At 37.9% G+C, this 72,089-nt stretch overlaps 2 protein-coding genes and 1 pseudogene across 3 annotated transcripts in view; 1 reads left to right on the plus strand and 2 right to left on the minus strand.

Annotated features, from left to right (window-relative positions):
* Nucleotides 1-3,828: 3,828 nt before the first annotated feature.
* Nucleotides 3,829-20,744, minus strand: Znf287 (zinc finger protein 287). Its single transcript, XM_010618818.3, has 6 exons — nucleotides 20,192-20,744; nucleotides 18,543-19,020; nucleotides 17,489-17,586; nucleotides 15,102-15,228; nucleotides 14,561-14,647; nucleotides 3,829-5,826 (listed from the first exon to the last, which is right to left on the minus strand). Exons 2-6 carry the CDS (start codon nucleotides 18,943-18,945, stop codon nucleotides 4,256-4,258), a joined length of 2,286 nt encoding a protein of 761 aa, XP_010617120.1. The 5' UTR covers nucleotides 18,946-19,020; nucleotides 20,192-20,744; the 3' UTR covers nucleotides 3,829-4,255.
* A 35,337-nt stretch (nucleotides 20,745-56,081) lies between these two features.
* Nucleotides 56,082-72,089, minus strand: part of Znf624 (zinc finger protein 624) — a 22,945-nt gene continuing 6,937 nt past the window's right edge. The window contains exons 4-7 of one of the 2 annotated variants that reach the window (XM_033762773.1): nucleotides 71,641-71,706; nucleotides 66,865-66,991; nucleotides 66,039-66,134; nucleotides 56,084-58,437 (exon numbers count right to left, since the gene is read on the minus strand). In XM_033762773.1, the coding sequence (XP_033618664.1) occupies nucleotides 56,219-58,437; nucleotides 66,039-66,134; nucleotides 66,865-66,991; nucleotides 71,641-71,706 (2,508 nt within the window). In that variant the 3' untranslated portion in view covers nucleotides 56,084-56,218. Of the gene's footprint in view, nucleotides 58,438-58,548; nucleotides 58,881-66,038; nucleotides 66,135-66,864; nucleotides 66,992-71,640; nucleotides 71,707-72,089 lie in introns of those variants that run through there. The other variant, XM_033762774.1, reaches the window with a different exon arrangement.
* On the plus strand, nucleotides 67,429-68,041 carry LOC104858575 (annotated as a pseudogene).

Here is a 72,089-nt window from a genome sequence, read left to right on the forward strand (position 1 = left end):
TCCAGCCATATTTGCTCTTTTTAAAACACTTCTATGCTCTTCAATTTAGTTTGTACATTTAGGACTGAGTTATTTGCTCCCCAAAGCTTATGCAATTATCTCTCTCATTACATAATTAAGACGTTAAGTAACCGACAAACTAAACGCAGAGAATTTCATTACGGAAACCACGGTGAACATTTGGAAAGATTTGATAATGACATTCCAGTTACAATGCACGTGCACTGTGCCCAGATCATGATTTCTAAGTAGTTGCCTATTTAAAGGAGCCGTGAGTTTCTTGAGAAATGATTTATTCCATGTCTGGGGCACTGAAGTGCAGGGTGAGCTTGAGGTATCTGTGTCAGAGGCAAGTAAATGCCTACTAATTAGAAGGGGAATTTCAGAAGGACATAAGAGCTAACTAGCCAAATTTGGGACAATTTATACAACTGAAATTGATTAAAACATTGAGTCATTTGTCATCACTGCAGATGATGATACCAACAGCTTATTGGTAATTAAACCCACAAACTGGTAACTAGGGGAAAAGAATTGAGCAAAATCCATGCATTCCCAGTTAACAAGGGAATGTTCAAGATTACTACTCAAATGTGGAGTAGTGGTAAAGAATAGAAAATCACTATTTTGCTAACTTCGATGAAAAAAATCAACTAAGACAAGGATTATTGTTGGGTACTAATATAACCAGGTAAAAAGGCTGTCCATATGCTTCCTCACTGTCACTACAGATTGTTAACTGCAACAGGACCAACTACCCTAATGTTGGGAAGAACTGGTTACTACTTAAACTCAATGATCAAATATCACATCACTCAGTGAGTCATCCTGATATTGAGACAATGATGCAAATAAAATAGATGTTAAGTGGTTAGCCTGAATCTAATCAAGCATTTGATCTTAACTTTTAATTTCCAGAAACTTCAGGAAATACAAGAATATAGCACATTTACATGTCAACAGTTAAAGCCCAAATGTGAAACACTTTACAAGACAACTGACTTGCTTTCTTAAAAAGAGGAAAAACATGTGGGGACTGTCAGCCATGTCCAACCTGAGGCCCACAGGCTGCTTGCCCTCTTTTAAAGTGTTATAATCACAAATACAAAAAAGGAAGTTTTGTTACTTATACACATTAACTGTATGATACATTTTATATGCAGCCCAAGACAATTCTTGTTACCCAGTGTGGCCCAGGAAGCCAAGGTCTGACTTGCCTGGGAGATGAAACAGACAGGTGAAAACTGACTGGATCATCAGGAAAAAAATCAAATATGGACTAGGGATTTAGACAGTGTATTAGGAAAGGACTGTTCATTTTCTTTCAACTACTGTGGCTATGTAAATGACTGTCATTTTTATAAGCAGAGGTGACATGTCATATCTATAAGCTACTTTCTGATTATTTAAAAAATATGGCAAAAATGTTTTTAAATTCAGTGGTGGGTATAGTTCATTTTATTATTTTAAAACTTCTATGCATATTTGACAACTTTACTATTAAAAAGTTGTGGGAAATAAGACTATCTGCTAAAAAACTGTTGAGCTACTCATGGTTCAGACAATTCTACAAATGGGGAGAAACACACACACAAAGACCTAGTATTCTGCACTATTATTCTACTATTTTATAAGGGCATCAGTTACCTCTGTATACCAGTGGAAGACTTTATAAATGCACTATTTACATAAAACACACAAAGGCAGGAAACGGAGTAATGCAAAGAAAGATGCTACAGACTGTTACACTCCAAACATTCATTCCAAAGGAGAGAAGTACTGTGTGATGATGAAGCAAAACTAGAAAAATCATATCTTAAATACAACTGTTAGTTTTTAACATGACAACTATGGGAAGTATAATTTAAGTATTTTGCAACCTGTACTTTGTGAAGGATCATACAGTGAAATCAAGGTTAACTAATGTCAGATAAAGTGAAAGCAACACTTTCTTCAAAACACTCAACAATGTAGCTTTGAAGATGCTGGCACCTTAGCCTATCAGCACCTATTTGCAGGATGTTTATCTAAATAGTAAGGTCTAAATCAAGCAGTATGGTCAGTACATGCTCAAATAGATATTTATGCAGAATTTATCAGTCCCCCCATTTAGCTCAGGAAAATTTCCTTGTGCAAAGATGTCCCATGATTTCTGATGTCCATTTTTAAGTAGTTCCTATTACCTGGTAAATAATCAACAGTTATTGAACACTTGTTTGAAATATGCACAAAAGTTATTTTTGTTTTTACCAATTATACTCCTGCCAGTAAGTTCTACACGTTCTCAACTCTAATTTATATAACTCATTAATTCAACCAACATGTATTGATCATGTGCTACATGGAAGGAATTGGAGAAACAAATATGAGCAAAGTGGATCTCAGTCTTACATTTTGAGAGTGGAAAAGTATGGATATTAAACACAACAGTATTTTTTTAACCTATCTCTGCCAGTTTTCCATTTATATTGTTTAGGAACCACAAACTTGGTTCTTTAATGATTACTGCATCAATACCTTCTGTACAATGCTTTTTCCAATGTAAACATTTTTTCTGACACATTGAGTAACCTCTATTTTACTGCCATGTATGAAAGTTTCTAATTATTCCTTTAAAATCAATCTTTTCACTTTTTCTAATAGTCTAAATTTCATTTGTATTTCACCACTCTTATTTTCTTCAGTATACCAAGTCATTACATTTATCAGTTGTTTTATCGTTCGTTTTTCACCTTGATTTTTCCTTGATCCATTCTCTAGTAAACTCGTCTATTTTTCACTTCTTACTCTCACATTTAGATAGCTGCCTCATTGCTTCCTTGACTTGGATTATGGGGTCATTATCTTGCACCCATTTTAGCAAGTTTCTTATGCTTATTCTATAGAAAAACACTTATGATCATGTCCTTACAATCACATTACTATAAAAGTTTCTGTTGCTTAAGTTAGCTGTGATTTTCACCACTGTAACAAGCCCCAAAAGGGTTTAATCAGGAAATCTGGGATCTGAAAGCATGGTAGACACTCAAGGAACGTTTCAGTGGAATAAATGGATTTCCTACAGTAAAGAGCCACAGGGGAACTTTAAATTATGAATTTAGGAGTCGGGTGAAAAAAAGGGAAACTATATGCTTATTTTTTCTTTTAGGATGACACTGGATGTCAAAACTTAGTGAAACTAAGGCTTACCTGTTTTAAAGATTAAGCTTGAGGTGTTTAAATTTTGCCTGTTTAAGTCTGTACACATGCCTAAGGGTTATATACACTAGTTTCTCTGTCTTAACATCTTTTAATCTTCTCTTTCTTTACTATTTTAGTGTCTGAGGGAAACTATAGTTAAACTGGCCACAGAAATCTTTAAGATACTTCCAACTTTTTTTTTCCTCATACCTACTGGTTTCATATGGCAGTAATGCATAATAGGAAAGGATGAAAGGGAAACCTTTACATATTTTAAGGCTTCAAAGCTGGGATGAAACAAAGGCCTGAAAATAGATTTTTCTTTACTAATAATCCCAGGATTACTCTAGTGTGAAATCTCTACTTGATGGACACTTTCCCAAGTTTCATTCATAAGGCTTCTATACTTGAAATACCTTGAGAAGAGCTAGTTTTTTGAATAAATGGACCCTTGAGTTATGACTGACCTGACATACGAACAACTTGAGTTATAAACGGACTTTTAGTTTTAACTTACGACCAAAGTCTTATGTTATGACCCAAATGCCAGCCGTGTTTGCTTCCAGATGGTCTCAGATAGATTTAACCCTTAAAGAATTCTGGAAGAAACATTACAATATCCTTTCCTGTGTGGGGTTGAGAAACCCTGGGCCAATGTCTAAGGACACTGAGACCTGCCTGGAAGAAGGTGTGGCCTAAAATTATACAGGAGAAACACTATGAAGGCTGTATAGAGGAGCCCAAGCCTTCAATTGAGCAATATGAGTTACAATCAGCTCTCATGAACAAAGTGAGTTCATAAGTCAAGGGTCCACTGTATTTTTTCATAGGGTTTCTTTCTAGAATGAGTTAAACTGATATCAAATAAAGGTTAAGTCAATTAAGTTTCCTTTTTTACATTTCACAGTTTTCACGAGTACATCCATATTATGAATTCTGATACTTCTGCTGAGTGATAGCTAATATATATTGCACTTCTTCGGATTTCTTTTGAATAATGTTTTAACACACAGAGCACACAAAATAAAATTTAAGTGATCAAACTGAAAAACCTAAATGAAGTCTTCAATATCCACTAATTACGATGCTTGACACCTGTATGAACTCGCTGATGCTGAATAAGGTTTGTACTCTGGGTGAAGGTTTTACCACATATTCGACATGCATAGGGTTTCTCGCCTGTGTGAATTCTCTGGTGTTGAATAAGGCATGTTCTCTGGCTAAAATCTTTGTCACATTCATTACATTTATAGGGTCTCTCACCAGTATGAGTTCTCTGATGTTGATTAAGTGAAGAGGAATAAATAAAAGCTTTCCCACATTCGTTACATTTATAGGGTTTCTCTCCAGTATGGATCCTTTGATGCTGAGTAAGATTTGCACCCTGTCTATATGCTTTCCCACATATATTGCATTTAAAAGGTTTTTCGCCATTATGAATCCTCTGGTGTTGTGTCAGGTGCACACTCTGGCTGAATGCTTTCCCACATACATTGCATTTATATGGTTTCTCTCCAGTATGTGTCCTATGATGCTGAGTAAGGTTTGCACTCTGGCTGAAAGCTTTCCCACATATATTACATATATAGGATTTCTCTCCAGTGTGAGTAGTCTGATGTTGAATAAGAGTTGAGGAATGAGCAAAGGCCTTTCCACACTCATTACATTTATAACACTTCTCTCCAGAATGAATTCTCTGATGTCGAATAAGGTAAGTGCTCTGACTAAACACTTTCCAACACTCATTGCATTTATATGGTTTCTTTCCAGTATGTATTTTTTGATGCTGAAGAAGGTGTGTACTCTGACTAAAAGTTTTCCCACATTCATTGCATATATAAGGTTTTTCTCCAGTATGAACTCTCTGATGATTTATCAGTGATGAACTATGGCTGAAGGTTTTACCACATTCCAAGCATTTATATGGTTTCTCTCCAGTATGGGTCCTTTGATGTATAGTAAGATGTGCACGCTGACTAAAGTCTTTTCCACAATCATTACACTTATAGGGTTTCTCTCCAGTATGAATTCGCTGATGTATAGTAAGGTGTGCACGCTGGCTGAAGGCTTTACCACATTGGTGGCATTCATATGGTTTTTCTCCAGTATGCATTCTCTGATGTGCAATAAGGGATGAAATATGCCTAAACTCTTTCCCACATTCTTCACATTCATAAGATTTCTCTTTGGCATGGCTACTTTGGTGTTTCAGGAGGGATGGGTATTTCCTAAATTTTTTCCCACACACATTACACTTATAAGGCTTATCTCCAGGAAGTATTTTCCTATATACAGTACCGTATGTGAAATTATTGAAGACTGGCTTGTCTTCATTATACGTAAAAGTTTTATTATCTGATTGGGTATCAAACTGTCCAGTTAGGTTTAAATGCTTTTCAAAATCATTTTTATATATGTCATATTTACTAAGATATTCCTCGGTAGGATCATCTTCTTGTGAAAAGACTGACTTCAAACTGAAATCTCTTTCATTTGTGGGAATTTTCCTGAAGGTATCTGTTGCTTGCCTCTCTAATCCATCATCATAGTCATACAGTTCTTCTAACTTGATGGTTTGTGTTCCATCCTGTTTGAGTTTAGGAATATTCTCTATTGGAATACATGCTTGGGCTTCAGTTTTGCATTCTGAAATAAAGAAAGAATAAAAAAGTCTTCCTCTGAAGAAAAAGAATAAAATGGTAAATATGATGAAATGCTTAACTATAGTTCTGACAACTTCATTAATTAATGTGATCCTTGAAGCTTAGAAAAGTAGAATAAGAGGGCAGAAAAAAACAGGAGACTAGATAGTTGAAAACAGTCCGTTTTTAGCATGGGTATAGAGTAAAGAAAATAGTTGAGGTCAGGTGACAGTATTAAGAGAAATAAAAACAGCAGGTAAGACTATATTGGCAAACTCGGGATTATTTCAGAATAATTTATATACAATAGTCTCAAAGTAGAGACACTGAGTCTTACCACTCCTTCTAATCTACCCTTCACAATTCTATATAACATTCCTAAAATATTCTCATGGAAGGCTTTCTATGCTAAAGGATCTATAATAAATCTCTAACAGCCTAAAACAATGGCTCTCAAAGTACAGTTCCTGGCCAGGGATTTAGCTCAGCAGTTCAGTGGCCTGCCTTGCAAGCACAAGGACCCGAGTTCAATCCCGGGTACAAAGGACAGTTCCCAGACTAGCAGCATTAGCATCAGTATCACCTGAAAATATTTAACATTTTTGGGTCCATCTAGCCATACTGAATTAGAAATTTTGGCAGTAGGCCTGAACAGTTTATCAAGTGGCTTTGCTGGTTTTGAGACCTGGTGACTTTAAGGATAAATGTTAATGAGAGAAAAAGGGCTAGAGGTGTAGTTCAGCAGGACAACATTTGCATAGGCACTCTGGTTGATCTCTAGCACTGCAAAAATAAGAGTGAGGAAAAAATTTCAGATATCTTTACTTGGCATTAGTCTCAAAAGAATCTAGCCTTTTCTATTTAACTGTATCTTCTACATTGCATATTCAGTTGAAAGTGTGAAGTTATCCATTACTTTCACAGGGTTAATAGCTGCCATACTAAATAAACCTAGATTCTAGGCCTCCTCTTCTAATTTTTTCCACTTGTGAAAAATATATTTATAGCCTACTCGTGTTTACCTCTATAATGCTCTCTCTTAGAATCTAAAATACAGGATAGGTTGAATCATGTATGAAATTGTATTTTTTATAGGCTAAAACAGCTGAGTCTCTGTAATCAGCATGGTTCAACCTAACAAAATGTCATGCCTAGGATAGAACTTGACATTAATGATTATTTCATAATTTGATGTTTTTATATTGCAATTTAGATATAGTCTCTAGAAATAGCTTACGTTTCTCTGGTATTTCCTTCATAAAATGGCTAAAGACTGGATATGGTAGCCACTAAACTGAACTGGTAAAATAATCAACAATAACTTGTCAAAAAGTGAACTAAAATGAAATTATGCATGCACATGCATGTATCTGTGTACAAACACACACACACAAAGCCAAATACAAAAGCCAAAAAAACTCTGCTGTAAGACAGTAACCTTATGTTATGATTTCTTTTAATCAGGCGGGAAGCATGTAACTTGTAAATATTAGGAATTATATATAATGTATGCACAGTAAAAGAAACCCACAGAATGGGAAAAAAATCTTTACTAGTTACTCCTCAAAGGACTATACCTAGAATACACAGAGAACTAAAAAAAAATCAGACTCCTCAAATTCAAAGACCCAATGCAAAAATGGGCATCTGAAATGAACAGACATCTCTCAGACAAAGAGGTACAAACAGCAAACGAATATATGAAAACATGTTCAACATCATTGGTCATTCAAGAAAGGCAAATTGAAACAATGCTGAGATTCTATCTCACTCCAGAAAGAGTGGCTATCATCAAGAAATCAACCAATAATAAATGTTAGCAAGGTTGTGGGGAAAGAGAAACCCTTCACCACTTTTGCTGGGGAGTGTAAATTGGTACAATCAGTATGGAGATTCCTCAAAAAACTAAAACGAGAGGTTCCACTTGACCCAGCTATTTCTATTATCTTCCTGAGAGTTAAAAGCATATCAAAGAGATATATGCACACCCATATTTATAACAGCACAATTTGTAATAGCTAAATCTTGGAAACAACCTAGATGCTTATCAGCAGTTGAATGGATAAAGAAAATGTGGTTTTTATACACAATGGAGTACTACTCTGCCACAAAGGGGACAAACTTGACACATTTTTAGGTAACTAGATGTACCTTGAGAACATACTTTTTTTTTTGTACCAGGGACTGAACTCGGGCCTTTGCGCTTGCAAGGCAGGCAGCAGAACCACTGAGCTAAATCCCCGGCCCCCAGAGACCATATTTAAATGAAATAAATCAGAAACATATGTTTAAATATTGCATTGTTTCTCTTCTGTGAAAAACCAAAAGCATAAATAAGGACCAGAATGGATAATACATATTGGGAAGTAGGAAGAAAATGTTCAAATGGGGGAGAGAATAAGGGAGGGCAGGGGAAGGGAAAGAAGGGAAAAGGAAAAAAAAAGAACAGAAGAAAAAAATGGGAAGCAAAGTTTATAAATGAGGTGAAGTGTGGGAGAAGAGAATGGAGGAAAAAAGAGGAATCAAGAGATATTATGTTTAGCTACAAATTTCCTATGATGAACGGGATCATTATATATATCAAAAGTGTACCAATAAAATTATTTAAAAAGAATTATATAATGTAATAAAATCAAATGTAGAATTTATAATATAGCCAAAATGGTACTGGATATGTCCACTAAAGCCTGATATGTTCAGAGACAGGGCTTTTGGAAGGCTCATGGGGGCGCTGTATTCAACAGTCAATTTATCTACTGGTGAGTTCAGGGTCCTGAAGCTGCCACTGGGAGGTGGGACCTGGTTGGAAGAGGCAGGTTATTGAGGGCATGACCTGGAAGGGTATATTTCCCACCCCAGCTCCTCTCTTCTCTCACTGCTTCCTGGCCGTCAAGACAGGAGCAGCTTTCCTTTGTTCAGACCCTTCTACCATACCAGTTTTGTACTGGATGCAATCAACCAAGGACTGAAACTTCTAAAACCATGAGTTAAAAATATACTTCTCTTCCTTTATGTTGTGGGTGCCTGGTATTTTGTTCCAGCTGTGAGGAAAGTGACTAAGAAAGGGTAGTTCAGAAATTTTCTAAAATACAGCTCAAAGTATAATAACTTTATCAATATAACCATTTAATAGGATATTATATAGTCATTGAAAGTGACAGCTATATCAGGGAGAGACTGGTTAGAATAGGGGATAATGGGATATTGATAATTGGTGAAAATAGGTAGGACTAGGCAAATTGATTGGAAAAAGTGTGTAGGATATGTTATTAAGTGAAAGAAAGCAGGTATATATAACAGCAGAAAAATCTCACCTGTGCAATGGGATGCTATATGTTTGACTGACAGACAGACAGACACACACACACACACAGAGGCACAAGGGGAGAATGTCTTGGCAATAACTCAGGGGAGGGACACATATTTGTTTTCTCATACTGCTTGAATGTACAAACCACTTTTATTCAAATACAAAACTCATAGCTGACACCAGAAAATGTATAGGAATAATGTTAAATAAAAAAGCAGTATCATAACTGGCATGAAGACACATTAGATAAAATGGAAAAATAGTAAGATTGGTGCCGGGCATGGTGGCGCACTCCTATAATCCCAGCACTTGGGAGGCTGAGGCAGGAGGATCGCTGTGAGTTTGAGACCAGCCTGGGCTACACAGTGAGTTCTAGGTCAGTCTCAACTACATAGTGAGACCCTGTCTCAAATAACCAAGAAAAAAAAAAGTAAGATAATAGCTTTTCTTTTCAAATTTTCAAAAAATTATGTTTATTATCTTTTCTGTTTGTCAGAACTAAAACTGCAATTATTTTACTTTTATAGTAGAAAATTTAAAACTCACTTTCTCAAACCAGGATTTGCTACCCCAGCCCCAAAGAGCAAATGAGAACACGACTGCATTGAAAAAGCAGGTGAATATATACACAGAAAAAGGATGAGTTGTAACAGAAGGTCAGTTTAATTTCTGTGGAATCAAAATCAGTCTGTGGCACTGTATGTATACCCAACAGTTATGGGTTTTGCTTGTTTGTTTGTTTTGTTTTACAGTGCTGGGGATGAAACCCAGGGCCTTGAGCATGCTGGGAAACTATGCCATTGGGCTGGAGATTTAGCTCAGTGGCACCACAACTGCCTAGCAAGCACAAAGTCCTGAGTTTGATACCTGGTACCAAAACAAAACAACAAAAAACTGCACCAAAAACCAATCCTGTGTCTGCCTGAAAATTATGCTATCACTGAGCTTCATACCTAATTCTACAGTTATAATAAGCTTAAAGCAACAAGTCCAAAGGGTGAATATGAATAAAATGCTACTACAGCAAATACACATTTAAAAAATTAGTTTATTAGAAATTCAGAAATTGTGGTAATTAAGGAGGGCATAAATATGCGGATATTACTAACCAGAATGCTTTCCCAAAAATGTTAAGTATCAGAGGGTAAGTTGATGGTATTCTCTTGCCCAGAGGATTACACATCATGTTAGGGCAGGCTAGAAAAGCAAAATCCTCAAACCTCACCTCGATAGGGTATAAAACATAACTTGCTTTTCTGTCTTTGTGATCTACACAGAAAGCAAAATCTCTCATAATCACAAACTGGCCCTCCTTGGGGACTTACAGCCCTAACTTTTGCTCTCTGAATGGTCTAAAAAACTCATTCTGTAAAGTGAAGTTCAAGTGGTTCCAGCCTGGTTGCATCTCCCAGAAGCTATCCCAACTCAAGTCTAGGATAATTTTCATTACACTATATGTATTTCCTCAGTGTTTACAATGTGCTAAGCATAGTCTTCAAAGAAGTTAGCACGTCATAGATGTAACTGTGCCATTTTGCCAACAAAGGTCATAATAATGTAAAAGAACTAGCTCCTTAAGTAGCATGACTCTTTAAAATACCTAATGACTAAAGTAAATTTCTTTTTTTTGCCCTTAATACTGGGGATTAGACCTAGAGCTTTGCAAATGGTAGGCAACTACTCTCCCATTGATTGACAGCCACAGCCTTTATTATTGTGAGACAGGGTTGAACTGAGTTGCCCAGCCTAGCTTCAACTTGGGATCCTCCTGCCTCAGAATAGCTGAGATTACAGGTGTGTGCCACTGCACCCAGCCCCAAATTAACTTTTTAAAAAGACTGCAGCGATTTACTCGAAGGTTAACATATATATATCCTGTCATTATCATTTAATTTACTGTTATCGCTGTGTTCTAGTATCAATATTGGTAGATATGCAAGGAATCAGTGACTTAATAAAAAAGGAACAGGAAAGCAAAATGCAAGAGTATATATAGGATTCTTTTGTGTACAAAAGGAGATATAAGAATATATTAACGATTCATTCCTGCAAAGAGAAACAGAAAGGATCATGCAAAAACAAATGAATATGGTTACCATATAGAGTTGATAGGAATCAGGTAGAAGGGATGGGAATGTAAACCTTTTTACATAGTTCTGACTTCTGAATCATGTTAATATTTTAACATACTCAAAACTGTAAAATACAAAAGAATAATCCCCCCAAGAAAACACTAACCTTAGTAGTATCTAAAAACAAAAAGGAATTCAAAGAAATCTTGAAAAGTTTGAGACAGTTTGTTATTGGTAGTGGTACTGACATAATTCTGAAACTATTTCTGTAATATGATAGAGAAAATAAGTAAATATACTGATATTTACTATTGGTAGGAACTAGGTTATTCATTGTATGGAATATGGGAATATATAAAATGGAATACCCTTGTGGTTTTAAATTTAAATTACAGTTATTAGTATCAACTCATGACATTCACCTAGAATTTTTTTTTTTTTTTTTGGTACTGGGGATTGAACTCGGGTCCTTGCGCTTGCAAGGCAGGCCATTGAACCGCTGAGCTAAATCTCTGACCCTCACCTAGCATTTTTAATTTCATTTTATTATATTGGGGCAAGGATGAGGCCTTGCTATGATGCCCAGATGGCCTTGAATTTATGATTCTCCTGCCTCAGCTCCCTGACTGAGATTATAGATGTATGCCAATTCATAATTTAAAAAAATATACATGTCTTTTTAATTTTCCGGCTATGTTTGTTGAAGAGATCTGGAAGCAGTGATATTTATAGGAATGACCAGAGTCACTTGCTTAGATCTGTTTTCTAATACTCTTCATTTAAATGAACCAGGGTTCCTTGCAGAAATTGTAGGTCTGAGGTAAGCACTGGTGAGCCTAAAGAACAATTTGCTGTGCCAGAAATGAAGAAGATGCTCAAAGACAAATGGATCACGTCAAAAGGATGTTTGGCTAGGTTTGAAGGGCTCCCATCGCTCAAATTTGGAACACATGAATACTAAAAGAAAAAATGAACAGGCCTCTCAACTAGGATTTATGGACTAATAACACTCTGAAGTTTAAAATATTCCATTATCTCATAGTAGTTCACACAGATAAAAAGATAGGAAGAACAGCTATTCTTTACAGAAGCTGTTAGTCATGTGGAAGACATGACTGAATTAGAAAGTCACCATTTCCCAATCAGCAATGTACCAAGGCAAGGATCATCAATGGAGTCCAAAAATCTAAAGTAAAAAATTATTAAAGAACAGAATAGTCACATGGCCTCAAAGAATACTTAATAAAAATTAAAAATGCACATTTAAAATGTTGAAATCTTGTAGAGTCCACCTTTACAAAACTGAGCCTAACTAACAATGAGACAAAATGACATTATTTGACTACTGAGTAAATGTATGGAAAAATATCATCTTTGAAATATCCTTGGAATAATGTTTAATCTGAATCTGATCATAGGAAACAAACAGGCAAATTCAGATTGAGGGTCATTCTGAATGACAAAACCAACTAACCAAACCAACCAACCCCCCCCCCACAAAAAAAAACTGGCCTGGACACTTAAAAAAGTCAATACCATGAAAGATTTAAAAAGAAGAAAAAAGGCCAGAGGATAGTTTTACGTTATAAAGAACTAACATTAGACACATAAATGCAACATGTGGATCCTGAGATTCTGAAAAGGCCCTTGACTGAGGAGAAAAATAATTATAAAAGATAATTTTAAGATAGCTGAGGTACATGTTCAATGACACTATTGTATGAATGTTAAAATATGTAGAATAAGAATGGTGTACTTATGGAGGAGAACATTCATGTTCTTAGGAGCTATTTAGGGGTGCTATGTTATTACTAACTTTCAAATGGTTCAGAGTAAAAACAAAGTGTAGAGATAAAGCAAAATGGCTAAATGATGATAGTTAGGATTCTGGATGAAAAGTACCGCACACAGTTGAATTGTGTTCCCAACTTTTTAAAAAAATACAGTTGTTGCGGAGGAGAGAAAAAAGAAATGGGACCAATCAGAGTATCTGTCGATAAAGACAGTTTAGTAAATTCAGACACAATGAAGTATGTTGCAGATATAAAAAAAGAAATGAGCAACTTCTCTACACATTCATCTGGAACATTTTCAGGTCATATTTTCAGTAAAATAAGTAAAGCATTATGCATAGTATGCATATTTATGGTGAAAAATAGAGAAAAATTTAAGTATTTTTATGTACAAAAAACAAAAAGAACTGGGCCTGGTGGCACACACCTGTAATCCTGGCACTTGGAAAGCTGAGGCAGGAGGATCACAAGTTTGGGGATACACTTTGAGTTCATGCCCAGCCTGAACTAGATAGTGAGACAGTCTCAAAAAAACCAAAATCCAAACCAAACCAAACCAAACCAAAAAAACCCCAAAAAGAAAAACCAAATAGAACACTGAAACAATGTTTATCTCCTGGATACTACTAATTTCCTTACTGAATAGAAAGTTTTGTCTTTCATTTGTTTCTTCTTTGTAAGAATCTTTTTTGCCTATGACTTGTACTCTGAATAGCATTTTGGCCATTTTTTAAAGATCATGATACACAGTATATTAACCATTACTATTCTTTAATTATTTTGTTATCAAATTTTATTTTTTCATAGAAGAGTGTTTCTTATATTTTCTTTATTAATATCTACCTGATTAACATTGAAATAAAAAATTCAAAGATAAATATCAGAAGAAATAGGAGATTGTTAGAACTTATTTAAAAATCCAGATTTTATTCTGGAGATAAACAGTTACTCCAGGTTCATTACCTAATTTCTATTTATCCGGCAGCAGACCTCCACAGGAAAACAGTGGTTCATGGACATAATCGAATGACTGGTTGCTGCTGGAGATAAGGGAACTGGGTGACTGGTATGGAGGCAGCAGACGTTTGTGTATGTCTGGCTTTGTGTATATTAAAATCTTGAGTTCTGTCAATATATTATCTTCTGAGATAATTAAAAAATAAAAGAATGGAATGAGGAAAGTGGAGGCAGGGCTTTGTCAGTAAGCAGAAAAAAAGAAACTAAAAAAGAAGGCAGTTTGAAATAAAAGTTTTTAAGGTATATTCATGCATGCTTACACATCGAGGAAGGGAAAGTGGCACAATAAAAGTCCAGATAAGCTCTAAGGGACAGTACCTAGGCACCATGCAGAGGATGAAGTGAGGCGACACAGGGCAAAGGTAAGAAAAATGCTGTTTGGGAACTTTTTTCCTGAAGGCGGCCTCTGTAGGGAAGCAAAGGTAAACAGCTACCTCAGAAGTTACTGATGGGCTGTGAGGTTTGTGCAGACAGTGACTTGGGCCATATTTGAAAAATAAAGCAATACAATGAGGATATCACTCCTAGAGGTAAAGACTTTCTCACCTGGACTAGGGCCTTCTAAAATTTCTTTTATCACCATCCATGGTTCTTCCAATATGGGGATCACAGTTGGTCTGTACACAGTCAGTCCTGTTCAAGAGGGATATAATGCATTTTATCCTGGAGATAAAGAATCTTTATCTTTAAGCTGTGCAAGGTTTATTACTCAAATTAACTGACTTATTAGACCTTTATAGAAAAACAGTATTTTATGGACACAATCTAGTAAGAGAATTGGTTTTCAGTTCTTCAGAGCTAGGATGATAATTTCTTGCTACCAAGAAGATACAAGTCTGGAGATCCCACACAGAATTCTTCCCACACAGAAACAGAATGGGCAAGGCAAGCGACAGCAATGTAAAGCTATACATCATGATTTTCAATGATCTTTCACTTAGAACATTTTTGTGCCTGAAACAGGGGACAACACTCATCTCTACACCTTATTTTTAGGCAAACAGTTCAGAGCTTAAACCACTGTTAACAACTAGGGGTAGAAGAGATATTCTAGCAGTTTGGAAAGAGGAATATAGATGACACCTACCTAGAGAAACCATGTTCCAATAGTTTTGCAATGTCACAGTCTTGTACAGTTCCTTCTGTACAGGACGCATTAGCTCCCAGTCCTCTTGAGTAATGTCCACAGCCACATCTTTGAATGTCACTGATTCCTAAAATATCAAGTATAACCTAACTTGGTTCAAGAACTGTGGGAAGGAGGATAGTGGTAACAAGGGGCATGCATGAAGTGATGGTGGAGGTCACAGAATCTTAAACTTCAAGAATCTAGAAGTATGCATGACTCCCCAGTACCTCTCAACGGCCCTAAAGGAAAGTTCAAAAATAAAATAGAATTTGTTCTCAGTTGGTACTAGAACATATACTAATAGTTCTGTCTTAAAGAAGAAATTGGCTGGGGCTGTAGCTCAGTGGCAGAGTGCTTGCCTTGCATGTTCAAAACCCTAGGTTTGATCTCCAGCATCACAAAAAGAAAGAAGAAAGAGGAGAAAAAAGAAAGGATTTGAAAATTTAAAAGTAGACAGAGTTTTCTATGGTTTTGTCTTTCAAGATTTGCCTTAAGAATTCAATGTTTTAATTTAAAAAATTTTGCCTGCTTTATAATGAAATGCAGAATATTTCCTTCAGTCTTTCTCCAGTGCTGGAGACTGGAACCAGAACCTTATGTGCTCTACAACTGAGCTACATTCCCAGTCCTCTTTTACTCTTCTTAAAAACAACTAACACTGTTAACTGTTGCACTTTTAGATGTACTTTACAATTTGGTAAGCTTAGTGGTCCTTTGTCTTTTTTTTTTCCCATTAAGTCTATTGGTACATTTTAGGTATGTAAAACAGTTACATTCATCATCGGGATCTTGTACCTTTACATGTTGTGCCTTGGTTCTTATTTTTTCCCTATTCCCCTGATCTCCCTTCACCCCACTCCACACTTTCCTATTTACCAAGATTTTGTTTCCATGTTATTTCATTTCTCATATTTTTTCTTTGCCCTACCCCTCCCACTTTTCCTTTCTCTTTTTTGTTAAAAACGAATTATTGATCATTTTTTTTTAGAGGGGCAATACTGGGTAATGCACCCAGGGCCTTCACACTGAGATACATCCCTGGCCCTTATTTATTTGAGAAAAGTTCTAAGTTGCCCAGACTAGATTTGATCTTGTGATCCTCCTGCCTCAGCTTCCTTAGTAGCTGGGATTATAGGTACCATTGCACCCAGCTCTTGATTACTCTTAGGGGTTCATTTTTTCATATAATTTTCAATATCTTAGAAAAAATCCTTTTGGGGCTAATGTGGCTTTCTTTATAATAGCCCACCTTGCTTTCTCCAGGGTGTTCTTTTATCTTGCTTTTTCCTCTTTTACTTGGCCCATGTTTGCTTTGCAAGCCAGTTTCCCTCTCTTCACTTTTACTTTTTCTGCTTATCCCAGTTTTGTAAATGGCTTTTTTCTTGGTTTGTGTTTTGGTGTGATACTAGACTCACCTGCTCCTTATATCTGGGCTAATTAGCCTGAGGTTTGGGATCCCAGCACTACTTCTCAGGACCCGTATGTAGAAGTTCTTGTGGGTTTCCTTGAGATTTGGAAAGTATAAAAGAACACAGGCCCCATGAAGAGCTTGCTACCATGGCTTTCCTCAACACAGCTTGCCCTGCTTTCTCCCAGGTATTCTTTTATTTTGTGTCTTTCTCCTGTACTTGGCCCAAGCTTGTTCTGCAGAGCCAATTTTTCTCTTATTCTTCACCTTTACTTTTTCCCCTGCTTTTTGAAAAAAAAAAAAAAAATCTTTTCCAGTATTGAAATCACAATTTAAAATTTAGACAGAAGCAGCTGGGCATGGTGGTGCATGCCAGAGCAACTCAGTGAGACTCTCAAAATAAAATAATAAAAGGGTAAGGATATAGCTCAGTAGTAGAGAACTTCTCTAGCATGAGTTGGGCCTGGGGTCCTTAGTGAAAACAAAAACAAAAATAAGACTCATGATCAAATGGTGTTCATAAGGAAAAATAATATTAGTAACTATTACTTACTGCTCACATACAGTAATTTAAGTTAATGACAACTCTTGTAATATTTAATCCTAACAATCTAAGAGGTAAATTCTACCTACTGAGTTGAATAACTCAGGTTAAGAGTAGTTAAGTGTCTTGTCCCAAGATAGATTCAGTGATGAGTCAGGAACCAAAACCATCTGGCAATGAAGGTAAATATCTTACCTCTCTTGCTAATGAAAGGGACATCAAAAGAAGACAATGGAAGCACATTTCCTTATAGGCCACGGTAACTAAGGAGGGAAATTGAGGCTTAGGTCCTAGACAGAACTTTTGAAAGCATAGTAGTTACAGGAGCAAGACAGAAAATATTCTTATACACTCAAAAAGCACTTTAAAATCAAAAAAGAAACTCAAACTCACTTCAGTCACCAAGTCATTGAGCCACCCTGCCTGGAAAATATGTTTTCCTCTGGTGTCTTCCTCTGGAGTTTCTTGGGAAAGGGCAGAGTTCTGAGAAGCTAGGGAAAAGAAAAAGACTGTGATGATTCCTATTTACATAGCTTAGGAAACCCTTCACCAAATACATTCCCAGACTGTTTAATATATTCCTAAAATGAAAATTCCAAAGAAAACCAGGACTGAGACTTCAAAGAGTCAGAGGGAAAGGCCAATGACTTGTCTGAAGATATTAATGCAGACTGCAAAAATAAATGTACTCTGGGACTTATGTACAAAACTTGCAATTTTCTACTAAATCCTTAGTTGAGATCAGTTTTGTTAGTTAACTCTTTTGTTAATAAGGGAATATTCTTTGGAGACTATTTTTTGGAAGTATGTTATTTGAATTGGTCAATTTCCATTGTTGGGACCAAAACACCTGATACCTGTAACTTGGAAAAGAGGCTTAAACTGGCAAGGATTCAGTCTATGGTTGGTTGGTTCCAAAGTATCAACATGATAGAAGGGCATGGTGGACCAAAGCCACTAACCTCACAATGACCAAGAAGCAAAGAAGGGGAAGAGTGCCAGAGCGGAAGGGGCCAGGGACCAGATATAGTACCCAAGGTATATAACCCACCCAGACACCCAGAAGTGTAATTCCCCCTTGGGTAGCTAAGAAATGAAGTTGACAATCTAGCTTACCAGTTGTATTATTATAAAACCCAATTTCCAAAGTAGATGGTTTATTAGTAGAATGGTGCAAACCTCTGCAAGTAAATTTCCTGAGGGTCCATATAAGTTAATTTGGTCATGTCTAACCATTACTTCAAAACATTTTTCCTCTGGATTTGTGTTTGGTCCCAAGCAATATGGAAGGGGGGGCACTGTGAAGGATAAAGCTTACATTAAGACCTTGTTCTCACTCACTCATCGACCTTTGTTCTAATTTCCATGAAGGGGTTGCTCTCAGAAGTGCTAGCTGTCTCTTCTAACCACCCAGAGATTTGTGCCCTCTCTGGTTTACAATTCTTACCTTCCTCTTGTAGAATCTGAGTCAAATCTTCCACCAAAGTCACCACTTCCTCTGTGCTCTCTGGATACTGGGACTTTACCCATGTTCTAACCTCCCCTGGAAGGATGGTTAGGAATTGCTCTAGCACCAGCAGCTCCAGGATTTGTTCCTTTGAGTGAATCTCAGGTCTCAGCCACTTAAGGCAGAGCTCTCGGAGTTTACTCAATGCCTTTCGAGGACCAGCCATGTCTGGGTATGGAAAATTCCTAAAATTCTGTCGACAGGTCTCAGTATCACGCAAGAGTTTTGAAGTAAGAGTCTGCTTTTCAAAATTGTGAGGTCCACTTTGGGCCTTGTCTGGTTTCCACATTAGAAGGATTTGGGAGCGTGAAGAACTGTTCATCCTCTTTCTTGAGGCTAACATTGTTACAGACAGGATATTCAATCTGGCAATATCCTTTATTTCTCCAGTAATGAGCCAACTGCTTGAAGTGTCATTCTACAGCCACAAAAACATTATATCAAGAGCTGCTGCCACTGGAGGCAGAACAGAATCAAGGTAAAGTTAGCAGCCTTAGTTACAAATTCTGAGCCCAAAACTTGCAGGGTTAAGAGACCCTGAAACATAAGAATGGACCACAAGGCCAAAAAACCTTGATGTACTCTGCTGTACATATATGCACACAGAAACAGACTCCCCAGTGTGCACAAACACATGTAGGTCTTAACTTGGCCTCCCACCCCTTTATCCTTGGACTTGTCAGAGAACTGCAGTCTTTCAGGGGGTAGTGTGCATGCATGTGCACACACATGCATGCGCGCGCGCACATGTGTGTGTGTGTGTGAAGGTGGAGCTACCATTAAAAGACGGTAGAATAAAGAACTATCAGCAAACCAATTAACTTGTAACGTGATGAAACAAAAATTAAACATTTTTACAGCAGAAAAATGTTTCAGTACCCTTAGTCACTGATGTCTCAGAAGCTGTAATGACTGAACTGGTACTCAGCAAGAGTAAACTCACTGTTAGTGGGAACAAATTGGGAGGAGAATTTCTTCTTAATAAAGTGTTCAAGGTTCACAACATAACTGTGAGGGGGGAAAAAGGCGAGTCATTCACCAGCTTTGTATGCTACTGCGGGCCTATTCTAGTTTTTCACTATCATCAGGCTAGGAAGACAAGCCGGTTGGACTGGAAAGTAGTCGAAGAGGTGTGCCTGGAATCTATTTCATTGCTTCTACACAAGACAGTTCCTTTATAGATATATCTGAAACCAGGATTCCGGAAGTAAACCTCAGAAGTAGCCGGACCTGGAGGTGCACGACCCACACCCACCTGTCCCCAGAGGCAGCTCTCAGCCCCGCTCAACCAAAAGTCGTGCCAACAGAGACAAGCGTTTACAAGGCCCTGAGAGGCGCCGGCCCGGCCCGGCCTCGCCTGCCCTTCTCGGTTGTTCACTCTTTCTTCTCTTTAGCTGGAGGGGCCGGGGGTAGAGGGGTAGTCGGGGCACCCCGCAACCGGTAATGCGCAATGTTGGGTCTGGGTCCCCCACAACCGCCTGCACCTCGTCTTTGCACCCCCTGCAGAAAGCAAGTGCTGGCCCCGTCTTGTGCAATGGCTTGGGCTCCGGGCCTGACCGCGCGGACACTCGCGCCAGGGACGTCATTACCTGTCGCTGGGACCCGGTCGCCGCGCAGTCTGAACGGCCCAAGAGGCCACGGGCAACAATGGCGGCGGCGTCACTGGCGCCTGCGTGGCGGACTCAGTACTGCGCTGTAGAGGGGCCTCTGGCGCCACCACTTCCCTTCTCCTGGAAGCACAACGCGACTCGGACAGGAGCCGCAAGTCCCAGTACTGTCCTGAGAAGCCCAGCTCGGAACCAAGCACCCCGGCTTCGCTGCGACCTCGCCTCGCCCCCACTGCGCATGTGCGCTAGGAGAACGCTGCGTGCTTGTGGAGCCAATCAGAACCGGAGCTCGGGTCTACCCCCTCCACAGACCCTGGCCTTGGACCCGTCTCCATGGCAACCGCCTCCACCCATCACTGTGCCTTGCTTGGTAACCTGAAGGCTTTGAAAGGAAATTTAAAGTTTCCTAGGGCAAAGACAAGTCTGATAGACGATTTGGAGGCCAGAAGGAACCATGGTAGAGGAGCGCTTTGAGGCTGAGGGGCCGTGTCAGTTACCCAGAGAAAACCACTCCAGGGTTTCTAGGGAAGGATGAGCAGGGAAGATGTGGTTTTAAAGGGAGAAAAACCTAAAGTGCTATTTTGGGATTTACTGTGCATAAACACTTAAACGTTCTGAATTCGTCCTCGAGAATTTGATTCTGAGACACTCAGATTGGGAACACACACACACACACACTCACACACACCTCAGCAACACGTTATTTATGAATTACAAAACAACAAACGAGGACTGGGGATTTAGCTGGGCTGGTTCTGCTGCCTGCCTCGAAAGCACAAGGTTCGGAGTTCAACCCCCAGTACCAAACAAACAAAACAACAAAACAAAAACAACAACAGAAACCAAATGAATATAAAAATAAAGGGACAGGGAAACACATTCCAAGTATTCCTGTTACCTACTGGTTTGTTAAAAAAGCAAAAACAAAATATTCCAACCTGGCCTGGTGGTGCAACTATGTCATCCCAGGAGAATCGCTGTGAGTTCCAGGCCAGCCTGGGCTACACAGTGAGTTCGAGGTCAGCCTGGACTTCTTAGTAAGACCTTGTCTCAGCAAAACAACAACAACAACAACAACAACAACAACAACAACAACAATAACAAACCTGCTCCAAAACGTCATTATAAAGCCATCAGGAATCAATCTTGGGTTCCTCTTATTAACTAATCTAATCACATTTCAAGGTTCCCTTCTTGAAACACCTGTCTTGGTTACTTTTCTCACTGCTGAAACAAAATACCTGACACCCAAGTTAAACAAGGAAATCCTTATTTCAGTTCACAGTTTGTAGAGGTTTCAGATCATAGTTGGCTGGCTCCAAGGCAGGGCGGCATGGCAGAGGGGCATGGTAAAGTAGAAACAGTCCATGTGTGGCAAGCAGAAGGCAGTAAGCAGCAGCAGCAGTTTGCCTTCCCTTTTTCCATTTATAGTCTATCCAGACTGTGTGCCTATTGATAGGTGCCATTCACACCCAGGGTGGAGCTTCCATTATCCACACCCTCAACCCTCGCATCACACCCTTAATCCCAGTATCACAATTTTAATCAATATCCATACACTAACTTTAGCTAAGATTGAATTCTCAATTTTAGCATCTTATACTGACCTCAGCAGCTTGTTTGGAAGGGAGTAGAACAGATTTTAAATGGGGGCATTGTGATTTATGTACACATCTTGAAACATCCTCTTTTCCTCATTTTCTGGGCATACAAAAAGGAAGGGATTAAAAGGTTCAGCATATTGGGCATACTGAAAAGGTAGCATGTGAAAGGCTGAAAAACTTACCAGCTGACTGTTTCATTGGACTGTCTAGAAGATCATTTGTTGAGATAAAGAATGTGCTGGTGAGGGCTGGGAATTTAGCTTTAGTGGCACTGTGTGTGCCTCACAAGCACAAGGTCCTGAGTTCAATGCCGGCACACACACACACACACACACACACACACACACACACACAGTGCTAGCAAGAGGGCCAGGAGCATCATGGAGAAACTCAGTGGGAGTTGTTCTCTTAGGCCAAGGCTTGTAGTAGGGAATTTGTGACAGAACTGGGCTTCCTGAGGATGGTATTTAAACTTCAGGAATGGCTGGGGATTTAGCTCAGTGGTTCCGGCGCCTGCCTTGCAAGCACAAGGGCCAGAGTTTGATCTCCGGTACCAAAAAAGAAAATACACTAAACTTCAGAAGCAAGACAAACTCAATTAACATAATGAGCAATAAGATCCAAGTGGAAGGCAAGGAGAGTGGAAAGAGATATTCAGAGAGCTGTGGAGAAAACTAGTAGAATGTGGCATCTCTACAGGCAAAATACATGGGCAGAAACATGGTTAATATTCAATTCATTCAATCAAATAAAAGATGGATGATCAAGAGCCTAATAAAATTTAACAGTCTGTCATCTGATTTCTAGACCCTGTTCAATTTTCAGACCTGAAACCCTTTGACTGAAAACTCTACCACATTAAATGTCATGTGGTAATGATTTCTCCATTCTTCAGCCACAAAAAAATTTATGCCCATTTACTCAAGTACCCTGGGAAAAGGGGAGTACCTAGAAGTTTCAAAGCTGTTAAGTACATGGTCTGAGTTGATCTTGATACTTAGGTTTTTTTTTTTTTTTTTTTTGTGCCAGAGATTGAACTCAGGACTTTGGGTTTGCAAGGCAGGCAGCAGCACCACTGAGTTAAGTCCCTGCCCCCACTTTAAAAAAACTTTAACATTTTTTCATTTATTTTTTTGATATTGATATTTAGAAACCCAAAGTGACCCAGAGACCTCTATGTTAGAATGAAGGAACACAGAAGCCAGGTGATAAATACAAGCCTGTCTCATGGCAAGTCCACTGGATGTATCATTCCACCAATTTGTAATTTTCTAACAGCTTGAATGTGTAATTGGAATGGATGTTCTTTTGTCCTCTTTTTCTTCCTTCTCTTCCTCTTTCTCTTCTTTCTTTCTTTTTCTGGTGGTACTGGGATTAATTAAACCGGGTCCTTACACAAAATAGGTAGGTGCTCTACCACTAAGCCAAATCCCCAACCCTAAAATTTAATTCTTTATTTTAAGCTGGAATATCAGTGCCTGCCTGTAGTTCCAACATTTAGGGAAGTTCAGGCAGAAAGATTGCAAATTCCAATCTCACCTGAACTTTCTGTAACCTGTCTCAAAGTAAAAATTATTTAAAAAAAGAGTTGTGATGTAGTTCAGTGGTAGAGTGCCCTTGGGTTTTATTCCTAGTAGCACAGAAATCTATTTCTAGTTGACAAATAATAATTGTACATATTTATGCAGTATTATGTGATGTTTGATACATTGTAAAAAGATCCAATCAAGGTAATTAACATATCAGTCACCTTTTATACTTTTTTGTAGTGAGAACATTTAAAATCCATTCCTTAAGCAATTTTGAAATATACAATACTGTATTATTGACTATTGTCATCATGTTGTGCAACAGATATCAAAAAGTTATTCCTTCTTTCTAACTGAAACTTTGAACCCTTTGACCAGTATCTCTTCATCCCTTCCAAAATCTTTTGCTTCTAGTAATCACCATTCTACTCTATTTCTTGTAAGTCTGACTTTTTTAGATTCCAAACATAAGTGAGACCATATAGTGTTTGTCTTTCAGGGCCTGGCTTATTTCTTTTAGCATAACATTCTCCAAGTTCATCCATGTTGTTACAGATGACAGGATTTCTGATTTTTAAAATAGCTGAACAGTATTTCATTGTGCACATGTATTGCATTTTCTTTATCCACCCACTAACATATCCCTAGGATTCCATATATCTTGGCTACTGTGAATGCTGAAATAAACATGTGAGTCTCTGTGAAATACTGATTTTAATTGTTTTTAGATAGATACCCAGATGTGGGATTGCTGGGTCATTTGAATACAGCACATGAATTGCTAGGCCATTCTCCATGATTGTTATATTAATTTACGTTCCCATCAGCAATGTACAAAGGTTTCCTTTATTCCACATACTCATCAACATGTTATCATTTGACTTTTTGAGAATACCCACCCATTCTTGCAGATGTGAGAAAATATTTCTTTATAATTTAAAATTGTATTTCCCTGATTAATGGTGTTGAATATTTTTATAAATCTGTTGACAATTTGTATGTCTTCTTTTGAGAAATGTCTATTTAAATCTTTTCCCCATTTTAAAATTGGATTATTTTCTTGTTCTTGAGTTTTTTTAAAGTATATTTTGGATATCAACCCTTTATGAGGTGTATGAGTGGCAAATGTTTTCTCCTGTTCTGTGATTGATCTCTTCATTCTTTTGTTTCTTTTGCTATGCAGAAGTTTTCAGTTTGATGCAATTCTGTTTGTCTTTTTTTGCCTGTGCTATAGGGGTCATATTCAGAGAAACCATTGTCCAGACCAATGTCATTGGCTTTTCCTCTATGTTTTGCTCTAGCAGTTTTACAATTTTAGACCTTACATTTAAGTTTTTAATTCATTTTGGATTATTTTTTGTATATGGGATCAGATAGACTGTTGTTATTTGAATTGTAAAATGGAGAGAAATATTGTTACTCCTGCTGAACCTCATAGGTCTTTTAGGGAGATCAAATGGGATTCTGGAATCAGGCATTTATGTCACAGAGATTGCTGAAATTGGAAAGTAACCATTTGCCAATGTCATTGTAAAGATAGATCAAACAATCATCATTCATGTACGTGAAACATAGATGAGTTAGGAGGAAATTTTGAGAGGCAGACTGTTTCTTGGTAGTGAATATTTATCTATAGGCAGTTTATTGGTTTATATATTCTGAAATAATCTAATCTAGAAATTATATAAAACTTTGGTCAATCAAAATTGGTGCTATAGAATAGACATCCTGTATTTCCTCCTGTGGAATCCTGAAAAGGATACAGGTCTCTAGACTTTCAACTGAGAGAGAATAACCTGAATCTAATCTTGAGAAAATATTATATAAATGTGGAACATTCCTTTAAAATATGGAGAGTATGATGAATTGATACTTGCAAAATGCCAATATTATGACTTACATAGAAAGCCATGAAAACATTATAGGTTAAAGAGAGACAAAGATACTGTGTAATTAAATGGCATAACTGACTATAGTTGTGATAAGGATAAAAAGGACACTTTAAGTCATTTAAAAATCACAGAAGAGGCATTAGAATAGATGAAAACATTATACTGAGCTTGAAGTTATAGATGTTGATAACAATACTGTGGTATGTAAGAAAATATCTTAAATCTGAGAAAAACATTCAGAAGCATTTGATGGTAAATGGCCATAGCATGTGTAACCTAACTTCAAATATTTCAGGGAAAAATTATGTTTCTATACATGTGTGTTTGTGTGTACATGCATATATGCTCTGAAAAAATATATATAGAGGGAGCACTGTTAAGTGGAAAAATAATGAAAAAGAAGAAAAATAAATATGTGAACCAGGGAAAGATTATATTAGTATTCTGTCTTCTGTTCTGATTTTTACAAACCTTACACTTGGTAATTCTTAAATGCCTCATTTTTTCATTTAGCTTTTTCTGTAAAATTAGTTTTAATTTTGTATCCAAAAATTAAAGAATAAAAATAGGTATCTAGGAATACATTAAGAAGATTCTGTGTGTACAACTACTTTATGGAAATGATTAAGTAATTCTGGAAAACATAAAGATTACTCAGCTTCTTCTCAAAGTCTCATTTTTTCTATCTTTCCTGTATAATAAGTTAATTTGCCTTGTGCTGTTGTGGCTCACAGGAGACTAAAACTTACCGCAGTTCTAGTAACATCACCTTTCCCTGTTCCCCACAATATTAGTTATTTTTACATTATCTAGAAGCTATTGAACTGGGGTCCCTTGCTATTTTTAAAAGGTCTTTCATTTGATGATTGCCAACCACAACCCAGTGTTCTAGAGCTGATATTCTGCCTTCACATTGTTTAATTCTGTGGCATATACTTTCAGTAGAATTTTTAATCCTGGATTTTCATTTGAGTCTGTTTTATGTAATCCAGTTCTTTTTTATGTTGGGGATTTGTAGTTTTTATGTCTTTCCTAAGATCCTCTATTTTTAAAAATCTACATCTACTCTAGATTCACTAATCATTTCCTTCCTTATGCTCATCATCTCTGATTATCTTTGTTTTGTTTTTGTCAAGTGACTTATTGGTCTGTTTTGTTATCTCCATTGGTACCATTTCATAAAATTCAGCTGGGAGCTTTTAAATTCTTCCATCTCAGTTCCTCCTTGATTTACCTTGGGTGAGTTGGGGATTAAGGGCTGCATTTTGTTTGTGCATTTTCTCATATTCTATTTTTTTATTTGTTTTCTTTGTTGAGGTTTGTAAATTGCTTTAATAATAGCTTTAATACATAGCTTTATTACTAGTATAAAGACCTCTTCAGGAAGTGACTGCTTTTCAGAGATGTCCACTAGGTATAGCTGGCTTTTGGCTTTTCAGCCAGCCCCAGGATCCTGCCTCTTCAATTTACTAGGGATGAAAGCTTGCTGCCTGTTTGGCCTAGCACCCAGTTCTTTGATACTGGACCACAGTATGGTTTATAACTCTCAGACAATGTAGATATTGGTGTACACAGAAGTTCAATTGATCACAACAACTATGTCACCATGACTAAAGTAGTATAATCAGTGATAATAATAGCATCAAGCACAGACTAGAAAATGACAAATTTGGTAACTATTAATTTGTTGCCTTTAACCATAGGTTCAAGATTTATAGTAATTTAACAAAATCTAAGACAAATCAGAAAATTATATACAGTTAATATCCACTTAATAAATTGATTTTATTCTAAGGTAAGAAAAAATTTAAAAGATAAGAAGAAAGAAATAGAGAAATAATAAAAGAGAAAGAGATTAGTAGCTAAGGCTGAAGCACAAAGGAAGATTATCCAAGCTTCGGAAAACTGGTGAAGACAGGAGGGAAAGAAAGAAGGAAGAAACAAGAACAAAACCAAACAACTAGAAACAATGTTCACACTCATGAAAAAAACAAAAGCAAACAATTAAAAACAAAAAGACAACCCCCCCAAAGAAGGAAAAAGAACCACACAAGTGATGAAAAAAATTTCTCTGTGATTTCAAGCCTGTGGTTATCTTGTGGGGTCTACACTTTTGTGGTAGTAGCCAATTCAGGATGTGACTCTGCTCTTGCTGGTAGACTCAAGAGGCAGTCAGAGCCCAGATCCATGCTGGATAATCCCAGAAAACTTGCAGTAGGATTAAAGCTGGACGCCAGTTCTGGTACTTTGAAATCCATAGAAGTTCAGGTTGATCCTGGCCTCTGGTGAGGTTGAGACCTGAGTTATTTAGCTTATAACCCTTTGGATGTCTCTTGCCAGCCTGATTGCAGCTCCTGTGGTTGCCCCTTACTCAGTGAGTTGTGGAGTTTTAACACTGGAAGCCCTGAGATGAAGCCAATTTACAGTTGCTCTGAGTCCTCAGTTCAGTTGGCCCTTTGCTAAAAAAGTGCCTGATCAAGCACTGTCTCCAGGGGACACCAGTCACTTGGGCTGGAGTCACTCACCAGCTGTTGTAGTACACAGCATCCACTGCTCCATTCTACTAGTGCATTTCTCCACTGAGGCCTCTGGAGGCACCCACTTTCACTGTGTCTCTATAGATTTGATCTTCCTTTCTCATGCCACAAATAAGGAACCAGGGAAACAGTGCAGATTACCCTTTCTTTTTTCAGGGTTGAGGTCTGTCTCATCACTTTCTCTGTGGGCTCCAATTTTCCCTTCAGATCCTTCCTAGATCCTGGGGATTCATCTCCTTTATTCTTTTCTTCCCCAAGTTATTATTTTCCAATGTCTGGATTCCAAATCTTGGAGAATTTGCTTTAATTGTTGCTTACCACTCTGCCATTGTTATGGCTTATGTCTAGAAGTCCCTCAAAAGTCATAGGTCAGGAACCGGGAGTGGTGACACATGCCTGTAATTCCAGTATTCAGAAGGCTGAGGCAGGAGGATCGCTGTGAGTTCAAGGCCAGCCTGGGCTACATAGTGAGTTCCAGGTTGGTCTCAACTACATAGTGTGACCCTGTCTCAAAAAAATGAAAAAAAAAAGTAATAGGTGAGGCTTTTTCAGAGGTGATTCCAGTGGTCTCAACTACATAGTGTGACCCTGTCTCAAAAAAATGAAAAAAAAAAGTAATAGGTGAGGCTTTTTCAGAGGTGGTTGGATCTAGACTGTATGACACTGGGATTGATTCATGGTGCAATACATCAAGAACATTAGGATTAACGGTGTGAATGCTACCTGCCCTAAGCAGTTTGAATAAGATATAAGGGATAGAAAGAGCTGAAGTTTCACCTTCTTGCTTTGCTACCTTCTGCCTGCCATGAACTGTTTCTCCTCTGCAATGCCACTGTGCCTTGGAGCCAGCCGATTATGGACTGAAACCTCTACAAACTGTGAGCTAAGTATATATTTCCTCCTTTAACTTTGGGTATCAGGTATTTTATCTCAGCAACAAGAAAAGTGACTAAAACAGCCATCTTCCCAGAAGTTCCCCTCTTATCTGCATTTGAAAAGAGAAAAATATGTAGTGAATTTCCTTCTCAAACACATCCTGTATTATCTCTAGACTTTGAAACTATTTTTTTTCTTTCAGTGTTTTTCTATCATGAGTGAAGTGTAGTTTCAGTTGGTAACACACAGGGATACTCTATTTTATAGTAGTTTAAACATAAATATGGTAAAAAGTCAAACTCTAGACCAAAGGTCAGGTGCCAGCAAAATATAATCGATGGAATTTAACATCATCAGGACAAAATATACCCCCCAAATTCTGGAGGTGTCCAAATTCTGTGGGCTTTGCTGCACCCGTACACCTGCAGAAACTTGAGAGAGCCTTTGTGCTTCACCAGAACTGTTGATTCTGGATGGTCTCTGCATGTCACTATTCTCTGTCAGTTCCAAGGATGGGATTAATGAATATAAAGACCTTAATGTCACCACAAGAAGGAAGGACTGTCAAAATATTAGAATGTATAGAACTAAAGGTTAACAATAGGATTTAACTTATTGGGCCATAATTACCTGGGCACATGAAATATGACATGGCTGTATCTTTGCAGTGTTGTTTTCATTGAATAATTTATTAGAGTAAAAAGTATTCAAATATGCTTTTCTGAGAAATATACATGCTTGGTGGATTTTACCTTTTTTCTTTTCTTATAATACACCAAAAAACCTGATTTACTAGAAGATGAAGAGGAATAAATAATATATATTAAATAGCAGAAATGAGCATAGATTGCTTAATTCTGAAAACTGCCCTTTTCTTACTTTTCTATCTTAAAAAATCAGCTTCTAACATTAGCCCTTTGCCATTCTAATATTTTTTGATGAATGAAAATTGTGTTATTTTTAATAAAAAATTGAAACAGTTGTCTCATTCTAGTAACAAAGATGAACTAATTCATATTTGTTGAAGATTCATATGTGTTCCTTGGAAAAATGTAATTTCAAAAATTGTTTTCTCAATTTTTAAAATTGTAACTTGTTTTTTTGTTTTTGAGTTGTATGAATTCATTGTATATTTTGAGGCAGGCAGTGGAACCACTTAGCTAAATCCCTGGGTCATTACATATTTTGGTATTAGTGCCCCGACAGATGTATTTTCTGAAAATACTTTTTCATTGTTTATGTTGCATTTTCATTTTGTTGCTTGTTATCATTGCTTTGCAGAGGCTCTTCGCTTGGTTATTTTGCTTTTACTCTATTGTTTTTTAGAGTCATATTCAATGTTGAAGAGTTTTCATCCTTACCTCAACCCCCTCTCCCTTCTATTTTTTTCTTTTAGAATGTTTCCAGTTTTAGGTCTTACATTTAAGTCTTTTGTTGAACTTTTGGGTGTGATATAAGATAAAGGTCCAATTTCCTTCTTTGCATATAGATATCTGGTTTGACAGCATGCACGGAAGAGTGGGTCCCTTTCTTAGTGTATATTTTTGGTGTCACTGTCAAAAACTCATGAAATTCATATACACGTTTCTATTTTGGCTCCTTGTTCTGATCATCCTCACACGATATTCTCTAATCGGTTCTCAGTGTCTTTTTTATTGTAGTGCAATATTATTTTGATTGTTTTTGTCTTGTGCTTTAAAATTCTCTAGCTTTGACTGTCTTATGAAGAAGGGAAAACCTTTAGAGTTACATTTGAATTTGAGGGTAGTTATTTTTCTATTTGGGGGAAAATTTTATTAATATTTTTGCATTGATTCTGTTGGTTGCTTTGGGCAGAGTGGACATTTTAACAATATTAATTTTCAAATCCATAATTATTATATATATTCTATTTGTGTTTTCATTTACTTCATCAATGTTCCATAGTTTTCAGTATACAAATAAATTAGATTTTTATAAATATGGTATTTTATTATTTTTGATGGTATTATCAATTGAATAATATTATTCACATTTTGTATAGGTTAAGTATAAAGAAATGCAATTTATTTTATTTATTTATTTTTTTCATTGAGTTTATTGGTACTTTTTGGGTAGACAGTACAGTTACATTCATTATTGGTATCTTGTACCTTTACATGACAGATCTTGGTTCTCATTTTTCCCCTTACCCCTGCCCTTCCTTCACCCCCTCTACTATCCCTTATTTACAAAGACGTTAGAAATGAAATTTACATTTACATGTGGATTTTGTAAAAGTGCACAGAATTTAATAGATGTAACAGATTTTTAGTGGAGTCTTTAATGCTTTTTATACCCCCAAATACATGCCATTTTGAAACAGAGGAGCTGTGGAGGCTGAGTAGTGCACATGGATGGAATATATTCAGAGTCATGGTGGACTCTGCAACAGGCTGTCTTTCTGGAAGAGAGGTTTCCTGAATGAGACGGGGGCCTCAGGCTTTGAGGGAGAGCATGGAGGAGGGGGTGCCAGACCTGCTCCCTCTTCTGATCAGTGTGCAGGGTGGGTTGCTTTGCTGAGAAGCTGAGTTATGCATTAGGAGGGCTGGGCCGGGTCTTCCTTATCCCATGGCTCCCTCCCCAGGACCACTGTCACCTCCACTGTGGCTGGTTCACCTTCAATCCTCAGGTCTCTGTACAGGGTCCTTGTGAACCTTGACTTTCCTTGAAAGCTGCAGCTAGATGTAGAGGCCTCAGATGTGAATTCTGTGGGCAACAACTTCAGAACCAGCATACAGTTGATCTGCAAATTCTACTTCTAGGGAATGAATCCCTAGATTTATAGATACACATGTGCCTTTTAGCTCCGTTGTGGGTGTGAAAAGTTGGAAATGATGAAATTTTCTAAAACAGAGAAGAATATTTATAAATTATAGTCACTCAGAAGGATTACTACAAACTTGAGGCCAGCTTGGGCTACATAGTGAGTTCAAAGGCAAGTATGAACTACATAGGAAGACCCTGTCTCAAAAAAAAAAAAAATCAACCACTGAAAATGCTCAAGAGATCTGGCCATGTCCCCAGTCATTGATAACACAATAGGAGAACTTATGGCCTGAAACACTCCTCACTTAGCAACAAAGAGACACAGGCCTACACACAAAGGGGAGGATACGAAAGAGCAGAATCTCAGGGTGTTTCTGGATGAGACGAATGTATTTTCTTCCAATCTTCATTCATACTGTACTCTTTATTTTATCCTAGTAAATATTTTTTCTCTTACATTCATTATGCTCAAGAATAGAAAGTGACTAATTTATGGAGTAGGTGCATGAAAAGGGATAAGTTTTAATATGGGTCTTTATATAATTAAAATATTCACATTATAAAAATCTTCAAATTTCACCTTAAGGACATATAAAAGAGTTTTCCATGTCTGGCCCACTACATCTCCACTTTGCTAATGATTGTCCATGTCACTCGGGTTTGCTTCATTCATTCTGTTCACCACTCTCAGCACAGATTGCTGTGCATCTTGTGTGTTTGCAGGCTGACATCATAGATATTTCTTTTTAAAAACTGAGATCGTCCATACAGACATCCTCCATATCCATGTATTTTTTTCACCTTCAGAGTTTACTTGGCCTCTATCCTGTGTGCCCAACACACCCACCTTAGCAGCCACACAGCATTCCCTGGTTTATGTGGCCTTCACATATCAACCATACCCTGTAGGTGGAATGTAGATAAGGTCTCAGTTCCGTTCTATGTCAACCAGTGCTGCAAAGAACAGCTTTCAAAAAGAAATCTTCAGACATTGTCCAGCAGCTCTCTATGCGGGATAAATCTCTAGGCTTCGCCCTGCAAGGTACAGGGACACACGTGTAGACCTCTGATGGGAGCTGCTGCTCTGACTCTCAAATTCAGCACCAGCCTTAAAATGGGTTAGTCTGCTGGAGACACAGGACATTTCAGTGCTGTGTATCTGTGTGTATCAGCATTGGGATATTGAACATTTCATATATTTGTTGGCTGTATGTGGTCATTCCCTTTTGAGTCAGCCTTTTATTTTCCCCTTTGCTTATGACACTGGAGTCATGGAGAAGCAGTTCCAACTCCAAGGGATGAATAAGTCCTATATGGAGCTTTAACTTTTACCTATAAACTTTGTTCTATTTGGGGTTGTCCTTGCTATGAAAGAGAACTATCAGTTGTCTCTTCCAGCAATGTTTGACCAAACAAAATTCTGATGCACTGACGTGAAAAAGCAGGAATAGTAAATCACAGAGACAGAAAGATCAAAGGTGGCTGGGCCTAGTAGGAGAGAGTGTGTGTGGGGTGTACAGATGTGTACAAAATTGTGGGAAATGGTTTGGAATTGGGCAGAAGAGAATGTGATTAATGCTACTTAATTGAGCATATTAAAACAAATGAAATCTTACTTTTTCTTTAAAATTAAATTTTGCTACAATATCTGAAAGGATTATGGAGGTAATGGAAGCAATCAAAAATGGAAAGAAATACAAAGGGAGGGGGCGGGAAGGTCAGGTTTTCTGCAGGACCTGGCCCCAGGTGGAGCCTCTGGTAGCACAGCTCTGGAGCTGATGAAGATGGGCTTCCCGGTGCTTGCTCTTCCTGTGGTGCCAGAGCTGGTGATGGCAGTGGGGGTGGATCTGGCATTAACTCTGCAGGTGGCACTTGAGCTTGGTCTCTAGCCAGCCTTATAGCAGCAGGAGGAGAAAAGATCACCAGTTGTCCACGTTCCCTGCAGGGCCAACAAACTTCCCAGTGCCTGTCAGAGACATCTCTGTGCACAAACCCACCCCAGGAAGTCTTCCCACACTGCATCTACCCACTGACTGCTGCGTGTCTCGGGGCTCTGAAGCGGTCCCAGCACCTGGTATCTGTGTCTGCTTAGCTGCATCCTTCCCAATATGTCCACAGGCCAGTACTGAGTCCTCCCCACCCTTGTTCTCTGCCTCACTGGGCTCATAGTGTTCCAGCTCAGCCGGGGGAAATTGCATTGGAGGGTCCACCTTCATTTGGAGCTCCTTCTGGGAGCAAAGTAAAGGAGGTGATGGGCCTGTGGAAGACAGGTGTGGGCAGCTGAGTGAGAGGTTTGATCTTCCATCCCAAACTGCCTGTTCAGGGCACCCTGTAGAGCTGGACACTGGCTCCTGGCCCAGCTCATGCAGAAACCAGCCCCACCCTCTCTCCACAAGTCAGTGCATCATCGTGGGTCCAGACAGCTCTGAGGGACTGACAAAAGGCTCCATGAAAGAGAGTCCTTGGACAGTGGTGTGACCTCCTCGCTCTTCCTCAGGGAAGCTACACACATGTCTCTATAGTGCTCCCCAATGGCACGTTGCCTCTATGAGGAAATGGAAAGTTGTCTGCTGTTGGTATTTCACTCATGTGAACAGGGTTGGTGCACCATTAATATCTGAGAAGTGAGGGGACAGAGGACTGTGTCCTGTCCCATCTTTCTTCAGTCTTTAGCTCATGTAGTAACACACTGTCTACTACTCTGTGCCTCCTCAGGGCTTCTCTTCCACTGTAGTGCTTCCATATCTAGGGTGGCCAGGAAGGGGTCATATCTGCCATAATGTGAGCCCTACCTGTTCTGCTGTCCAGGGTAACTGTGTGGCCCCATTAGCATAGAAACTCAAGAGAGCAGTGGATGCATTTTCTCTCATCATTAGAATGTGGTCAGTGACTAGAAAAGTGCCTGCAATAGAGTAGCTTTATGTATATTCATAGCGCACACTTGCTCTTGCCATGATGTCTGAATGGGCCTGGTGTCTCTGCCTGCCCCGGGAGTATCCTGCTCTGGATGCACTCCAAAGCCATAGAGTGACTCCAATCTCCTTTACAATGAAGAGAAAAGCTTCACCCAATGTAGGAATCAGTGAGGGGAGGCAAAGCTTCCCCATGGGGAAGGAAGCTCATCATGGAGAATAAGCACAGCTGCTCCAGCAGGTCTTCCACAGAGCTATGGACAGGGTCAGAAATTGCCCAGAGACCCCATTGTGTCCCATAGTGACCCTGTGAGATTAGCCCAATGAGCACTCCACTGTTCTGAGGTGTGAAGTGATGATGAGAGGTGCAGTGATATTTCCAAGGCTCAGAGCTTTAGGCGGCCAAGTTGCACTGTCCTCTTGACAGCAGAACTGACCTTTCCTCCATCAGGCCATATTGGGTGGAAATGTAGGCCTCTGAGGGGTCTGTGAAGGAAAAGCACTATTGGGACAGCTATCCAAGAAGGCTGGATCCAGGGACTCTGTCCAGATGTGTAGCACATCTGTCTGCTCTGTCCTCTGTGCAGACCTCTGCCAGACTCTCGGCTGACTGATTTCCAATCTGTGATGAGATAGTGGGAAGACATGGAGTCAGTGGCCCAACCGGGACCCACCATGAGTGTTGGAGGCTGCAACATAGACTAAACTAAAATCCTCAGTGCCTCATGCCAGAGAGGGCACAGTAGGGCTGCAGCGTAAAAGTGATACTCAGAATGAAAAGTTAAATTTCAGAAGGAACACTTGGAAATACAAACACTTTCAGGCCAATCTGATAGCAGAGGAAAAGTCTTTAACTCCTTGCTTGGAGAGCATTAACCAATGTGTCCTGTGACATCTATCCACTGTAGAGAGGAAAAATCAGAGATTTATCTTTTCAGGGAAGTGTGATGACTTGTGTTTAGAACTTCCCCACCTTTTTCAGAGGTGGCTGAATCTAGAGTGTGTGATTGACTACTAGTTGGGCTAGGCCTGAGGGCAATAGGATTAAGGGTGTGAATGCTACCCACTCTAAGTAGTCTGAATAAGATAAAAAGAGTAGTGGCAATAGTTTTTCTCTAAATGTCTTGTAGAATTCAGCAGTGAAGCCATTAGGACTAGGGCTTTCTTTGTTGGTAAATTTTTAGTTATCTTTTCAATTTCTTTGATTGTAACTGGCATGTTCAGAATTTCCTTCTTTTTCTTTTTTTCTTTTTGGTGCTGGTGATAGAACTTGGGACTGTGTGCTTTTGAGGCAGGTGGTGGAATCACTGAGCTAAATCTCCAGTCCTTAGAATTTTTATATTCTTCTTTGTTCAAGTTTGGTAACTCATATTTATCTAGAAATCTGTCAATTTCTTCTGTGTTTTCCACTTTGTTAGAGTACAGTTTCTTGAAGTAGATATTGATGATCCTCTGAATTTCTGCTGGATTGGTTGTGACCTCACCTTTTTCATTCCTCATTGCATGGATATGAGCCTTTTCTTTCCTTTTTTTGATAAGGTTGGCTAAGGGTTTATTGATTTTATTTATTCTTGCAAAAAACCCAACTCTTTGATTTGTTGAGGTTTTATATTGTTCTTGCATTGGCTGGCCTCTTCTCTGATCTTTATAATTTCCTCCCTTGTATGAGCTTTGGGTTTTTCTTGCTCTTCTTTTTCTAAGAGCTTAAGATTCATCATTAGGTTGTTTATTTGAGCCTACTCTGTTTTCCTAGTGTGAGAATTCACTGCTATAAATTTCCCTCATAGAACTGCTTTCACTGTGTCTCATAGATTTTTGTACGTTGTATTGGCATTGTCATTTATTTGTAAACACGTCTAATTTCTTCTTTAATTTGCTCTGTGACCCATTGGTTTTTCAGGAGAGTGTTATTCAATTTTCATGTGTTTGTGAGGTTCTTGTGATTTCTTATGCTACTGATCTCCTATCAATTGCACTACGGTCTGATAACATACATGGGATAACTTCAATTCCTTTGCAATTGCTTAAACATCTGCGCAGCTGAAAAGAATGTATATTCTGATGTTGTGGGGTGGAACACTCTGTAGACATCAATTAAATTCATTTATTCAAAAGCTTGGTTCAGTTCTAGTATTTTGTTGTTGATTTTTGGCTAGATGATCTATTTGTGACAACGGGGTATTGAGATCCCCACTGCAATTGTACAATTGTTCAATTTGGTTTTTCATGTCCCTTAATATTTGTTTTGTATAGTTGGGGACATTAGTATTTTGTGCATATATATTTATGCTTGTCATTCTCTTCCTCTTGGATTGTTCCCTTTCCAAAGATGTAGTGACCTTCTTTGTCTCTCTTATTTAGTTTTGGTTTGAAATCTGCTTTGTCTGAAAATAAGATAGCTACCCGTGTTTTTTTCTGGGCTCCTGTCACATGGAGAACTGTTTTCCATCCTTTTACTTTCAGTCTATGAATTTTTTTTGAATTAGGTGTGTTTTTTGTAGACAGCATATTGTTGGATTTTGCTTCTTAATTCATTCTGCCAATCTATTTCTTTTGATTGGTGAATTGAGGCCATTAACATTGATGATTATAACTCATATGTATTGACTTATCCTTGTCATATTATTTTCCTGTTGTCAGCTCTTTTATTTTTTATTTTCCCCCCTCTCCCTTTAATTTCTTGCCTTGCCTGTTGGATTTGCTCTGTTGGGCTTCATGGAGTTGTGACCTTCACTGCCTTTTGCTAGGATATTGTTTAGAATTGTTTGGAGTGCTGGTTTGGTATTCATGAAGTTTCTCAGGTGTTCTTTGTCATGGAAGTATCTTATTTCCTCATCAAATTGAAAGATAGTTTTGGAGAATACATCAGACTAGGTTGGAGGTTATTTTCTTTTATGGCTTGAAATATCTCACTCCTGGCTCTCCTTGACTTGAAGGTTTGTGTTGATAACTCTATTGTGATTCTGTTGGGCTTTCCTTTGTTTCTTTTCTTTAACTGCTTATAGTATTTTGTTCTTCTGTCAGGTTTCTGGGATCTTGATTATTATATGTCGAGGTGTAGATTTTTTTGATCGTGACTAGTTGGAGTCATATATGCCTCATATTTCTATGTCAAATTCTTTTGCTCTATTTGGGAAATTTTCTGTCATTAATTCTGTGAACAGTTTTTTTTAATGTCCTTTGTACTTTCTCCTGCTTTTTGATGGATTCCTATCAGTCTTATTCTTCTTTGTATCATGTAGGAGCTACTGGATCAATTTTTCATGGTTCTTTACCAGTTTTAAGTGATTTCTGTTTTCATGGTCACTGACTGCAATCCTGTCTTCTATATCTGATATTCTGTCTTCACATTGACTTATTCTGCCACAAATATTTTCAATAGAGCTTTTAATATCCTGGATATCTGTTTGAATTTGTTTCATGGTTTCCATTTCTTTCTTATGTTGGACATTCATGGCTGAGCTCATCTATTTTTTTAATCTGTTTCTGTTCTAGAGTCTGTAATTATATCTTTCACTCTGCTCACCATCTCTGTAGTTATCTGGGAAATTATTTCTCTTTTGAATTTTTCTAGAGCCTCATTCATCTGTTTTGTTACTTCCTGTGCTATCAGTTCAGGGTGTTCAGATGTCTGATTATCAAAATTTCCACCTCATTTCCCCCAAAATTTGTCTTTGGTGAGCTGGAAGTCTGGGTTTGCAACTTGCTTAGGTGTCTTCTCATTTCTATTTTTGTTGTTGGTACTGTTTTTTGTTTAATTCCTGGGTTGATGCTTCAGTATTGCTTATAGTAAGTATCTTTGTGGCTTGCATTTAGAATCCTTATAGAATGATTGCTTCTCAGATGTGTCTTCCAGATATAGCTGATCTTTAGGTTTTGAGTCTCTAATGACTCTTAGGCAATCTCACTTTCAGTATACAAGGAAGGACAACTGATTAGATCAATCACAACACCTCAGCCCAAATGATAGAATCAACAAAAACAACAGCACCAGGAATGATTTAGCAGATGACAATTTGTGGTAGTTATTAATCTATCACTTTTAACTGTGTGAATTAAATAAAAATCAAGGATGAGCCCAACATATGTTTATGATGCATAAACTCTTCAATATAGCAACTTTACCTTTCAGGATGGGGACTCAGAAGGAATTGGGTAGGGAGGGATAGACAAGTAGAAGGGTAGGGGAAAGGCATACCAAGAGGAATTAAATCACTGGGCCATAATTACTTAAGCATATGAAGTTGTTGTGGCTATATCAATGAAATGACTTTGTTTCACTGAACAATTTATTGTGAATTAAGGGAATGCTTGGTGGATTTTACCTATTTTTTTTCCTTCAAATTCACTAAAAAGCCTGATCTACTAACAGAAGGATAGGAATAAATAATGTAATTATACATTAAGTAGCAGAAATGAGCACAGGTTGATAATTATGAAAAGTATTTTGTCTTACTTTGTCACCCTAAAGAAAATTGTACAATAACGCTGGCATTTCACAATTTTCATTTTACTTTTGGGAGTGAAAACTGTATATATTTCAAGTGTACAACTTGATGTTTTGACATACATTTTGAATTATTATGATCATCAATATATTTAATATACCCATCACCTCTGAAATCTATTTTCCCCCTTTGGTGTGTAGCTAGAAAATTTCATGTCTATTTTACTAGCAAATTTAAATTGTATAAAGAATTACTATTACCGTGCTTTACATTTGTTCTCCATACTCATTTATCTCCTATAATACTCTCAATATCATCCCCATCCCCTGGAACCCTCCTTTCTCCTCTATGTTTCTATGAATTTGGCTGTAGTTTCCACATATAAGCAAGAATGTACAGTATTTGTCTTTCAGTGTCTGTCTTATATCACTTAACATGGTATCTTTTAGTCTTGCTGTTACAACTTGATGGATTCCATCTTTGTTGATTGTAAATAATATTCTGAATATTCCTCACCTTTTCTTCATTCATCTATCGAGTGACACTTAAGTTGTTTCCACCTTGGCTATTTTTATGAATAATGCTGCAATATACACAGGAGCCTATCCTCAGGATTCGGATTTTCATTTCTTTGACTATATAGAGAGTAGTGTCATAGAATTACAAAGTGCTTCTGGTTGTTGCTTTTGTTTTAGCTTATTTCGAAATCTTCACACTTGTTTCTCTTATGGTTGACCAAATTTTTATACCCACTAACAGGGTATAAATGTTCTTTTGTCAAGAGCCAGGCGTGGTGGCACATGTTTATAATCCAAGCACTCCAGAGGTTGAGGCACAAGTATCACTGGAGTTCAAGGCCAGTCTAGTTTACATAATAAGTTCAAAGCCAGCCTGAATTACATGGTAAGTCTGTCTCAAAAGAGAATAAAAGAAAGAAGGAAAAAATTTTCTTTCCTCCACTGTTTGCCAACACTTGTTATCATTTTATTTTTTAAGAATTACTATCCTAAAAGGCATGGGGTGCTATCTAATTGTAATTTGACTTAAATTTCCCCCACTATACTGCTGTTAAGAACCTTTTCACATGACAAAACTATAAGACCCAATGGAAAATTATAAGGTGGACATGAGGTGGAGCAAAACCATGACCAACCAATAAGATTACAAGTACAGTCACCCAGGCAATATTGATTAAGTGATCAACTGGAGCACCCTTGCCTGAGAGCCAAATGGGGGAGCAAATCACATAACAAGCATGCAAGGATTTTCAGTAAGGGTGGGGGTCAGGGATATTTCCTGGAAAGGCTGGGCTAAGACCTTGATCCCCCACCCAGGTGATTGACACCTATTTAGAATATTGATCACTGCTATTTATCCCAGGGGAAGCACAAGGGTGTAGTAGTTTCTCTCCTTTTACAACTCTGGCCACAGTGCATGTATCTTTATTTTCCTCCATGTTGGCTCCATGCTGTGTTGGCTTCTTGAGGGCTGGCTCCTTAAGGGTGGCCCTGTCTAACTACCTATAAGATAGCTAATTAACTTACCTATCTGCAATATTCCCCCCTCTGAAGAAGTACCCCTAACTGCTGTGAGGGGGAAAAAGGGCATAGACAGCTCTGGCGACTTCCTGCTAAAGAGGGTCATAGTTGTGATCAGCAGTTACTCTACCAAACTAAGGAGCTTCTGCACAGCAATGGAGATAATCAACAAGAGGAAAAGGCATCACATATACTGGGAACAAATATTTCCAGAGCTATGCTATATGTGATGGGGTACTAATACCAAAAGTGTAAGGAACTCATACAACTCAAATACAAACAAAAATGCATCCCAATTGTCTTAGTTACTTTTCTTATCACTGACACAGAACACCCAACATCCAAAGTTAAATCAGGAAAGGTTTAGCTTACAGCTTGTAGAAGTTTCAGTCCATAATCAGTTGGCACCAAGGCAGGGAAGATGGCAATCATGTATCACAGAGGTGGAATGACATGGCACACATAAAGTAGCAATACCAACAAGAGAATCTTAACAATGCCTTTCTGTCCCTTTTATGTTATCCAGATTACTGGGATTAGTGCAGTGCCAACCCAATCAGTGTACTGGTTTAGTAATCACACACCCTAATCTCAACATCACACACTCTAGATTCTGCCAATTCTGAAAAAGCAACCTTTGACCACATGAGGTTTTAGGGGGACATCTAGACACAAACCATAGCAACAATTTAAAAAATTGACAGAGGAACTAAAGTGACATTTTCTCTAAGGAAGACATGAAAATTTCCAACAAGTAGGTTTTGGTACACTTGTTACTAAAATGAAATGGCTGAGATAGGAGACATTACAAAAAGGTTAACTGAGCTCAATTTTCCACAGTTTTCTTGTCATGGTGCCAGGACTGGCTCATCTCTGGTTAGGACCTCAAGCAAGATGACAGATGGCCTCAGAAAGGCAGGAGTGTGTGGGAAGGAGAGGTCAAATCACAAGGTGGGAAGCCGGAGAGCAAGGGCCAAGCCTTTATCACATGAACCCTTGCAGCGTCCTCTCAAGCCATGTCAAACCACACCAATGTATATGAAAAGGTTCTTAACAGCAGTATAGTGGGGGAAATTTAAGTCAAATTATAATTAGATAGCACCCCATACTGCTTAGGAGAGGAGTTCTCTTTTTTGTTTTTGTATAGGGATCAAACTGAAGACCTTGCTCTTGTGAGGCGGATAGAAATTCTTAAAAAGTCAAATAATAACAAGTGCTATTGGGTGGAGGAAGGAAATTATTTTCTTTCTTTCTTTCATTTCTTTCTTCTTTTTGAGGCAGGGACTTGCTATGTTATTCAGGTTGGCCTTGAACTCATTATGAGACTAGACTGACCTTGAATTCCAGTGATTCTTATGCCTCAATTAGTGGAGTGCTGGACTTACAGGTATGTGCCAGTATGCCTGGCCTTGTTTATTTATACTCTGTTAGTGAGTATGAAAATTGATTTAGCCAAAAAGGAAATCCTTGTGAAGATTTCTAAATATCCTAAAAAAAAAAAAAAGCCACAACAAAATAGAAGTATTCTATGGTCCAAATGCACTACTCTATATATAGTAAAAGGAATTAATTTTTAAAGCAGCCAGAGAAAAATAAAAAAATCACATATGAAAATAAATCAGAGCCAGGCATGATGGCACACACCTGTATTCCCAGCACTTGTGAGGCTGAGGCAGGAGGATCACTGTGAGCTTGAGACCAGCCTGGGCTACAGAGCAAGTTCCAGGTCAGTCTCAGCTACATAGTGAGATCCTGTCTCAAAAAACCAAAAAAAAAAAAAAAAAAAAAAAAAAAAAAAAAAAAAAAAAAAAAAAAAAAAAAAAAAAAAAAAAAAAGTAAATCAGTTAGATTCACAGAAGACCTCTCAACACAAACCCTAAAAAGTCAGAAGAATTTGGAGCGAAGTATTTCAAGCCCTAAGATCAAATAACTTCCATTCCAGATTAACTTACCCAGCAAAGCTATCCTTCAAAATAGATGGAGAAATAAGGTATTTCCATGAGAAAGACTAGCTCAGAAGATATATGCATGCTATACTAGGTGTAGAGAAAATACTTAAGAATATTCTCAACAGAAACAACAAATTAGACACAGCTAAAACCACAGAGAAAACTAGTGAGGTCGATGGAGAAACAGCAGCAGCAGCAACAACAACAACAAAAATCAGGAAAAGAAAAACAAATGATACACCAACAGATAAAGAAAACAACGACAGTGAACCAACACATCTCCATAATATCTGTCAATGTTAACAGCCTCAATTCTCCAATTGAGAGACACAGACTTACACAATGGATCAAAAAAAGGAATCCACGGGACAGGGATTTAGTTCAGTAGTGGTGTTGCCTTCCTCGCAAGTGCAAGATCCCAAGTTTGATCCCCAGTACCAAACAAAACAAACAAACAAACAAAAAACACCCCCCCCACACACAAAAAACCAGAATCCAAAAATCTGTTGCATTCAAGAAACTCATCTAATCCAGAAAGACACTCATAGACTAAAAATAAAGGATGGAAAATAGGATTTCAGGGACCAGGACCTCACAAAACAATCAGGGGTAGCAATTCTGATATCAGAAATAATAAAACTCAAAGTAAAACTAAATAGAATAGAAGTGATAAAGTAACACATACATATTAAGGGCACAGTACAACAAGAAGATATAATGTTTTTGTTTTTGTTTTTTTTTTTTTTGGTACTGGGTATCGAACTAGGGTCCTTGTACTTGCAAGGCAGGCAGTGGAACCACTGAGCTAAATCCCCAGCCTCAAGAAGATATAATATGGATAATCATATATGCACCGAATACTGGAGCACCTATCTTTATAATACAAAAACTGCAGAAATGAAAAGATCAAGTAAACACTAAGACAATCAGAGCAGGGGATGTTTAACACCTTCCTTTCACAAAGAGATAGATCAACTAAACAGATAACCAATAAAGAATTTTCAGAGCTGAACAAAACTCTTAAAGATGAACTTAATGGATACATACAGAGTATTCCATCCCTCTACAACAGAATGTTCATTCTTTTGAGCAGCACGTGGTACTTTTTCTGAAATAGATCACATATTAGTCCACAAGCCTGCTTAAGTAAATAAAACAATAGAAGTTATACCATGCACACCATCAGACCACTGTGTAATGAAAATAGAAATCAACTACGGAGGAAATTTTGGAGAAGGCAAAAGCTCCTGGAAAATTAACAATATACTGCCAAAACAACCAATGGAGCACAGAAGAAAGCAAAGAAGAAACTAAAGAATATCTGAAAATTAATGACTGATGGTACAACTTGTTGAAATCTCTGGGACACTATGAAAGCAACTGTAAAAGGAAAATTCATTGCAACCAATTAGGAAAACAACAAGCTCAAATAGAATACCTTATAAGAAATGTTAAGATGCCTGAGATACAGCAACAAACCAGCCTCAAATCAAAATTAAAGAAGGAAATTATTAAGAGCAGAAATCAATGAAATTGAGACAAAAAAGTAAAAAAAAAATCAATGAATTGAACAGTCAATTTTTTGAAAGAATAAATAAAATATATACGTCCTCACAGATTTACCAAGAGAAATAGGGAAAAGACTCACATCAATGCCATTAGAAATGAAAAAGTTGAAATTGCAACAGGCACTGTGGAAATCCAGAAGATAGTACCTACTTCAACAAATTATATTCCAGCAAGTTAGCAAATCTTGAAGAAATGGACAGATTCCTAGACACATACAAACTATAAATACTAACCCAAGAAGATATAAATATACTTAACAACCCAACAACAAATAACGAAATTGGCAATAGTAATAAAGAATCTACCAACTAATAAAACCTTAAGACCTAATGGATTTGCTGCTCAATTCTAGAAAACCTTTAAGCATGTTATATTACCAATACTCCTCAAGCTCTTCAAAGAAATTGAAAGGGATGGAGTGGTTCCAAACTCATTTATAGCCAGGGATTTAGCTCAGTGGCTCGGTGGCCTGCCTTGCAAGCACAAGGACCCGAGTTCAATCCCCGGTACCAAAAAAAAAAAAAAAAAAAAAAAACCAACCCAAAACCCAAAAACCAAAAAACAAACAAACTCATTTATGAAGCCAGTATTACCCTGATCCCCAAATCAGATAAAGATCCAACTAAAAGAGAAAGCTATAGGCATATAGCTTGATGAGCATAGATGCAAAAATCCTCAACAAAATATTAGGAAATCAAATGCAGCACATTATCAAAAGGATCACACATCATGATCAAGCAGATTTTACCTCACAGATAAAAAAGTAAGCTACAGTATGTACAGGTAACCACTTCCCAAGATGATTGTAAATCATGAACTGCAAACAGGTCTAAAGGGGAGGAGGAAGTGGGAAGAGTAGGGGAAAGGAAAGAAGGGAAAGGAAAAAAATACAAGGAAAGAAAAAAATGGAAACAAAGTCTTTGAAAATAGGGAGGGGTGGAAAGGTTGAAAGGAGGGCAGGGGATTGGGCAAAAATAAGAATCAAGATATAGCATGTAAAAGTACATATTCCCAATGATGAATGTCATCATATTGTATACCTAAAATGTACCAATAAACTAATAACCCCCCAATACCAAACCAAAATTGTGAAAGGCCACCTGATTTTCTTCAGGGTAGCAAAGTAAGATAAGAACAATTTCTAGAATTATATAAGCCCGTGCTTATTCCTGCTACCTAATGTATAACTATGTTATTTACTCCTATTCTGTTGGTAGATCAGGCTTTTTAGTGAATTATCATTAAAAAAATGGCTAAAATCCACCAAGCATTCTCTTTATTCACAATAAATTGTTCAATGAAACAAAACCATTAAGGAAAGAATTGATCCTGGAAGAGATCATGGACTCTGCTTTTTTTCTCTCTTGCTCCTTGGTTCATGATGTGAGTTTGTTCCACCATGGACTCCCATCATGATGTGTGCCTTGCTGTGCACCCAAAGCAACAAGACCAATTGATCACTGACTGAAACCTCTAATCTTTGAGCCAAAATCAATCTTTTCTTTATGTTAGTTCATTATTTCAGGTATTTTCTCACAGCTATAGGAAACTGACTAGCAAATTGACCTTATCACCTTAACAACTCTATTAAAACTTCTCAAATCAAGGTGGTCTGTGTAATTCCCGTTCCTAACCCAATGAATTCTTTGTTACTATTATGTCACTTGAACCTGCTGACTTTATTCTTCCCCTTGAAATGCCTTTTGTCTCTAAAGCAGAGTTGGGAGGCAAGGGTACTATTTCAGGGTCTGACACTTAAACTTTTCAGTTGAAAAGTGCCGTATTAACTATATTCAAAGAAGGCAAGTCTCACTATAAATTCAACCTGAAATGGTCACTGTTAACCACTATTATTCATTTATAATGGGAAATAGTTCATATCACTCATTTAATAACCCCTTCCTAGTATTAAATACATACCTCTGGCACTGTTGAAGTGAGTATTTGGTATTTTTCTTTATCCTCCAATGAAGGATACTCATTATGTCTTGATCTGTCTCACAGGATTATGGTCTGTGAGAGCCTTGAGACAACAGTGTCCAGTTTCTCACTCCAGACCCCTACAGGCACTCCCATAATTTCCAAGCCTTGTGGACTTGGGAGTTCTTGTCTATTTCCTCTCTCTCTGCTCCATCATGCAAAGTTCTGAGGCTGTACACAGGCCCATCTGACAGCATGACTCCTGCCATTCTATCCTCTCCTTTAGTGCCACATTGAAGGTGGAACTACTTTTGAGATTAGTAGTCTTATACTGCAATAAGAACACACACACACACACACACACACACACACTAAATCAGAGAGCCAGATATAAACCAAAGCATACAGTCATTAAGGTTTTTATTTCTTCTCTTCTCCTCCTCCTCCTTTCTCTTCCTCTTCTTTTTTAAAGACAGGGTCTTTCTGTATAGTTTTAAGTGGACTTGAACTCAGTATATATTCTAGGCTGGTCTGGAACTCCCAGTGAACCTGCTGCCTTAACTTCCTCAGTGCAGGATTACAGGGATTTCTTCACCATTTCTTGCTCAATCAGTTTTTAAAAAGCTATGAATAAATCAGGAGGGATGGTATTGCCTATAATCTCAGCATTCTGCGAGGGTGAGGAAGGAGGACCACAGGTTCAAGGACAGCCTGAGCAACACAGCCACTTACCAAGAACCCGTCTTACTGAAATTTAAAACTTCAGATGGAGGGGGTGAAAGGAGGGCAGGGACATGGGGAAAAATGAGAACCAAGATCTGTCATGTAAAGGTACAAGATCCCAATGATGAATGTAACTGTACTATATACCTAAAAATACCAATAAACTCAATGAAAAGTAATTTAAAAATTCACCAAAGTCACAGACAAATTTTCTAGTTTTTTCACTTGCTATTACTAAGGAGCACAAAAATCTGTTTTACAATGAAGAGAAAGCAGGGCACAGAGTCTTCTTATCAGAGAGGGAGGCTCAACTACGGTTCCTAAGACATGGCTTCACTTCCTTGGCAACAAGTTCAAAACAAAACTTGGAACCCTGTAGTCACCAAGGCACCATAGTCTAGGAACAGCTGCCTCCCCAGTCACTTGGCTGGAGATGGTGAACATGCTCTGCTGCTTTCCCAGGTCTAAAGGCTGCAACCCCAGGACCTTGAGAAGAGAAACTACTTTGGAACCAGTGAGAAGATGCTTCAGGCCCAGATGCTTTAGGCTACTCACCAGGAACTGGTCAACCATCGTGGACAGCTCAGGTCAGGTCTCACCAGACCCAGCCAACAAGGGTCAAGATATGAGAGGGCCCAAAAGAGGTGTCCCTAAGCCTGGCCACCAGCTACACTGATTCACTGAGTCCAGGACAGTTCCATTTAGCCTGGCCACCACTTTGAGTCCCCCTGCACAACTCCTACCTTTTGTCTTCAGTATGTGTGAGTGGGGTGGACAAGATCATGAGCAAAGTCTCCCTAGGGCAGGAGCAGGTGCTGGGATGCTGGGAGCCTGGGGTCCTGCCGCAGTTCCACCCAGGGCAGGGCTGGCAGGAGAGAAGTCCAGTGCTCAGTGTTTATCCACAGCCTCTAGAATCATTACCTCTCCACCTTGGGTAGAATAAACCTGTGACTGGACTGTGATTTGGGGAGCACAAGGTGATTTGAGGGAAAAATAGCACAAATTGTGTCAGGCAGAGCCTCATGCTTCTTGCTGGCTGCTAGGCACTGTGCCTATAGAGCTGCACATAGGACATCGACATGGAGCAGTTCGCTGTGGGCCTGTATGCCATGTGCCTGCGCCAGATACTGGGTGCCACAATAACAACAGGTTCCAGTTTGGGCACAGTGTGTGTGTGTGAGCAGAAGGAACACTGTACTCAGGCACACAGGAGGATAGAGAGGACCCTTGGGGCCACATAACACCTTTATCACCTCCCTCCGAGGCTTGGTAAACAGTGACCCACAATCCTGTTTCCACAGGAGCCCCAGGTCCTCACCCACCACGTCCTCTCTGCTATCTTGGCCAGGTGCAAGGTCACTGTCCACATGACAGTGAGATCATCTGAAAAGGGATATGGACACCGTCACTTCACATTTTGACATGAGTTAATTCTGCCAGTTTAGTTCATTATAACTCTTGGGCCCAAGTGTTCATGTGGCACTGTCCCAGTGGTTCTTCCACCCTGGATTTGGCTCTTACACATCATCCCATCAGCAGAGGTGAGTTTACCCAAAACATCAGGGCTTCTTGCTACTCTGTCCATTTCTCTGGCCTTTGCTGACTCGGGCAACACATCCAGGCCAACTCCTGTAGGTGAGGAGTTGGGTTCCCATGTAGTAAATGACATCGTATAGCAAGCACTAGATGACTGCCAGCCCCACTCTCCAGGCTCCCAAGGGCCAGGGAAGGAGGTGCAGGGCAAAAAGCTTCCAGCCAACCCACAAGGCTGCTGTCCTCCACCCAGAGCTACTATTTAGTGGCTGGGAAAGAAAAAAGCATGCATACAGGCAGTGCTGCCACTACTGCTGCCATTAGAGTGTTTATGATGGAATGGAGGTGATATGCCCTGGTGTGGTTCCTTAGGAACATGTGGGCACCCAACAGAGAAGCTTGCAGCCCCAAGAGGAGAGCAAGACCTCCTAGGAGAAAATGGAGGACTTGACAGCAAAAACAGAGGTGGTGGCAGATGGCACTGTCCCTCAATCTGCCCCTTCTTTTCCCTCACTGGCTGTAGGTGATGCCGATGCACTGCCCTAGCCCAGTGACACTTGGCCAGTCCCAGACATTCCTAGCACATCTGACTGCACACACAAGGCTGCTGGGCCCCCACACCCAACAGATATGCTGTATTAGCATTCACAGCCCCCAATCCTTCCTCTTTGGTTCTTCCTGCTGACCTTCTTCCTACCTTTGGGTCCAGTCTTAATTTGGGAAGTGTCAGCTGCTGACAATGAACACCATACTCACATAGTTAGAGCTGTAACTCCTCACCTTCCCAAACCTTCTCTACCCAAACTTTTCCCTCCAAACCTCCCTCCTAGAGAATCCCCAACACCCCTGTCTGCAGTCTCCCCTCCTCCTTGCCCACCCTTCCTCTAGTTCCTTCAACCAGCAGTCCTGTTAACATCAGTACACACTCAACTTCCATACCAGTCTTTTCCACCATCATGGCCAATGTATCAGCAACCCTGGCCCTGGCAGCCAAACTTAGGCCCTGAGGACAATAACATGAACTCGACTCCTTCTTCCACACCTGTATTTCTAGATAATCCCTAGGCTGCTGCATGAAGTCTTGCCCCTATCACCTGGAAGGGCAGAGGGACCAGTCTCCACCAGCCCTGTATACTCAGCGTTTCCTGCCCTACTCCAATTTTTAAATATCCCTTTGACCCAAAGAGAACATGTGGGTCATGACTCGGCCCACAGTAGGGCCTGTGATGGATAGCAACAGCCAGTCTGTGCCCCCAAGCCCAACTTGTTCTAGTTCTTCTCGTCATAGACCCTACACTTGCATCAACCCTAACAGGCAGAGTATCTGCCTCCCTCCACACCTCCCTCTGACATGGAACACACAGATACCACTGCTCTTTCCAAAACCATCATCTTCCAGTCTCCTCCATCTCCAAGGTCAACTACAGTCCAATTGACCATGCAATTCCTGGACCTGAGAACCTAACACCCTGTGGCAGCACTACCTTGGACCAAGCCTATGCCACTTCCCAAGAACCACAGGGAACTTTACACCATCCATCAAACCCAGGAGCCACAAGTCAGACCACGTGGTCCTCAAGTGGGCAGCAAAATGCCACCTCCTCCTCTATAGAAAACCCAGTAGCCACAGCACCAGTGATCAATCTATTTTCTGCTGCAGCCCAACCACCCTGCCATCCAGTGGCAGCACAGTGCAGTCAGGACTTGGGGAATAATTCGACCCCAATCCACATATGGCATGGTAGCAACCAATTAACTAACCTCTGCCAAGGTTACAGGTAGTTTGCACTGCGGCAAGCCAGTACTTATAGTGTTAGTGTGGAACCAGGATAAGTAGCTGTGGAGACAGTACTTTGATCTTTGTCTATAGCACACCTGGCCCAGTAGTATCATGGGACCTGCCGCTTCCATGAGTGGATGGAAATTTGGATTCTGCAGGCTCACTCCAGGTCCAAGTTCCAGGTCTAGAGCCCAGTGAAAATATCTCTGGATTGAAGACCTTCCCTGGGGGGTGTAGAAGAGAGCAGTTCAATCACCACCACCTTCCGTGGCCTGGGCATGAACCTGGAGGATCTGAGATCTGGGCTGATTTTCTCTACCTTGGACCTAGCCTAATAATGCCAACCACTCCTTCCCAGTGTTCACTTTCCCCTACCTGTTTGTCGCAATGGTTGTTGTATTTCTCCTATTGTATATATAAAAGTTAGTTTTTCTTAATCTGCCTGTGTCTTCCTGTTCATGTGTCTTCTTTGCCGTTTGGCTCAACTACTGGAGAAGAATTAACATTTATGGGTGGTGAGGTGCTGAGCCAGATTTTATGAAAATTTACCACTCATTTCTCAGGTATTTTTTGAGCATGTGCCCTGTGACCATGGAGAGAATGCCATAGCACATATCCCTTTCTGCATGGAGGTAGCCTTTCAGTGAGCAAAGCAGAGATGTGGGCCAGACTTCACTGAAGCAGGCAGGGGTGGTGACACCATTCAAGTTCTCCTCCCAAGGAGCCTTTTGTCATTCCCTTAGGGTTTTGTGGACAGAATCATCACATTAGGGGTAAGCAGTGGGGGACAAGACTGGGCTTCAAACTCTATTACCCATTTTTCTCCCCCCAGGGTTGTCTCTTGCACCCTTTGCTACTGGCTGGATATGCACACCCAGGTGGACCTCCCAGCGAATTGTCCTCTGATCCCACAATAGCATTGAGAACCAGCACTAAGAACTACAAGCCCAGACCTGGGGCTCCTGGTCACTCCACAACAGGTGTCACCTCCTGTCTTCTACCTGTGGCCAGTTCCCACCCCCACACAGTTTTTCCTCCCTTCTTGTTGCACTGTTGGTTGTATTTATTAATAACCGTATGTGCCAGCTTTATGTAAATATATTAATTTAAAATGTAATTCCATTTAGTTTTTTGTAACAATAAGGTCAGTGGCATTCCAAATGCTGTATGAGTTATACAACTGTCCAGTACCAGAACATTTTCCTCAGTTCTGTACCTATAAGCAGCTCTTCCTCTGAGGATAGTTGCTGGCCTTCACTCATATTTCTATCCCTGTGATTTACCTATTCTGGATGTTTTCACTTCAGTGCAATCGAATTTCTTGTTAGTAACCCAATATTGGAGGGGAATGGTTCATCTTAGTTTTGGTTAGAAGGAGAAAGACCACAGTTTATAAGTAAAAACATACACCCTGTTTTGTTTCATGTTTTCATCCTGTTGGTGTTGGGAACTGCTATTCCATAACTCCTATGACCAAAGTTACAAGGAATTAGCAGAACCTTCCTGCAAGCAAAAGAAAACAAGTAAAAGTTACACAAACAACCAGAAAAGTGTTCCTTAGAACCTATACTACTTTGGAGTGTCCATATGCCAGGGGTACAACGAACATGCAGAAATCCATGTGTTTAGTAGGATAAGACATACTTCTGTAATGCAAAAGGGAATCCCATCTATGGCCAACAAAGGCCCAAGATGATCAATCTGCAGTGACACACAAAGGCACACATTACTGTAATGCCATCTGTCCTTTTAAGATTAGTTTAAGTCTGAGGCCAATCAGAACTGGTGAGAACATGAAAGGTGGAAGCCCCAGCAGGCCCTCCGGAAGACATGGCCATGGATACTCTTCTCTCAGAGACCTCTGGGATGGGCTGATCTGACTTCTAAACGTGTGCCCCTTTACCTTGCAGAGTTAAGGTTAGGCATTCATCTCATGGACATTAATTCATGTAATTGAAGCACATTAAAAGAAAATCATGATCATCATAGTTACAAAAATGTATCTAATGAAATTCAACACCTGCCCATAACAAAGCTCAGAACACTAGGATCTGAGAGAACTTCTGTAACATGACTGACATTATCTAAAACTTGTCTGACATCACACCTATGTTAAAATGTTTAGTTTTCCTTTATATTCTGAGAAAAAGACAAAGATACCTATTTCTGTTTCTGGAAGTCCTAGCCAGTGCAAGGAAGAAAAGACACTATAAAGATGAAAAAGGACAAAGTAAAGTGGATTTTACTTTATCAGAGACAACATACTGTTTATATAGGAATAATGAATAAACAAATATAATTAAATGAATTTACCATGATCATCATATATATCAGCTTTAAAAAATCTACTATATGTGTACACATATAAACATAAATACAAAAACGTGAGATGTATTTATATTGTGGCAACAATGTGAAAATGAAATCATAAAAAAATATAAAAAGTATCAAATACAAAGGTTAACACATTTCTACAAATGAAGAATAGCAACACTGAAAAAAACCAAATGAAAGACTCATTGCACAAATACAAATACTACTGAAATTTAAAATCTATACAAGTAGCATGCTCATGGGTTGGGTGTTTCAATGTTGTTAAGATGATCATTCTTTCAAGTTTAATGTATGTACCTGATGTAATACTAATTAAAATCATTTTTTTGGAAGTGGGATACTTGAAAAAAATCATTAAAAAAATGAATACATAAATGTCAGCAACCTAGAAGGGCAGTGACAATTTTGAACAAGGAAAAAACTAGAAAGCGTATACTACCAGTTTTTATAAAGGACATTTGGTATTGCTTCAATAATAAACAGAATGGAAGACATTACTTCAGAAAACCTTCCATATGTATAATGCTTTATTATAAATGTTTCATTATATATTATATAGGACTGGGGATTTAGCTCAGTGGTGCTGTGCCTGCAAGATCATGAGTCCGATCATCCATACCAAAATCAATAAATAAATAAATAAATTTCACTATAACTTAAGGGTAAGAGAAGGCAATATTGTCAATGAAAGATGTTCAATGAACTATATATTTATATGAAAAATACTAATTTTGATCTCTATCCAAAACAACATATAAAAATTATTTCCAGAGATTACAGAACATAAAAGTAAAAACAGTAGATATGTACATGGAAGAAAACACAGGAAAATATCTTTATGACCTTGAGTCAGGAATAGATTTCTTAAACTGGAGTACTAATGAGTTTTAGAAAAGAAAAATTATTCAAAATTGAGAACTTCTGTGGAAAGGGCATCATTTAGAGAGTGAAAAAGCAATCTGCAGCTGAGGAAATGCTATGATTTGTATACAAGCATCTAAAGATACTCTGAGTCTAGAATGAGGTATCCAACAAACAGAAAGCCAGAGCTCCCAATAAAAAACTTGGCCCAAACTCTTGGACAGGTATTTCTCAAGAGGATATTTAAAAAGCCCATAAGTACCGCAAAGAGGGCTGAACATCATTAGTTACTTAAGAAATGCAAATCAGACCCATTTTGAGACACCAAGATACACCAAGATAGAAGTAGGCTGTTGTATCACCTAAGTGCCCCTTTGTTAAAGGCTTGGTCCCCAAGATGGTGCTACTGGCAAGTGGTGGAACCTTTGGGAGGACCTTAAGTCACTAGAAGCACGTCCTTCTTTTTCTCTTCTTCCCTGCTTCATGAGGTTAAGTTTGTTCCATCATGGACTCCCACCATGATGTGTGCCTTTCCATGTGCCCAAAGTAACAAGGCCACTTGCTCACTGACTGGAACCTCCAATCTTTGAGCCAAAATCAATCTTTTCTCTATGTAAGTTTGTTATTTCTGGTACGTTAAAAAAAAAACAAACAAACAAAAAACCTTGGGCTGGGGATTTAGCTCAGTGGTTCCAGCACTTGCCTTGCAAGCACAAGGACCTGAGTTCGATCCCTGGTACCAAAAAAACCCCCAAAAACAAACAAAAAAAACAACCAGCAACAGGAATTGACTAGCACACTGACTGTCACCTTAACAACTCCACTAAAACTGGTGAAGGCAAGGTGGCCTATGTCAACCCTATCCTTAACCCGATGAATACTTTGTTGTTACATTATTTGAACCTACCAACTATGCTCCTCCCCCTGAAATGCTTTGCTGCTAAGGCAGGGTTGGGAGGCAAGGGTAGTGCTTCAGGGTCTGACAACTTTTCATTTGAAAAGTGGTATAGTAACTATATCCAAAGAAGATAATTTTCACTATAATTTCAACCAGAAATGGTCACTTTTAGCCAAAGTGAAATTATTCTTTCATAATGGGGAACAGTTTATATCATCCATCCAATATCCCATCATACTGTCAGAGGTATTTGGTCTTTTTTCTTTACCATTCAATGAAGGGTAGCCATCATGTCTTGATCTACTTGGTTTTCAGGTTTAATTTGTGACAGCCTTCCAACAGCAGGGCCACAGCCCCTGGGTTCTCATTTTGACTCCATTCCTCTCCAAGCACTCCCACAGCTTCTGGACATTATGGACTTGGGGGTTCTTATCATTTCTTCTTCATATCTATATACTTCATCATACAATATTCTGAGGCTGTACCCAGACACATCTGACTGACAGCATGCCTCCTTTTGTCATTTTGACCTTTCCTTTCACGCCACGTTGAAAGTGACAAATACATTTCACACTTGTGGTTTTCTGGTCAAAAAACTTAGACATAAATTCCAGAGATAAGAGACACATATTTCACCTGGAACTTTCATCTCCACCTCCAGATGAAACACAGGATGGGAGGAATGAGGTGCTGAGTAATTACTATGGAATCTTTGCAATATCAAAACTGATTCTCTTGCTCTGAGATCCATGCACACCTTTCTGGATCAATGTATACCCAGTATCTAAAGTCAGTCCTGAAAAATAGTAGTTGTTCAATAAATTAGCTTCACAAGGAAAAGATTTTTCTTTTTTATGTAAATATGACATACACATTGCAAAGCAAAGCACAGAAAAGCCCAACAGTATTTGATCATCTAACAACTCTGAAATAACTAACTTTTTAGAGATCATTTTTTCATCCATCTCTCTCAAATAGTCACATAAATACCTAATATTATTTTATACCATACATGCTACATTTACATTTTTCTATTTTAAAAATCTCTTTCATCTAACCTTATGTTTTTTTTTTTGTGCTCCTCTCATGGTAACCAATATTGACAGCCTGGTGTACATTCTTTCATATCTGTCTTCATGCACATCTAATCACGCAAACACACATATACATAATACACATAACACTTCAACAAAAATAAAATCTTGTATATATACATGTTATAAAGCAATAATTTATCAAAATACTTTAACAAACCTTTAAGTCAATTAGTATAACTTGTTTTTAAAATTCTCAGGCTGTTCTAAAATACTGTTATAACATTTAATCATTTCCCTATTATTTGACACTAACTTTGTTTGTATTTGGGAATTCTTTTCCCACATATAAAAACAATAATTCAAGAAAAATGTTTATTTGCATTCTTTTGCATTGATAATATTTTTATGATATTTTTATTTTATGAAAATGCTGTCAAACAATATCTAAAATAGTATATATTGCTGGGTTGCTGGTGGAAAAATGAGTTACATAATCTTTAAGTTTAGAGTACATGGTTTAATTTTTTTCAACCCACATGAAAGTCTGATCTCATTAGTGTTCTAAATTTGCATCTCCCTGAGTAATATTTAGGTATAAAATTTTTGATAGGTTAACGGCCATTTAGAGTAGCTCTTTTGTGAAGTCAGTCAGCTCAGATGGATTAAAGAATGAAAAATAAAAAATAATCAAAACAATAGTAATCCTAGAGATTAAGGATCTCTCTCTCTCTCTTTTGTTTTGTACCGGGGATTGAATTTAAGACCTTGTGCTTGTGAGGCAAGTGCGGTGCCACTGAGCTAAATCCCTGACCCAAGGATATATCTTTTAATTTAAAAAGTAAATCAAGAACCTAAAAAGATATATATTTTAGTGTAAAAATTTGAATGTTGTGACATAAAAAAACATAGACAAAGTAGAGTAAGGAAAAAATTTGTTACATATATGATAAAGGCTTGATATTAAAAAAAACCATAAAGCACCTCTAGATTTACAAGAAATTGTAGGAAAAAATGCCAAATATATGCTTAGGCAATTAATTTTAGATAATGGTGAGTGAGCAAAGCATGAAATACAGATGAAACTTTTCATTTGTACATATTTCTCTAGTGTGAACTATTCTGTAATTTCTAAAAATAGCTAAATGCTTTTTCACATTATATTTATAGTCTTTTAAATGTATTTTTTTAGTAAATTTCTACTGAAGTTTTTCCTATATTCATAAAACTTAGTTTCTAGTAGTCTTCTTACGAATTGACACATGGACTAATGACTTATTGTTCTCTATACTAACTGAGCATCTCTCTGATGTATTCTTTGATGTACAGTAAGACTTGAGCTACTCCTGAAAGCTTTCCCACATTCATTACATTTATAGGGTTTTTCTCCAGTATGCATTCTCAGATGTACAGTGAAGTCTGAGTTAGTTCTGAAGGCTTTTCCACATTCTTCACATTTATATGGCCTCTCCCCAGTATGGATTCTCTGATGTAGAGTTAGCTGTGATAGAGTAATACAACCTTTTCCACATTCCTTACAGGTATAGGGCTTTTCTCCAGTATGTGTTCTCCAATGCACCGTGAGGTATGAACCCCTCCTGAAGGCTTTTCCACAGACATCACACTTATAGGGCTTTTCTCCACTATGGATTTTCTGATGTTCTGTGACATGCACCATCTGGCTAAATGCTTTCCCACAGTCGTTACATTTGAATGGTTTCTCTCCAGTATGTGTTCGCTGATGGGTATTGAAACCTGAGTTACTTGTAAAAACCTTCCCACACTCATTACACTTGTAGGGTTTCTCTCCTGTGTGCCTTCTTTGATGCACAGTGAGCTGTGATGTATTAGTGAAAGCTTTATCACATTCATTACATTTATATGGTTTTTCTCCAGTATGGGTCCGCTGATGAACAATAAGGTATGACTTAGTTCTGAAGGACTTCCCACAATCGTAACATGTATAGGGCTTCACTCCAGTATGAATTTTCTGATGCTCCTTGAGATTTACCATTTTAGTGAATGCTCTCTCACAATCAGCACACTTATATGGTTTCTCCCCAGTATGGATCCTCTGATGTACAGTTAAGTGAGACTTTATTCTGAAGGATTCCCCACATTCGCTACATAGATAAGGTTTCTCTTCAGTATGAATACGATGATGTATGATTAAAGATGAAGAACGCATAAAGGCCTTTCCGCATTCGTTACATTTGTAGGGTTTCTCTCCTGTATGCATTCTGTGGTGTACAGTAAGGCATGAATAATTAATAAATGCTTTTCCACATTCATTACATTTATAAGGTTTCTCTCCTGTATGAATTCTTTGATGTTCTGTGAAATTTGCTATGCGGTTGAAGGCTTTTCCACATTCATTACACTCATAGGGTTTTTCTCCTGTATGAGTTCTGATATGTACAATAAGGCTTGAATTACTTCTATAGGCTTTCCCACATTCATTACATCTAAAGGGTTTCTCTCCAGTATGAATTCTCTGATGGACATTAAAAATTGTGGTATTCTTGAAAGATTTCCCACACTCATTGCATTTGTATGGTTTCTCTTCAGTATGGGTCTTCTGATGTACACTAAGATATGACTTATTCCTAAAGGCTTTCCCACAATCATTACATTTGTAAGGTTTCTCACCATTATGAGTTTCCTGGTGTCTTGAAAGTTTTGATTTATCACTAAAAGCTTTCCCACATTTACTACATTTATAAGGTTTCTCTCCAGTTTGAATTCGTTGGTGTTGATTAAGACGGGCACACTGACTAAAAGATTTTCCACAGACATTGCATTGATAAGGTTTTTCCTTAGTATGAATTCTCTGATGTACCATAAGTGATGAAGAAGCAATGAAGGCTTTTCCACATTCGTTACATTTATAGGGTTTTTCTCCTGTGTGAATTTTTTTATGTTGACTAAGATATGAAGGTTGGCTGAATGTTTTCCCACATTCATTACATTCATATGGTTTTTCTTTAGTGTGAGTTCTCTGGTGTTGAATGAATAATGACCTATAACGAAAGGCCTTTTCACATGTACTACATTTATATGGTTTTTCTTTATTATTAGATTTTTTTTTCAATGTAAGTTCTGAGATCTGTCTTAGGGCTTTGTTACCTTCTGTATTCTTATAAATTATTTTCCCCAAATGGTCATCTGCAATCAAATTTAAATTCTCTGTGAAACTTTCCTTATATATTTGGCATTTTCCATGGGACTCTTCTGTAATAATTCCTGGTTCTGGAAGAGGAGATCCAAATCTGATGCCTCTTTGATGAATGGGAGTTTTCCAGTATGTTACTATTCTTTGATTTAAATGACTCTCTTGACTATTTTGCCATCTAAAAATTCTGTCACTCCACTTCCATAATCCTCCCATTGTGGAGTCCCATAGATCATTCTCTCTGAGTTTCTCTAGTATAATCTCCTGTGATAAACCTTCAAAAATACCCTCTGTCAGCATAGCATTCTTGGTTTCAGGTTTGGTCTCCAAGTCTACAAGGAAAAAAGAGAAAAATCAAGTAACTCCTAAACTGGAGAAAGCTCAGTAAACATGATAATAAAAATGAAACATGATTATTTAGTTTTAACTGCTTGCCAACTGACCTTGTTTTCGAGGTAGGATTAAGGGACAGCGGTTGTGCATAGAACAAAAGAGGCAAATTTAATGAGATTTTTCTCTGTTACAAAAAGCAATGAAAACATACTTAGCATCCTAAGCCTCTCTAGTATTTCTCCCTTCTCCTTTGCTTTAGCACCAACCTCTACAGAATGCATTCTTTATAAGCTGACACTAGTCCTTTCTTCTCATTTATCTGCTTTTGGTGTAAAGGCTTTCTTAAAATTCCCTGGTATAGTAGTTTCCTGGCAAAGTACTTTATTCAGGTCTGTTTACATATTCTTTGTTTTTTTGGTGGTACTGGGGATTAAACCCAGGATTTTTTGGTATCAGGGATCGAACTCAGGTCCTTGCGCTTGCAAGGCAGGCCCCCGAACCACTGAGCTAAATCCCCGGCCCAAACCCAGAACTTTTGGACTGAGCTATATCCCTAGCACTTTATTCTTTTATTTTGAGACAATGTCTCACTAAATGGATCAGATTGGGCTGGAACTTGCAATTTGTCTGCCTCAGCCTCTTAAGAGTGCTGTGACTATAGCTATGTACCACCACTCCCAGCTTTTACATACCTTTTAAAAAAATTTTCTGGAGAAAGATAACGAATTTCAAAAAGTAAATTGAACAAATTTGTCAAAAACTTATTATCGGCAGTTATTGACTTTTCAAATAGTGGTAATTTTCCTTAGGTATGGACATGTTTTTATAGATTCTAAGAACATTTTTGAAGATTTGTCAATAATTCATTAAAAAATTCTAGTGTAAGGTATGGTCTTATCATTTATTTGTACAGGCAATTTAATATTTTTTAAAGATATATGACTTTTGAAACTTAATTAATTTTCAGGCAATTATGCCTGAATATTTAAAAACAAGTTGGATCAAAACCTTCTTTAGTAGAATGATTTTTATTACTTTATAATCTGCATTTAATAGCCAGGCATGGTGGTACACACCTGTAATACCAGCATGCAGGAGGCTGAGGCAGGAGGATCATCAAGAGTTTGAGGCCAGCCTGGGCTACATACAGAAAACCAGTCTCAACAAATCTATATCTATATCTATATCTATATCTATAGATATACATACATGGAAAGCAGATACATTTGGTTTAAAATGCTATAAAATTCTAAAAGCTTAGCATGCAGAAACATCACTATTATGTTAATTAGCAATTATAAATTTTCTTTAATATATGTATTTGCAGAGACTTCATTATATATATAGGCTAATTTCTCATCTTCCTTGAAAGTAAAATATTACTTCCAAAGAAAAAGAACAAAAAACAGGAAAATAATCTTTCATATGTGAGAGAATTACACTTTTGTGATATTAGACTAAGTAACTAACATTATTATTGAGAACAATTAGAGAAGGGTCAGACAAAATATAGAAACAAAGTCCATTTGAAAGCATCTGAAAGCCACGAAGGCTTAAAAAGTTACAAGAAGGAAAACCCAAAAAGAGATCCTGATATTTGATGTTCTTTCCCCCACGGATATATTTTAATTGTCTAAAAAGTGGCTGATAGACTAAATAGGTAAGCCAAACTTTCAATGGACCCAAGGGCAAGACAGACAGTGAATTTCTGGCCACCAAAGTAGAAAACAATGGAACCTCTAGCGTTTGGCTGGAACCTCACGATTATATATCCTAAGTATAGAATGATTAAGAAACACACCAACTTCCTTAAGTAATAAGACCTTGCACATTTAAATTTCCAATTTAATTAAGATGACTGAGGAATATTAGAGCCCCTAGTCTAGCAGCCCATCAAAAGCAAACATTAATCCTCTACAGAAAACATAATCCAAAACCGCAAATTATTGCAATAGGTTTAATAGTCAATAGCTGACAATAAAAAATAACAGACATACATGAAGAGAAAAATGAGAAAAGAAAAAAATCAGGAGAATAAAACAAAAAAGATCTAAAATGAATTCAGATAACTGATATCTTAGACTTAACTTTAAAATAACCATGATAAGTATATTTAAGAAAATAAGACAAGAATTAACAATTTCATCAAAGAATTATTAGTACAAAATAAGAACCAAATGGAAACCATAGAAATGAAAACTAAATTAAGAATACAAATATGAGTGGGCTAGGGATTTAGCTCAGTGGTTCCAGTGCCTGCTCCACAAGCACAAGGACCAGAGTTTGATCCCCGGTACTGAAAAAAATAAATAAATAAATAAATAATTCAAATATGGGCTAAGAGCATAGCAGATAATAGCATGAGAATTAACAGAAGGCAGGAGAGTGGGAAATATTCATATCAAAGCATAGAATGTTGAAAACACATTTAAAAAGTATAATAGGCACACAAGATAGAATGAAAATGTGTACAACAGATGTAATCAGAGTTCTGGGAAGCTAGCAAGAGAAATGAAAATGACAATTTAAAGAAATAATCCCTGAAAATTTTCCAAAATGGATTAAAAAAATCAAGTTTTAGAAGCTAATGAACTTCAAGCATGAGAAATAAAAACAACACAGTAAAGCACACAATAAAACTGCAAAAAAACCAAATTAAAAGTAGTCACAGGGGAAAAAAAAAAAGATTTTCTTGAAGGAGTAACAATTAGATTAGAGGTTGTGAACTACAGCCAAATCCAGTCTGCCATCTATTTTTGAAAAGCCAGCAAGGTAAGAATAGTTTTTTACATTTTTAAGTGATTGAAGTATATAAAAATATATATTGCTACCCATCAAAATTATATAAAGTTCAATTTAATTTTCCACAGATAAAATTTTAGTGGTGTACAACCACATTCAGTGGTTAATGTAGTATCCATGGATGCTTGTGTGCTACAATAGCAGAGCAGAATAGTTGCAACAAAGACTTTACAACTCCATTCTATAATTTGGAAGCTTACAAAAAATAACCTTCAAAAATGAAAGTTAAAGGAATTTGTAGGCAGAAAAAAAGGGGGTGCATAGCAGAATATGACATCAATATGTCTGAATAAAAGTAAATACTGAAGGGTGTCTTTAGGCAAAGAAAAGTAATCCCAAATACAAGCTCAAAAAATGAACAACAACAAAATTAACAAATAAAAATGTGAGCAAATTTAAATGAATATTAACTCTATAGAACAATAATAATGTCATAAAATTTGGCATATAAAGTATTAAATTAGTACACAAATTTCAAAAATATATTGACATTAAGTGGGCTAATCTGTTCTATATTCCCTATATATTTTGAGAAGATGGAAAAGCCTATACTAGACTGATAAATAAAGGAAGCACGCTTTAGTTTTGGGGTTAATCACTACACAAAAATTAAAAATTATATAGTTAAAACTGAATAGAAGGGGTAAAAAGAATAAAATATGAAAGCCAGTAGTTTAGCTCAGTGGTACCGCACCTACTGTCAAGTGTAAGGTCCTGAGTTTGGTTGCTGGTACAAAAAAAAAAAAAAAAAAAAAGCCAAGATAAATCTAAAAGAAGGCATAAATAGGAAGAAAACACAGAACAAACAAAAACATTTTCACAGTTGGATGGCAGAGTTAAATATTATGAAAAATATTATGTACAAATGCACAAAATACTCCAAAAGACATGAATTGGCAGGCCGGTTAAAAACAATGAACCATATGCCTCTTATAAAAGATACATAAATCATAATGATATATAAAAAGTAAAAATGAGCAGATTAAAGATATACCTTAACAACAATAATCAGAAGAATGATGTTTAAGTGATATTAATATCAGGCATAAAAGACCTAAAGGCAAAAATAACACTTCATAATGACAAAAGGTCCAATTACCAAAAAGATATATAGTAATAACTTTGTATTTACCTAATTATACAAATTCAAAATATACAAAGCAATAATCAGATGAATTAAAAAATTTTAAATCTCCACAGTTGATAGAATAAGCTGTAAGTACAAAATTTTTAGTAACATGCTTAACAAAGGATTTCTTGAAATATCTAGACCCCTGTATCCAAGACCTACAGATGTTTTTTCTAAGTGCACAGAATGTTTATTAAAATGGACTATGTGGCAAATAAATCGTTTAAGAAATTTACAGACTAAAATTATATATAGCATATCCTCTGACCATATAAGAACTAAAGATAAGATACTAGAAAATTGCCACAAAACACAAAATTAAAAAAATAACTTCAAAATAACCAAAGACATCAAATTGTCAAAGACCTCACAATACTCTGAACTCAGAAATTATGAAGATGCTGTGTAAAATTGTGAGAGACTGCTTGGGCCTGCATAAGATGGCTGCCCTCAACCTTAGCCTTTGCCTCGGTGGAAAAATCCCACTAGACTACATACGTGACTTTTGGCAGGTCTAGCCCCTGGGCAAACAGGGAATCTTACAGAAAAAATAGCCCTTTGTGCTAACCACAGGGTCACGGGATCTGGAGCAGGAGGCCGGTGGTATTTCCTTGTCCTGCTTGCCCCTAGAGATTGTTAAGTTAAAGATTGCATAGGGTTAACTGTTGATGTATGCCTTCCCACTTACCCCTCCCCACATTTGGTAAAATACTGATTGCTGTATGGTTAAATGCTTGAGTGACTCATGTGATTGGTAGAGGATTTGTTTGAACTGTCCAGTAAGCTTGCTGAACCTTCCCCCTGGGATAACAGTATATAATCGTTTTGCTGAGCCAATAAAGAGCCTTTGATCAGAAACCAGACTTGGGCCGTGTGCTCTAACTTCTTAAAGATTTCCTTCACAGACATTCAAGATCGGATCGGCCTCTGATGACCCACGAATAAGAGGCGGCTCTCACCTCCTATTCCCCGCTGGACGGGGTCCCCCCAGAGAGCCGCATAAAATAAGTTTCATATAGTCCTAATAGCCCTAAATACATTATTAGAAAAAGGACTGAAAAATCAATATATTATTATGCAACCAAATCATTTAGTGAGAATCTTCAAATTAAATCTTAAGAATGCAAAAATAATGAAATAAATTGAAAGTAGTGAAACAAACTGAAGGCACAAGAATCATGGACAGAATGGTGCTTTAAATGCCAAATGAGACTGATAAACCCTAGAAAGACTAATTAAGATTAAAGAAAGAAGTTCACTATTGAGAATGCAAAGATAGATGTCACTTTAGATCTATATAGTTTTTTTGTTATTTTTGAGACAGGGTCTTGCTATTCTATATAGATATTTAAAAGATAAACAAAGGATAGTATACTAATAAACATAAATTTTAGGTTCACTGGACTAATTCCTAGAAAAACACAATTTGATAAGCAAAATAAAAATAAGTAATACAAATAGTTGTACAAGTACTATGAACCATAATTAAATACTTTCTACAATAAAAACTTCAGGCCAAGATAACTTCAATGTACCTAGTGAATCCTATATGCCATAAAACAGAAACTCCCTTTCACAACTCTTCTCTCACTGTCACTTCATAATAACCTCCTCTCACATTTTAAAGAAATGGAAGTTACCATGACAGAATGCTGCCCTACATCTGTACCAGCTTTCTCCATCTCGGCTAGTGTTAGAACACAGGAGCTGCCCTCTCTGTTTATCAGGGGTAAATGCCTTCTTCTTGTCACCTTAAACATTCTCAAACACCTTAGTCCTTCTGTGGCATCATATTTGTCTTGCCACAGTAACTTCTCCCTCTCCACTGAGGTGTGCCTTTTAGCACTGAAACATGCCTTAGAAACTTGTCTCAAAAACAAGAGTGCTTTTCTTTACTCCCTATTTTCCAGCAGTCACTACCCCATTTTTCCCTATCTCCTTAAAAGAGAGGAAAAAAATCTCTACAAGATTCATCTAAAATTATCTCCATGTTTCCCTTTACTTATTCAATTTTTTGTTTCTTTTTGGTACTGGGGGTTGAGTCCTGGGCCTCATGTATGCTAGATAAACACTCTACTCCTGAGCTATACCCTCAGCTCTTTTCAAAATTTTTTATTTTGAGACAATGTCTTACTAAGTTGTCCAGCTTGGTCTCAAACTTGTGATCTTCTGGCTTCAGCTTTCTGAGAAGCTGGAATTGTACATGGAGGCATCAGAAATGGCAACTGCTTTAAGTATAAATAACATTTCATATTTGGATATTTGGATATTTCATATCCAATATATGATGATATATGGATGGTACTATAATAAAACAAACTCTCAAATGAACTAAGATCCATTTATTTCTTCCCATCTCCACCACAATCATCCCTAATCAAAGTTACTATCATTTCCTGCCTATGCTGTTGTAATCACCTCTTAACTTACTGTCTGCTTTAAGCTCTTAAATTCCATCTTCATAAACAGGGTTACTTTCTAAAAATTCTTAACTAAAACCATTCCATGCTTTTGTACTCAGCTCACTTGGACTCCTAATTCCTTACCATCATCTACTAAACCCTGCATGTTCCTGTCCACCCCTCTAATCTCATTCAATATAGGTCTCTCTCCACTTATGCCTCAGTCTCACAGGCTTTTTTTTTTTTCTGGCACCGGGTATCTGAACTCAGGACCTTGCACTTACGAGGCAGGAGGGTTGCCACTGAGCTAAATCCCTGGCCTTCACAGGCTTCTTTTTGATTTCTAGACCATATTATGAGCTTTGCCATATCAGGTCCTTGTGGCTTTGCTGTTCCTTTTTCCTGGAATTCTTCTCTTCTCTTCCCCTGGTTGGCTTCTTCTGACAGCTCAGGTCAACTTTAACGTCATCTTCTCGAAGGGCTCCACCAACTACCCCATATGGAGAAGGTATTTCATGGGCTTCCCCATTATTTTTTATATCTTCCCATTTATCTCATAGCTAAAAGGCATTACAGCCATCATTTAGTTTTTATTTACTTATTAATGATCTACTTGTTGAAACTAAACCTTCATGAGTACAGGGAGTTGTTATATCGTACTCACTGCTGTTGCCCTAGTACCAACCTAGTTCACAGAATATAAATATATAATAAATACTGATTAAGTAAATGAACATTGCATTTTGATTTTCAACTGATTTCTTCTCTGTATCCTCAATTAGTTAAGTACCAGAAGGATAGGGCGAGAGTCCCCCATAGTGCCGCAGCAGCCTTGTAGGTGAAGAACAAACATCAAATCACAAGTAAACAGATTTCACTCAAAATTGACAGTGGTGAAGTTTAGGAAATTATTTTCAGAGAAATAAATGGTGAAACAAATGAGAAGAACATAAAGTTAAATGGAAAGGATAGAACTAAAAGGGTATGTTATGAATGCTTAAATAAAGAAATGAAGAAATTTTGTGAAAATTATATTCCCAAGAAAGTCAAATCAGATAGGACACAGTGCCAAAAGTGGAAGAAAAAGACTGGGGAAAGGAGACACAGCAACAGGGACGGGCAGAGAGAGACAGAAATGGGGAGGGAGTGTTCTCTTTGGGCAGCTTTGGACAAATACTACCAAAAATGTTTCCTATATTCTGTTGAGTATCTCCCCACGACCTATTATTTGAAAGAAACACTATTTTTATGGTTTTGTTTAACTTACCTGGGTAGGGGGTTCTGGAAATTTCTCTCACCAATGTCCATGGTCCTTTTCCGTTCTCCAAATGAGATATCATATCTGGTTTGGAAACTGCAAGCCCTGTTCAGAGAAAAAGAAATAGGACTTAGTTGAAGCTACAAGCAAAACCTATTACCAAATACAGTTCCAACTCTTACTCTGTATAGGGTAGTCATTACAGGAAGTTTTAGAGCTACACTGTCCAATGTGATTGCCAACAGTTACATGTGACTATTCAAACCTGAAGTGAAGGTATTTAAAATTAAGTAAAATTGAAAATTCACTTCTTCAGATGGAGTAGTCAAATTTTTAGTGCTCCAAGCCACAGGTGGCTAGCACTTGCCATACTGGAAAACACAGATATACAGTGGACATCCCTATTGTAAGAGAATGTGCTGTTATATAGTAAGGTCCTAGAGAATTATATAGCATCTCAAGGGAGCTCAGCAGTATGATCCTGTGTGGTGGGATCATGAAAATAATCTGAATTCAGAAAAAAATGAACACATTTCTTTCTTTCTTTCTAGAAGCAATGATAATTCCCATTTTATGGAAGGGATCAGAAAAAACTTTGGTCCTAAGTCTGTGGCACTTTCAGCAATCTGATTCCAAAGAAACATATTTCCTACTACATAATGAGCACAGGATTTAGTTAAGAAGAAGAGTATAACTTCCAACAGTGTGCTGAGAAACTGTGAATGCCTCCATTTTAAACTCAATTCAGTGAAGTACTTTTGAAGCTCTAGTCTATATTCTTTGCAAATGTAGTTAAATGGGCAAATCCATCAATACAAAAATAAGTTATCCTTACCCAGGGAGACCAGATTCCTGTAATTCTCCAGCATCACATCCTTGTGCAGTTTCCTCTGTGTGGTGTCCATCAACTTCCATTCTTCCAGTGTGAAGTCTATGGCCACATCCTTAAATGTCACTGATTCCTAAAATAAATATAGAGCAATAACCGAGACTATGTACAATTAGACTTGTTAGGTAGAGGGAAATATAAAACTAGAGAAGAACTGCAAAAAACAGGATCACTAAATGATTTTAAAGGTCAACCTGGCTGGGCGTTGTGGTGCACATCTGTTATCCCAGCACCAGCGCTTGGGAGGCTGAGGCAGGATGATCACTGCAAGTTTGAATCTAGTGAGTTCAAGGCCAGCCTAGAATACACAGTGAGATCCTGTTTCAAAAAATAAAAAAGGTACCACCAATGTGGCCCCACAGAATGCTGGGCCCCTCTGCAGCCATGACCCTTGGGCTCTGTACCAACTGCCTTCCCACCCCCAGGACACGGGATGCCCAGGCTGCTGTGAGGGGCGAGGAAAAGTCAGGGTTGAATCCCTGCTGCACCAGGGCTGTGGTCCTTGAAGAAATGAGTGGTGGCTTGGCTCCAATAAGAGCACAGTGTATGTGTCCAACTTGCCCTTCTCCCTGACAAACGACTTATACGGGATATTTTCCAAGTATAGCATAGTTGTAAAGAATTCTATAATGAAAGACAAAGATATGAGGAAGAGTAAAGTGGTTGTATTTATATTATTTTTGGATAAAGACTGCACAAAACTGTACCAGAGCCACAAACATCAAACAATTGTTTGGTAGAGTGATAAAGGCAAGCATTGTTACTAACAATGGGAGAGCTGCTGAATTCATCCAAAGGCGAAACTACTGAAAGCAGACACTTAAGTTATACCTGTCCAAAAAATATGCTTGGAGAATGTGAGCCTCCAAAGAAGAAGGAAAAGAAGACCAAAAAGAAAATTGCCAAATCAGAAGAAATTGAGGACATAGCAGAAAGTGAATATGAAGGGGAAGACCCCACTCTCGACAGTGTCAGCCAAGCCATCGTGTCCCAGGAAGCCAAGACTGAAGAACAGAACAAAAGGAAACCCAGAGAAGGGGGCCCCTCAACGTCAGGGGATTCACAGCGTCAGAGGATGAAGAGCAGCACACCCTTCAGTGATGAGGAAGGATTTAGTGATTAGAGTTGTATAACGTGGATGTCAGGAAAATAAAAACTGTCTGCACTACAAATTATTTGCTTATAGGAACATTTAATATCAAATAGTTTTACCACAAAATAGTGTGGAGAAAATAAAAAATAATTTTTAAAAGCATCATGTTTTACAGGTGGCACAGACTCTGACATAAGTAATAGTGTATAAATCCCAAAACAATACAAAGTCTTCAGTCAAGTCACACTTCTTGCTCCTTCTGAGCTCTCGTCCCATACCATTTCATATGGGGGTGAGTCATCACCTATAACTATTGAGCATCAAAATATGACTAATCTAAAAAAAGAATCATGTTTTTAGCTCGGTGTGGTGACACGACACACTTTTATAATCCCAGTGTCCTGGGAGGTTGAGGCACAAGGGCTACAAGTTGAAGTCCAGCCTGGGGAATTTAGCTATTTAACCAGACCCTGTCTCAAAATAAAAATTAAAAAGTTACACCAATGATCTAGCTCATAGTGAAGCCCTGGGTTCAACTCCCAGTACCCCGCCCCCCAATCATATTTCTACCTTGCCGTGGCATAGTACAGACTTAATATCTCTAATTCTTTTTTTTTTAAGACAGGGTCTCGCTTTGTAGGCTGGCCTTGAATTCACTATGTAGCTCAGGTTGACCTAACACTTGCAAAGGTCCTTATAAGGTCCTTATAGCATATATGACAGGAACTTAAAACCACAAGTAGAAGCCTATTCCATCATCCGAGTTTCACTTGATAGGCCTTTTTTTTCAGACCTTTGAATCTTCTTTACTATAAATTCTAAGTATTGGTCCTACTATATTACTTGGAGTCAAACAGGATGGTTTTCTCTCTCCCTAAGAGTCTTTAAAATATTTTATAACTGTCAGTAGTTTCCATCTAAATCATCTTTTCTCCCTTAAAAGCTGGTTTATCTGTTAACAATCTTCCCTCAGTTCCAGTCAATACAGTATAGCTTAATAAATGATACATTTTACCATTTAGACATTATAACCCCTCTCAGAGAAAGAAAAGAAAGCACAGGACTTTGGGGAGGTTCTTTAGTCAGTTTATCCTACTCGGGATAGGAAGAAACAAGAAATTGAAGTAGAAGGTAGATGTTTCTAAACATGTTTTATATATTTGACTTTGGAACCATGTAAACAGTTTATTTTAAAATAGAGAAGTTTTAAAAACAAGCCCTAAAAATTAAAACATACCCAGTTGATTGCACAGCCATTCATGGGAAATTATTTTGAGTGACTTTAAAACAGTAATTTTTCTGTATGTATCTGTGACATACTCAAGGAGCAAAAGAATCACAAAACAAAAACAAACTAAAATGTTTTCAATAAATAATCATATTGATGTTAGTGTCAGAAATGCTATTCTATAAGTATTGTGTGTACAGTGTTGGATAAAGCAAATTACTATATTGATGCTGTTGAAAACTAAAAATTTGGCATGAAAGAAAGAAGATATAAGTGTAATACTGATGAGATTAGCTTTCAAAAAGTCTATAGTTCTGAGTTTCAACCGGAGTTGTCAGCAAAGATTCATGAATTATTTTATGTTAAAGGAAAAAACTAAAGTTTGTTTCCTAGCTTCATCCACCTATAAGTGTCTAGAACAATAACTAATAAGGTAGCATTATGAAAGCCAGATTGTGGCCTCTACAAATAACTTCCCACTAAAATGAAACAGGGCTGGGACATTTTTCTACATTAAAAAGCAAGAACAAAGGACTCTTATCTAGAATATATAAAGAACTCAAAACAATCAGCCCCCCTCAAATATAAAGACCCGATTCAAAAATGGGCATCTGAAATGAACAGACATTTCTCAGACAAAGAAGTAAAAGCAGCAAGTAAATATATGAAAAAATGCTCCACATCACTGGTCATTCGAGAGATGCAGATGAAAACAACAATGAGATTCCACCTCACCCCACAAAGAGTGGCTGCTATCAAGAAATCAAACAATAACAAATGTTGGAGGGGTTGTGGGGAGAAAGGAACCCTTCTCCATTGTTGGTGGGAGTCCAGACTGGTACAACCACTATGGAAATCAATATGGAGATACCTCAAAGAGCTGGAACTAGAAGTTCCATTTGACCCAGCCATCCCTCTGCTGGGTAACTTTTCAGAAGAATTAAAAGAATCATATCACATTGATATATGTGCACCTATGTTTATAGTGGCACAGTTTGTAATAGCTAAAACTTGGAAACAGCCCATTTGCCCATCAATTGGAGACTGGATAAAGAAGATGTGGTTTTTCTAGAAAATGGAATAGTACTCAGCCATAAAGAATGAGAAATTAGATTCATTCATAGGAAAATGGATACATATTGAGGATATACTCCTAAGTGAAGTAAATATCGAATAGTTTCTCTGGTGTGAAAAACTATACTAGTACATAATATCCTAATGAGATAACCGACAATGTGAAATAGGAAGAAAAGGGCTAAAGGTGTAGGGAAAGTGGGAAGGGTAGGGGAAAGGTAATAAGGGAAAAGAAAAAAATATGAGAAAATGAAAAAATGGAAATGAAGTATTTGTAAATAGGGAGGGGAGGAGGGGGTGAAGGGAGGGCTGGGACAAAGGGAAAAAATGGAACCAAGGCCTGTCATGTAAGGGTACAAGATCCCAATGATGAATGTAACTGTACTGTTTACCTAAAATGTACCAATAAACTCAATGAGAGAGAAAGAAAAAAAGCAAAGTTATCAAAGATTCCTCAGGTTATGTATAGGATACATGTGACAACTTCACCAATGATGGGACAATAAAGATAATAACTGCAATGGAGTTTTAAAATATCTAATACATTTACATTTGAAAGTTCATAATAAACCACTAAAAAACCCTACTCATAATCACTGAAAAATGTCTGCAAAACAGTAAATAATGAGAGAGAAAAAATCAATGCTTTGTCCCGTTTTTCCTATGCCAGTGATGGTGAACATTTTAGAGACCAAGTGCCAAACTGCAACTCAGAACCCACTTACTTATCATAAAGTGTCAGCACTGCAATTAAACCTGAATACCAGGGTTTTAGTTTAGAAAAAAATAACTCTACATGAACATCTTTGTCTTAGAAAAACAACACTTGTGCTGTTGGTTCACCACCACTGTCCTATGAAAACTATAGTTTGTATACTGATCACCTATAACTCAGTAAATGGTGAGGGGAGGTTTCTCTTTGAGGAACTACTCCAGTGTACAAATAAAGGAGGAAGGGAGAATTAGAACATCACCTTGTTGCACTCATGAATCAAAGGATTACTAGGGGCTGCTAACAGAAGAAAAAGCTTCAGGCATCATGTATGTTCCGATGCTGAAAACCAGCATTATGAAATAATATTGCCAAAATATTATAAAAAATAAAAATCTGAATCCGATCAAGGATTTAACTAACAATTTAAAGGAAACACAGGGGCAGAAGGGCATGTTAAATAATCCCATGGGGCTGCAAATTGATGCTACTAGCCCAGGGCTACTATACTTATCAAATATTCACTGTGAACTAATAAACTATGAATATTGGGGAATTTGGGGCAGTGAGAGGAACTTTCTCTTTATTCCTCTTACATACTATAGCAGGTATTACCTTTACTAATTCTGCTTCTTCTGCTTGAAGGTGCAGATCTTCATGTGGCTGGGTAATTTCAGGCTTCTGAAGGGACACAGGATGAGATTACTCAGTGACAGGCTGCCTCTGACCTGTAGCAGAGCCTCAGCAGGTACCACTGGTCCATTGTGCATGCAATATACATGGGGAACCCCCTTTACTGTTTTGGGAAGGGGTACAATTAAGGTACCATTGTAACATTCAATCATAATCTTTCACTTTGTTTGAGATAATGACAAACATACACACGACTGAGAAAACTATGTCTTTCAACAGGGTGTTTTTAACAGAAAATAAAAGATTACTAATAAAGATCACAGATAACTACTATAATAAATTATATTTGTTGGTATTACCTTTCTTGTGAATCTTCTTCAAAAAGTCACTACTAGCCCAGTTTCTAATCACTTAGATATCCATCCAAACAT

The sequence above is a fragment of the Fukomys damarensis genome, unplaced genomic scaffold (genome assembly GCF_012274545.1).
Source record: "Fukomys damarensis isolate Sample0158 unplaced genomic scaffold, DMR_v1.0_HiC HiC_scaffold_13, whole genome shotgun sequence".
Taxonomy (NCBI): domain Eukaryota; kingdom Metazoa; phylum Chordata; class Mammalia; order Rodentia; family Bathyergidae; genus Fukomys; species Fukomys damarensis.

What these genes read in the sequence shown, in the direction of transcription:
- Znf287 (XM_010618818.3), bottom strand. Translation starts at nt 18,945, where the DNA reads ATGTTAGCCTCAAGAAAGAGGATGAACAGTTCTTCACGCTCCCAAATC. An exon ending in TCAGATTCTACAAGAGGAAG is followed by an intron (nt 17,587 to 18,542) that starts GTAAGAATTGTA and finishes TCTTTTCCCTAG; the next exon opens with CTTCTCAGAACTCTGCCCTT. An exon ending in TCAATGACTTGGTGACTGAA is followed by an intron (nt 15,229 to 17,488) that starts GTGAGTTTGAGT and finishes TTGATATTTTAG; the next exon opens with GAATCAGTGACATTCAAAGA.